A 63685-nucleotide genomic window follows, 5' to 3' on the forward strand; every position below is an offset into this window, starting at 1 on the left:
CTCCTGAGGTCTCTTCCAACCCTAATCTTCTATGATTCTGTGATTCTATGTTCATTCCCTCTGGGACACCTGGCATTGGCCACTGTCGGAAGACAGGATACTGGGCTGGATGGACCTTTGGTCTGACCCAGTATGGCCGTTCTTATGCTCTTATGAGTGCCCAGCACCACCCTCCCCTGGGCATCTGCCCACAGTCAGTGCCAGATTTGCGGGGTCCCCAAATCTGAGCAACACTGTGACCCTGTGTGCCAGATTACAATGCCACTCACTCAAATTTGACCCAGCTGCTTCCCTGTCATTACAGAGGGGCTGCCGAGCCAAACCTGAGTGGTGCTGCGACCCTGTGGTCACCTAGGGCCCAGTGATGGGTTAATCCAGTCTGCACTCAGCCCCTCACTCCCAAATGAACCCAAGTTCTTCCTCCCACTGAGCATCCGCCCCAGCCCCAGCCCTCACCCTGACCCAGCCAGAGGATTGGTTAAGCTCTTCATTCACAGGGTATATCCAGCCTCCTGCCTCTCCCTCAGCCCCTGTGAGAGGCTTTCATCAGCCAGCCCTGACCCCTGCTCATGTTATCTCTGGGTAGCTGCTGCCTCCCATTGCTTAACAGTGGCTCTGAACCTTTCCAGACTCTTGTACCCCTTTCAGGAGTTGGATTTGTCCCTCGTACCCCCAAGTTTTACCTCACTTAATAACTACTTGCTTACAAAATCAGACATAAAAATACAAGTGTCACAGTCTCACTATTACGTTCTCATTTTTACCATCTAATTATAAAATAAATCGATTGGAATATAAATATTGTACTTACATTTCAGTTTATAGAGCAGCATAAACAATTTTTAGTTTGTACTGACTTTGCTCTTGCTTTTTATGTATCCTGCTGTAAAACTAGGCAAATCTCTGGATGAGTTGATGGACTCCCTGGCAGATCACTGCGGACCCCCCGGGGTACGTGTACCCCTGGTTGAGAACCACTGGCTTAGAACAAGAGCAGCGCAGCTGTCCAGGAGGAGGCAGAACTGGGTGGGGCCCAGAGGGAGCTAAAAGCCACAGTTTTCCCAGTAACACTGGTGCTGTTTCCCTTTCACAGGCGTTGGCTTCTTACAATTTTTTTTCCACACATTTTTTTCTGTTGATTTTTTTTGTTGAAAACATGATTGACAATTTCCATTTTTGGCAGGTGGCGGGTAAATGACATGGCTCCATAACCATTTCCAGAGCCTTTTTGCTAAAACCATTGTATGAAAAGCTCCATGGAAAGTTTAAGTACTTGGGAAAAAATTTCAGTTTTGCCAAAAGACTATTTTTCAACAAGAAATCTCTGCACTTGAAAGATGTGTGCAGAGAGCTTCTCTGTGTGTGTTTTAAAAGCTCTCGTGGGGGGCGGGGGGCAGTCCTGCTGCCACTGGAGTCAGTGACAAAACTCTCATTAACTGATGGGGGCGATTGGGGCCTGACTGCATGTGATTGTGCAGCACCTGAACACACGGTGGTGAGGGCACATTATAAACAACTGGACTTTCCTCAGTAGCAGGGGGTTCGGCCATAACAACAGTGTTTGCCTACACCTCCTCTTCTTCATAGGTCCCAAAACTGCACCCCACTGCCTGGGGTCAGGCTGAAAAGCCATCTCTGAAGCCTCAGCGTGCGGCTTAAGGAAAGGAAGATGCCAAGATCATTTGATTGTGAAACTCTCTCAGAAACCTGGAGTCAGAGACTGACCACGAGGACTTAACCTGCAGACCAGATTAGCCTCAATCCCCCCACCCGCTGCAAGCACCAGCCTCAAATCAGGATCCTAATCTTACATTAAACGGCCCTTAGCAGCTGCAGTTTCTGAGAAGAAGTGAACTGTCTCAGGGGCAGAGGGAAGCAGCCACATCTTCCTGTCTTCTGGGGCTGTTTGGGAACCCCACCGTTTGGAGACTTTTAGGGGTACACGTTATGACTACTTGCTCGTCGTGTTAATCTCTTGTGCTGCACTAAGAGGCAGGCAAGAAGCCAGCGGGGCGGGGGGGGGTGAGGTAGACAAAGCTGCCCCCTAATGGCTGGGAGATGGAACTTGCTCACCCCGGGAACCCTGCTAGTGTGTGACATTTCAGCTGGGATAACAGCAGGCCCGGGGGTAGGCTGAGCCCACCAGGTCATGCCATACAGGGCACCTCACAGCATCAGAGCCGCTGTTGGCCTGGACCACGTGACATGGAGAAGAAGGGGTCTATGGCTCTGTATCCCAGACCTAGACCCCATGAACAGCCACCAGGCTACTGCAGCCTTGCCAAAGGAAACCCCACTCTGAGAACTTCTGTTCTATGTTTAATAGTTACTCTGAATTCATTTTACAGGTTGCATAAGGCAGAAATGTACAGACATTTACAGGCACACTGTACAGGATTTTTCCATCATATATTAGTGCTTTTGCTATATACATATCGTACAGCCTGCAAGGAGGCCTTTCCATGGACAATGCTTCCCAAAGGGTCTCTCCACCACACTCTGTGGGACTGGAACCAGGAGTGGACCTGGGAAATTCAGTTCACTCCATTTTATTTTAAATGCACCCAGTCCACAGCTTTTGAAATGGTACGTAGGCTTTAGCCATGTGACAAAGGCCATAACAGTTCGAGGGGACCAGGGGCACACAAAGGCATCTCAGGCTTAGGCTGCTTGTCTTTAATCAAAGCATTTCCCAGGTGCTTTAGGCAAGTTAGGTGCCCTTTTGATGTAACTGTCCCACTGAGCCAAGTGGTGGCAGCTGGAGATGTGGATTTCTTGCAGGACAGAGATTCTTGAAAGTGTGGTGAAAATGCAGGTACCTCTGGCCTGCTGACCTGAGTGGGCAGCATAGCATAGGCTCACGCTGGTGAGTGGCTCTGGGAGGGTTGGTTCCTGGGAGCAGACGTGTTTACAATTGAGGGAGGGAGGTTCCTTGTTGCCCTGACCCATTCCTGCTCTTCCTTCAGTGGCAGCCACAGCTCCCAGCCACCATGTCATCGTATTGTTTAAGGACAACGTTCTCATCATCATCAAAGTAGAGGAGATTGATGGAGAAAAGTTTGTCTGGGACACAGCAGGGGCTGCTGACGTCCTGGCTCAGTTTGAGGGCGTTGATGATGGACTGCACTGTGGCGTGGTTCGTTGGTCTCATGTTCTCGCCCAGGGGGAAGGGACAGGATCCTTTACAGTGATACGCATTGTAGCTTTTCGGGGAGATGATCCATCCTGACCAGCCAATTTCCTCAAAGTCCACGGAGAGGAGTTGTCTCTGGCATGGCAGGAACTGATCCACCGAGCGGGCGTTCCGCGCCCCGCTCACTTCTGGTGCCAGCGGTGCAGCCGGGAGGTCTGGAGTCTGAGGGCTCAAATCTGTGGGGGGAGTAACAAGATCAGAATAGCGTCCTTATTGATCAGACAAACCTGAAGTGAGACTGAAAGCAAGGTAGCAAGTGTGAACCACTCCCTTCCTGCACCCATCTAGTCACTCAGCCCCCTTCTCAAAAATCCCAGTGTCAATCTGAATCATTGAGCATTTTGGGACTGATTCTTCTCTCACTCACATAGGTTTAAATCAGGAGGGACACCACTCAAGTCCATGGAGCGACAATGGATAGAGAAGAGACACAGGGCCATCATGGAGCTGAGATAGCATGAGAGAAAGGCATGTGTCCAAGCCTAGTTCTCTAAAGAGTTTGTTCTGCTGCAGCTCCCTTCACTGTAGAAAGAAACTGCAAACGCTTCATGGTCCACTGTTTGCCATGGAGCTTTCGGGAGCTAGGAGCACAGGCTTTGCTTTACCAGATCAGAGCACTGGTCCGTCCAGTATCCTGGCTCTAACTGTGGGCAATACCTTGAGGCAGCCATCCCTGTAATACACCTGGCTAATTCCACGGTGCTCTGTGTAAGGAGGAGGGATCTGATCCTTTTGGTGACCAGCTGATAGCCTGAGCCATGACATTTCATTAGCCCATCCCAGCATAATTACAAGTGTTATTATCCAACAGCAGGAAATTCCACTGCTTGATCACTGCCACAAGCTGGAGGGAAGCAGCATTTCTTTTCATTTGTGTTAAATTTGCAGCCACTAATTTAACAGTGATGCCCCTCCTGCATTCCTCTTTCATGGGACAGCATAAAAACAAGGGTTTTTAATACTTTATACTTTGCAGATAACTAGCCACTTCCACCTGAGGCTCCCACAATGCTTTTCAGGGGCAGGCTGGGGAGCGATTGTTATGCCCATTTCACAGAAGGGGAAGCTGCACAGGACAGAGAATTGCAGTCCAGTTCTGCTCTGAGAGGACTCTACCCAAATGGCTCAGGGGAGGGGGAGGAGGGAGTCTGCCTCTGACTCCATGTTGAATCTCCTCAGATGCCACATAAAATTATCTCAGCTGCCAAACTCGCCCCGGATGAGAGTCCCACTGGGTTCTTGATAAGTTTATGGAGGGGATGGTATGATGGGATAGCCTAATTTGAGCAATTACTTGATCTTTGATTATTAGCAGGTAAATATGCCCAATGGTCTATGATGGGATGTTAGATGGGGTGGGATCTGAGTTACTACAGAGAATTCTTTCCTGGGTGTCTGGCTGGTGAGCCTTGCCCACATGCTCAGGGTTTAACTGATCGCCATATTTGGGGTCAGGAAGGAATTTTCCTCCAGGGCAGATTGGGAGAGGCCCTGGAGGTTTTTCGCCTTCCTCTGCAGCATGGGGCATGGGTCACTTGCTGGAGGATTCTCTGCACCTTGAGGTCTTTAAACCATGATTTGAGGACTTCAATAACTCAGGCATAGGTTAGGGGCTTGTTACAGGAGTGGGTGGGTGAGATTCTGTGGCCTGCGTTGTGCAGGAGGTCAGACTAGATGATCATAATGGTCCCTTCTGACCTTAAAGTCTATGAGTCTCCCTGGCTCCTGCATCGCACCCGTGATGAACCAGAACAAGTGTAGCTGGAATGTAGCTGGGGAGGCATGGAGCCATGGAAGAGTCCAGCCCCCTCCCACAGCTGGCCTGGGCTCCGCACGGGTTAGAAGAGTTCAAAGCAGTGACCCTTAGTTTAGTCAGCAGAGCCCAGATCCTCAAGGGTATTTAGGCACCTAACTCCCATTGGATGGAAGTTAGGTACTTAAATACCTTTGCAGATCTGGGCCCCAGCAACCATGACTTGGAATGGTGAGTAAGGAAGTGATGGCAGCCCCTTTGCAGAGAAGAGCTGCCCTTTATTCCCTGATTATTTCATCAACTCTGTGCCCTTCCCCGCGGAGCATGGGTGGGTTCGCCTGACCTGGGAGGCTGCTGATGGGCAGAGCAGCTCCTCGTCTCCCATCATCAGTGAACAGAACCAGCATGGGCTTCTTGCTTTCATGGTGATCTCTTCCCGATGCAAATCGCACCATGCTGGGATCCACCGGAGCACTCCCCAAGCCACGGACAGTCACCAGCAGGCCGTGGTTAGTGCTGTCCTCTTCCATCCAGTCACGAACCTGCAAAACCACACAACTGTCAGCATGGCAGTAGCGCCTGTGAAGGGACAGGACCCAGCCCCAGGAAGGCACCGTGAGGTACAGACAGGAGATACTGGGAACCGATGTGTCTTCCAAACCACTGAGGACATCTCAGTCCTCAGATTGTGTCAATCCAAACCCCCACAGCCTCTCCAGTGAAAGGGACAATAAAAGAATGCCACTGCCAGCCCTGCCTGGTGACGGCTAACACACAGACCAGCAGTGGGGAGTGAGGCTTACCAGCCCCACTATTCCCCTGTCCTGAGTTTGAATCCTGCATGCAGCCAAGGGGTACGAGCAGCACACATGTCCCTCTGCTCGCCTGTGCTGAGCCCTGCAGTCAGAGAGGAGATGAACTGAGCTTCCCTGAGAACAACTCCGCTTGGGTCTGATCCCAGGTTGGAGCCGGAGCCCCCCAAACACCCCAGCCTGCGGCAAGGCTTACCCTGTGCTGTTTATGTGCAGCTCTCAGTGGGCCCAGAGCTCACCCTTTATTCTAGAATCCTGTGACTGTCCCTTTGTAACAAACAGCCACAAGTGTGGTAGCCCTGGCAGCTCCAGTCAGGGATCAGGACCCCATTGTGCAAGGTGCTGTACACACGTGATAAAGACCATCCTTATTGCAAAGAGCTCAGTCTAAGGCCCTGATTCTGCTGCTGGCAGCATGCAGGACACCCCTGCTTTCAGTGGGCCTCTGCATGGACACAGGGGTGAGTTGCGCACTGTCAGTTGCAGGCCTGGGACCAAAGCAAGCTACTGTGGAAAGTTAAGCTGCTGTGCCTCTCACCACAGTACGTAAGCTCTTTAGCCACTTAGGAAAGCAGGGCTCTGCCTGACCCCCTCTGGTATATTGGATAGTGTTCTCCTCTCTGCCCCGCCCACTTGGCTTTCACTGAAGAGTCACACCTCTCTCATTGTGTAATGCCCTGGACTGGGAATCTGCTTTGGAAATACAACCTGTTAAAAGCTCTGTGGGGCAGGGACTGTCTCTTTCTGTGTACTTGTGCAGTTCCTAACACAATGTGGCCATTAGGAGCTACTGTAACACAAATAAACAATGGGTAACTGTTTATATTAAGGTTCCCCTTCTAAATAGTTTATTATTTATACATGTTTAATACACGTTTTAATAAATGGTTAAGCTATGGTTATAGAGGGTGGCAAGCCAATAGGTTGCTCATACTACTCATGTTCATTATCTGGTAAATGGAACATTCCTATAGAATGTGACCATAGTGATGATAAATTAAGAGATGTTAAACCCCAGCCCTTGCAGCTCATCATTAGCCCTCCAGCTACGGCCAAAGGTTGCTCTTATAAGCAAATGGACACATTGCCTAGCAAACCCTTACAGAGGAAGACAAATCTAAGACTGCCACATCTCCTTGGTGCCTTTTCTCTCCCAATTAGTTCTTACATTAGTTACTATTTCTAGAAGATATCTTCTTGTTTCATAATAAACATAGATCTATACAACTGTTTGGTGATATTTAGCACATTTTTTTACAATGGTTCATATTAAAAATATGTACATTGCTCTTGGTATCACCCCACAAATGTAGACTCTGCGCCAGATGTCTCCCTGCAAATATACACAGCTGGTGCCAGGTGTCTCTCCCGAAATATACACCCTCTATGCTACACGTATGCAGTGTACCAGACATCACCACACCTCCCAAAAATCAGCAGCATCAATAGAAAGTTTGGTTCTATTCTGAAAAGTGACTGTGAACAAAATTGGCATGGTGGGCTCAGTGTTTAGTATCAGGGGGTAGCCGTGTTAGTCTGTATCTACAAAAACAACAAGGAGTCTGGTGGCACCTTAAAGACTAACAGATTTATTTGGGCATAAGCTTTCGTGGGTAAAAACCTCACTTCTTGAAGAAGCTTTCGTGGGTTTATTTGGGCATAAGCTTTCTTGAAGAAGTGAGGTTTTTACCCACGAAAGCTTATGCCCAAATAAATCTGTTAGTCTTTAAGGTGCCACCAGACTCCTTGTTGTTTCAGTGTTTAGTGTCTCTCTGATTTCAAATCAAGACTGCCCCATTTCCAAGGGAAAAGATGTTTGTTCCTGATTGCCACCAGCCCTGCAAACTCAGCCGAGGATCAGTCCTGGTGGGTTCTTTCTGGCTCCTGGATCATCCCTTGGGAGCCTGACCCAAATGGTGGATTATGGGTGTGGTTTAGGTAACATTGAACTGTACACCTCAGAGTAAAGAATTTACAGCAGGAATTTAGTTAACAATTCTGCGGCTCCTGCACAAGGCAGACTGGAGCTCAGCTCACGCTTTCTCAGGCACCAACAGGAATGACAAGAACTGGTTTTGATCTGACAAGGCAACTGCTCAGACTAAAGAAGCTGGTGTGTTTTTACATCATCACTTTCCTGATCATAACTTCACTTCAAACTCAATTTTAGCAGAAAGCCAGACTTCTCAGTCCTTTCTCAGGCTGTGAAGATTATAGCCACTGCCCTGACATCTGTACTGTAACATCTGGGCTGTCCATACCCACAGCTGTGTTACTCAAGACGTTTTAACAGTTCTAGAGGAGCCATTTCAATACGGTTCAAAAGCAGTTCTGTAAATAAGATTTAAACCCGGCTGGCCTGGCTAGCACTGCCTCAGTGAAAACCCCTGCAAGTCACCTCTATTGACTCAAGAACACAGGTTTGTGAAATGGCTGGATCTGCTGTCAAGGCTGCAGTGTCAAAGGAGGTGGGCTAGCAGACTCAGCCAACTTTTTCAAATGGTGGCACAGAAAAGCCTTTGACAGACATCCCCTCCCCCCTTAGCAGCTGCCCCTCTAGGCTGAAGCAGCTGGAGGCCAAGGAAGGGCATTGGGAGCTCCTTTGGTTTCAAAGGGCTGGGGATGGCAGTTTGCTGACAGAAGGGACAGGAAGGTTTCATTCTCCTCTCTGTACACATTTGAATTTAGGCTGAAGACACTTACAGCTTGTGTGATGCCAAACACCTCCCAGCCAGAGCCCTGCAAAGCGATAAGTCTGGCTGCCAGCAGCTTCTTCCCTTCAAAGGAATCCAGTTTGTTCTTGTCCAGGACTTGATAGACACTCACCTGGGGATTGTGAATACAAGGTAGTTAGCACCAGGTGCCACTGGAAGAGGAAAATCTCATTGAAAGTCTATGTTTTAAAGGAGAAGAGATGAGGGAAAGTCAAACTAGCCTAGTGAGAAACCTCTGTAGTCTGAGGCCTGGTCTACCCATAAAAATTGCACCAATTTTTTATAAACCGATTTACTTACATTGGTGCAACTTATTGTGTGGACACTGAAATTGATTTGAAAGTGGTTTATATTGATTTAGCATAAGTCAGTAAGGATCCAACTTTGGTGAGGTCAGCACACAAACCAGGAGCCAAATCCCACTCTCAGTAAATGTGCAGGAGTCACTCCAGATTCATAGTAGTGTCCCTGAGAGCAGAATATGGCCCATGCACTTTCAAAGCAGAGACACATGCACTTCTCATCTCTCCTTACCTGGCAGAAGTGATGTCTCTTGTAGAAAGGCCCCTCAGCCACCTTAGTCCGCAGTCTGAAGAGATGCAGCTCTGCTGTCAGGATCCTCTCGTTCTTAGCCACACTCGAGAGGATGAACAGGAAATGCATCTCATCACTGTGAGCTGGACCAAAGGGTCAGATTAGAAACTTTGGTGACCCCAGTTTCAGCCAAACTAAAAAGGAACATCACATGGGCACATTCTAAACACTCTACTCTGATGCCGCACATCCTCTGGGAGGATGTGCTTCATCAGTGCATATGGGATACTGCTTACTCCAGGCCTCCCCTTGGCGTCTAGGATCCAAACAAGCACCAAGAGCCCTGGAAAACTACACACAAACTCTAGCAGATCAGACCATTAGAGCAACCGAAGCCACCAAGGGTTCTTACTTTTATCCAAGAAGCTGCGGACGGTGTTTCCCTCCAAGATGTCAGGGTCTTTGGTGATGCCATCAGCTCCTGCTACCGTGTTGTACAGGTCCACCATGTACTGGGGAGGCTGCTTGATATGGTGGGGAGAGCGGGGAGGGTCTTCTATGCCAAATACTTCCAAAAGCCTTCTAAGAGCCTCCGTTCTCCTGTCTTCTGAATCCTCCTCTGGAAGGACATTGGGGGGTCTGGGATTGCAGCTTTGCAGCCTGGCAAGAAGCAGCAGCAACAGGAGTCTCAGCATGGCTGTCCTCTTCCCGTCCCCCTGCATAACTCCCACTCCCTATCCAGTAGCACATTTATAACAGTGGGGAGAGATGGAATTAAGTCAAATATGCAAATGAGCCATCAGGAAGGGTAAAGAGAGCTAATTGCAGTGCTAACAAGGTGTGAAACTGGGCTACTGAACGCCTTTCAGCAATTAGCCCAGTACACAAGCTGTATGGAGCAGGAAGCGCACTTGTGTACTCTTGTTCTTTGAGAGCAGAATGTGGAGGGAAGGGAGCAGGCAGGAAGGAGCACCTGCACTGCTCTCTGTAGTAAACATCCATGTCCATTGTAGTAAGGCACTGGCTGAGCGGAGTTTGCTCTCCATAGGAGACTAACTGCCTTCTAATGATGGCATTAATGGGGCAAACAGGAGGACCTTTGTGCTCAGGAATTGAACAGCTCTGAACAAAGAGTGGAGGAAAGGGTAGAAGGCCTCTGCCCCCCATGTAGTAGAGGTAAGAAATGCACCTGACAGATAAGCAACCACTGTCCAGAGGGATGAGAGATCAAGGCCAAGAGACATTTTCTAGTGCAATGTCCAAGAAAGATACTTCAAACCATGCATAACATGGGGGTGGGAGGAGGAAAGAGAGGGTAGAGACAGCAGACTGCCACTAGTCTGAAAACAAATACCTGGACCTCGGGAGAAGTGCCATAGACCAGCCACCTTCAACCACCACCATTATAACCACCTGGGTGTCTAGATCTGTTCTGAGCAGGGTTAGACGCTCAGATGGTTAAAACACAGCTTAATACTGTAGACACAGCCCCATACTGAATGGACAGAGGGGCTCAAACCCTGTTCCCTGCTGTGAAAACATCTCCTGGACATATGATTGTTGCACTGAACTACCTCCTAACAGCAAGTCAGTGCTCAGTTGGGACTAGTGGGTCAGGTATTGCTGTGGGACAGCTCTGTCACTACCCTGCTGAGAAGGCACTTGCCCTCCGTTTCTCTTCCTCCCCTTTGTCTGTCATGTCCATTTATAATGTATATTCTTTAGGGTGGAGACTGTGTCACCACATGTCTGCCTACCATGGCAGGCTTCAGGTGCTACTGCAATACACATGATAAATAAGAACTGTTTGCCAGGCTAGTGAAGTTGATTGATTTGATTTGCGAGATGCATCTCAGGCATGCCAGGATGAAAAGCCAAGAGAAGCATGAGAGCAACCCCAGACTGTGCTCATGAGCTCTTGGCCTTAATGTGGGCCCTTCCCAGCCAAATCTTCCATCCTCCATAGCCACAAATGGGAAAAATCCCACACACCCAGGAGAAGCTGCCTCAGTGACACAGACACTGAGAGGGACAGAGCAGGCAAGGCCCTCCTGGGCGGGGGACAGACATTCCTGATATGGGGGGAGTGAGGGGACGGGTTCAGCCAGCCCTGTCATGGGGGTGGGTGGAGGGAGTGCGGGGGCTCAGCTATTCCTATCATGGGGTATGTGAGCAGGGGGGCTTAGCCATTCCTGTCACAGGGGTGTGGGGAGGTCAGTCATTCCTGTCTCAGGGATGGGGGAGAGGGGTCTGCCATTCCTGTCACAGGGGTGTGTGTGTGGGGCGAGATGATAAACACCAGTTACTTTCCGATTGCTAATAAATGTCCTGAAGGGAAGGTGGCTGGAGAGAAGGCATGGTCCCTGTGCCCCATATACCTGTTGTCCTGCAGGGGAGGCAAGGACCAGGGGCACAGACAAGCAGAGGCTATTGTTATCTGGTTCATTTAAGCTGAAGGGTCAAATTTTTGGATGACATACCAATTTTCAAGGACAGAGTTTGGGTCACAAATTGCATGGTAGCAAATGACAATATTCTGGATTTGAAGTGGAGGTTGATATTCACAGGCACCAGAGAGCAGTTTATTTTGATGGGACAGTTACTGTTTTTGGGAAGCAGTTTCTTTGGGTGAGCATAGCTCATTAAGTCTGGGAACAAATAGGCGGCAGGGGGCATATGATATTTATATCATCAGAAAGCCCTTGCTAAGAAATAGAATATGTTACCAAAATATAAGAGTGATTAGACTTTCTCTGATGCTACGGAGTAGTTGCCATCTAGTAAGTGACAGTTAGCAGTGCACACACACTTTCAATACCATTTAACTAAGGCTAAGTCTACACTAGGAAATTAGGTTGCTAAAAATCCACATCCCTGAGTGATGCAGTTAAACCAACCTAACCTCCACTATAGACAGCGCTAGGTCAAGGGGAGCATTCTCCAGTCGCCATAGCTACCCGCTCTCGGAGAGGTGGAGTACCTATGCTGACAGGAGAAGCCCTCCTGTTGCCATATGTAGTGTCTTTACTGAAGTGCTACAGCTGCAGTATTTTAAGTGTGGTGCTGCCCTTAAAAGAAAAGATTATTGAATGTCAAGCTCAAGTGCTAGGCTTATCTTTTCCATTAACTGCTGTTACATTATTTCTTTGTACTTCACAATTCAGGTGCCAGGCAACTGTCATCTTTCCCTCACTTTACTCATAAAGTGATCGAGAAAGTGCATACAGCCATTTTAAACAGAGCAGTGAATAGAGCCCACATCTTCAACATGAGAGACTGTTATCCCCTTAGTCACACTGCTTTTCAGCAGACACCTGCTAAATCTCTGTTCTTGGGTGTTCATTCTGTAGTACATTCCTCTCCCAGATCCAGGACGCATGATTCTCAGCATTCTACTGTTGTCTAGAAAATATTTGTGCAACCCGTGTGTGCTCTCTGAACTAGCCGAGGTTTGTGGTGAGGCTATGAAGATCATGCTGCTGACTAGTGTGGAATGGGGGAGCTTGGGGATACCCTTGACAGAATTTCTGTTTCCCTGTTTAGTTAAGGCTATAGCTAAGGGTCTCTACCAAACTGGATTTTGCATTTTCTAAAATGTACAAAAAAGTCAAATCAACCTGAAAAACTAGGAATTCGGCAGTATGAGAAAGGATTCACAAGGTCATGTCAGACAGAGCCGGAACAGAAACTAGCTCCCTCATGTAGCCCAACCAATAATTAAGCTAAATTAATGTCCTTGTCTATGCGGTCTGTTCAGTGCGCCTACTCCTGCCTATCCATCTCTGCTAAGCACAGTGAGACACGCAGATGAAGTTTCCCTGTAAACAGTTGCACACAAACACAGGTCTGTGCAGTGAATGAGGCAGGATGTTTGAAAGAAAAGATGATGAGCCTCTGGTTGATACAATGGGCCACAGCAGAACTGGTTTCTCTCTCTAGCTTTGCACAGATTTCCTAGGTGCTCTTGGGTAAGACATTTACCACAGAATGTTTCCAGGTAGCTAGTAATTTTGGCCTTAATCTCTCTGGACCTCAGTTCTCAGGGGATAATGGGGATAATACTCCTGCCCTGCCTCCCAGAAGAGCTGTGTAGAATTGTGTAGTGAGACGGAAGAGGCATTGGACAGATGGGGGTTGGGCAGAAGTTGGGCTGGGGATGGGGCCTGGACCTCTGCTGTTCAGGGAGGGAGTAGAAAATGGGGTGCCTAGGTAAAGCAGGCTGTAGAGGCAGGAGACAAAGCCAGAGACTCTCTCCTGTGGTTTGTGTAGTGACCCAACCACCCCCTTAGGTGCTGTAGGAAACACAGAGGGGCCATGCCCACCCCTCCAGCCATTGGGTCACTTCTTGTCAACTTGTGTGATTTTACTGTGAGTCTCACCATTTGTGGTGTTTTTTCTTAAATCCCCAGTTTCTGGAGTCATGGGATTATGTCAAAATCTCAGTTTCTTTCTTCTTACTTTTTTTTAATGTAAGTTTCTAACCCTTGTGGTTAAAAATTTGAAAATATGCCCGAGCATAACCTAAAGGCTCAGAAACCAGAAGATTAAGAGGGAAACTCCCCACTACCACATTTGAAATAAAAAAAAAAAACTCATGATTTTTAGGCCAATCTCATGTATTTTTGGACCTGAGTCAAAATTTTTGAACACTTGAGGTTGGCAATACTGGGAGACTCACCATCCCTTAAGAACATCAGAACGGCCAGACTGGGTCAGACCAAAAGTCCATCCAGCCCAGTCTCCTGCCTGCCGACAGTGGCCAATGCCAGGTGCTTCATAGGGAATGAACAGAACAGAACTGAGCCTTAGGACCAGAAGTCGCTCTAGCTATAAATGAACTAGGCAGCTGTCTAGGATGGCGGTGATGGCCTGGCCACTCCTGATGCAGGGGTGGTAGAACCAAATTTGAGTGGCTTTGTGATCCTGTGTGTCGGGACCAAATATGCCAACCTAGGCCTATGAGGAAGGGGGAGGCACACTGAAGTTTTGCCTAGGCTGGCAGATTGTCTTGAGCAGCCTCTGTTTAGGAGGCTCCTAATGACCCAAGCCAAAGAGGCTATTTTGGCTTGTTTAGGGCAGATCTGTGCCTCAGGAGTCTTTTAAAGCTCTTGGGGCATCCCACATTCCCCATCATCCATTCTCTGGTGGTGGGGATGCTCTGTGGGGGCCTTTGGGGGTACACCCAGTTATATTGAGGGCATATTTGGGCATGTTGCAGGGCCATGGGTCAGTGCTGTGCTCTGTGTAAGGGTTTTGGTTTTAAATTGACAACAGTGACTATGGTCCAGATGTTTCTGAAGCCACAATGTTACGCCAGTTCACTAGACTCCCATCTCTGAGACGTGCATTGTTCACCATTGTCACCTTAGCACTGTACCCCGGGTGAGATCAGGGGGATGTCTTAGGACAGGCGTGGGGAGAACATTGTAACATACATTTCAGTAGTAGTGATTAGGCTCTTTCCTTTGACGAGATGGTGGCTCTCACAGGAGCTGTTGTGCAGGCCGGGATCTCTGGCAGTGGCTCTCTCTGCAGCACTAGTATCAGGGATGAGTCAAGCTCCCTGAGACTCATGTCTAACATTGTCTATAAAGACCTGCTGTCCCAGCCATGCAGATGAGTAAACCCACTCTGGGTTAGAGACAACAGCCAGATCTAAAAGTTATCTAGGCACCCAATTCCCAATGAAATCTCCTCCTCTCACCCCATATCCCTGAAGAGAATGTCAGTATGAGAAGGAACAACAAAGCACAGATTGACGAAAAACAGAACATGTACAATTAAAGGGCTGTTTCACACATGGCACAACCATGTATCCTTAACTCAGCTCCATAGGGAGGGCAATAGCAAGTGGGAACATCTCAGTACCTTGCCTCTCCCTCACAGCCAATGCCATTTTCTCTGTGCCAGCACAACTCCACTTCAGGACAGCTCCCCTCAGTGTGGCCTGGGCAGCAGCAACAATATAGGGATCGCGCTGGACATACTGAACTACCCTGTCCTCCTTGTTTCCAGCTGCACAGTCTCAATTAAAGAGGCTAATTATGTTTTAGAGGATTCCCTGTTATTAGGTTCCTGTGTTTTAGGCACAGGAACCTAAAAGAACAATCCTCAAAGAACAATCCAGCAAGGAGCTGCCATCTCACAGGGTGTGTGTGTGTGTCACTCTGTGTGTGTGAAACAGCCCCTTAGTGGGGCATTTCCTGGTCTTTATACAAACCAATGGTGTGACCTCATCTGGAATACTGTGTGCAATACTGGACACCTTGAGTCAAAGAGGGTAGAGCTAGAGGGGATTCAGAGAAGAGCGACAAGAATGATCAAGGGGCAGAAAAACTCTCATAAGAACATCAGAACGGCCATACTAAGTCAGACAAAAGATCCATCAAGCCCAGTATCCTGTCCTCTGATAGTGGCCAATGCCAGGTGCCCCAGAGGGAATGAACAGACAGGTTATCATCAAGTGATCCATGCCCTGTCATCCAATCCCAGCTTCTGGCAAACAGAGCCTAGGGACGCCATCCCTGCCCATCCTGGCTAATAGCCATTGATGGACGCATCTTCCATGAATCTATCTAGCTCCCTTTTGAACCCTGTTATAGTATTGGCCTTCACAACATCCTCTGGTAAGGAGTCCCAGAGGTTGACTGTGCGTTGTGTGAAAAAATACTTTCTTGTGTTTGTTTTAAACCTCTGCCTATTAATTTCATTTGGTGGCCCCTTGTTCATGCATTATGAGAAGGAGTACATAATACTTCCTTATTTACTTTCTGTACACCACTCATGATTTTATAGACCTCTATCATATCCCCCCTTAGTCGCCTCTTTTCCAAGCTGAAAAGCCCCAGTCTTATTAATCTCTCCTCATCTGCACACAGTATTCAATATGTGGGCATACCATGGATTTATTTAGAGGCAATATATTTTCTGTCTTATTATCTATCCCTTTCTTGGTGATTCCCAACATTCTGTTCACTTTTTTGACTGCCGCTGCACATTGAATGGATGATTTCAGAGAACTATCCACAATGACTCCAAGATCTCTTCCTTGAGTGGTAACAGCTAATTTAGACCCCATAATTTTATATGTATAGTTAGGATTATGATTTCCAATGTGCATTACTTTGCATTGATCAACAATGAATTTCATCTGCCATTTTGTTGCCCAGTCACCCAATTCTGTGAGATCCTTTTGTAGCTCTTCGTAGTCTGCCTGGGACTTAAATATCTTGAGCAGTTTTGTATCATCTGCAAATTTTGCCACCTCACTGTTTACCCCTTTTTCCAGATCATTTATGAATATGTTAAATAGGACTGAGCCCAGTACAGATCCCTGGGGGACACCACTTTTTACTTCTCTCCATTCTGAAAACTGACCATTTATTCCTACCCTTTGTTTCCTATCGTTTAGCCAGTTACCAATCCATGAGAGAACCTTCCCTCTTATCCCATGACAGCTTACTTTGCTTAAGAGCCTTTGGTGAGGGACCGTGTCAAAGGCTTTCTGAAAATCTAAATACACTATATCCACTGGATCCCCCTTGTCCACATGCTTGTTGACCCCCTCAAAGAATTCTAGTAGATTGGTGAGGCATGATTTCCCTTTACAAAAACCGTGTTGACTATTTCCCAACAATTTATGTTCATCTATGTGTCTGACAATTTTGTTCTTTACAATAGTTTCATATGAAAAGTTCTCATATGAAAAGCAATTGAAAAGATTGGGATTGTTAACTTAGAAGAGAAATGAATACGAGGGGACATAATAAAAATTTAAAAAATAATTACTTGTCTAGAAAATGTAGATCAGGAGCATCTGTTATCTCTGTCACATAGCACAAGAACAAGGAGAATTTCAATGAAATTAACACGTGGGAAATTCAGAACTGATAAAAGGAAATGCTTTTTCACACAACGTGTGATTAACTATGGAACTCATCGAAGCCAAGAATTTAACAAGATTCAAAGCAGCATTGGATGTTTATATGGATATCAAGAATATCCAGAGCTATCATAATTCATTATAACAACAATTTCCAGAAGGGATATATAACCTTGTGCTTCAGGTTTTGAGCCAATCTCTAACTATTAGAGACCAAGTTGGGGCAGATTATCTCACATCTGCTACCAGGGGGTTCTTAGTTACACCTTCCTCTGAAGCATCTAGTGCTGGCCCCTGTCAGAGACAGGATACTGGACTAAATGGACCTCAGCTCTGATAAAGTCTGACAATCCTTATGTTCCTGCATTCCTTTGTAAGTGTGCACTTCATTTTTTCTTGTAACACTAGCGAGCATTGTCAGGGCTATGCATGAGGGCAGGGAGCTTAACTGCGTATTTCTTGATTTTTGTAAGTCTGAGTCCGAGGTTTTGAAGTGCCTTGTTCTGGAAGGGTCTGGGGGAAAGGTGGCACTGTGTGTGGAAGGACCTTAACCTTTCGTAAGTAATACATAATACATACAGCCCTAATAAACCCAGGGCATTCTCTTCTGCCCTGGTCTGTGTCACTTTTTACCAGGAATTACAGCTTGGTTGTATGTGCACAAAGCAGCAATAGTGTTAGGACCAATGCATTAGCCAGAATCCTACAACACACAAATGATGCATCCCCCTGCTGTGTTAAAGGAAGCAGCGTCTTGCACTATGAGTGGCACAGCAGCACACACATAATGAGGAGAAAGAATTAAGGAGAACAGCAATGAAACGATTCTGCCAAAACCACATGTTTAAGCCCCTGAGCAGAAGTTAGGGGACAGGCACAAAATGGGAATTACCAGATAGCATCCCCCTCTTCCCAACCTTGGGGCAGATGAAGATGGTGATGGAGGAGCACCATGCAGGAATGGCAGGTGAACCAAAACATTGAAATTCTCCTGGGCTGGTAAATTTTTGTGGCAGTTCTGAGAGTCTGACTTAGATTAATAGTATGGGTAAGAATTCAAAAGGCAAACATACATTGATACATTTGGCCAAAATTGTCAGACCTGTGCCTAGAATTGGACTCCTAAATCTCTATGAAGGAACCTAAATAAAAGTGACCTGATTTTCACAGGTATCATTGAATTCAGTGTCTTCCACACCTTTGAAAATCTGTCCACTTCCTAAGGCTTTAGGAGCCTAACTTTAGGTAGCCACTTTGGAAGAATTGGGGGCCTGGGGAAAAAAAATCCAAAGCCCAGATACTGAACAGGAGGGAGATGTGTGGGAGGCATTAAAGCAAAAAGAGACCAAAGTGTGATTATGGACAACAAATTATATAGGATTTTCATATAATCATAGAAATGTAAGGAAATGCGAGAGGTCATCAAGTCCAGCCCCCCGCACAGAGGCTGGACCAAGTAAACCTAGACCATCCCTGTCCAACCTGTTCTTAACAAATCTCCAATGATCCTCCTCAGAAGCCTATTCCAGAGCTTAACTACTCTTATAGTTAGAAAGTTTTTCCTAATATCTAACCTAAATCTCCCTTGCTGCAGATGAAGCCCATTACGTCTTGCCCTCCCTTCAGTGGACATGAAGAATAATTGATCACAATCCTCTTTATAACAGCCCTTAGCATATTTGAAGACTGTTATCTGGTCTCCCTCAGTCTTCTTTTCTCAAAACTAAACAAGCCAATTTTTAAAATCCTTTTTTCATATATCAGGTTTTCTAAACATTTTGTCATTTTTGTAACTCTCCTATGGACACTCTCCAGTTTGTCCACAGCTTTCCTAACGCGCGGTGCCCAGAACTGGACACAGGGCTCCAGCTGAGAACTCACTACTGTGCAGTGGGGTAGGAGAAACCTCTGTATGCAGCAGCAGCAACACACCAGATGGGACTATTTCCAGAGGTGCGTGTTGCATTTTGGTTCAGGACTAAGGCCCCCCACCTGCAAGCACATCTCCTGTAACCTCACATGTATGAGCAATTCCATTGACTTTAGTGGAGCTGTTCATATAGATGCAAAGTAAAGCACATGCATAAGTGTTTGCAGGATCATGCCTTAATTTATGCCTAAAGGCACCAATCAGAGATCAGGGCCCCATTGTGCTAGGTACTGAATACACATATAACTAAAAGATAGTCTCTGCCCCAAACAATTTAAAATATGACTATACCTACCTAACTAGCTAGGGGGGAAGGGATAGCTCAGTGGTTTGAGCATTGGCCTGCTAAACCCAGGGTTGTGAGTTCAATCCTTGAGAGGGCCATTTAGAGATCTGGGGCAAAAATCTGCCTGGCAGTTGGTCCTGCTTTGAGCAGGGGTTAGACTAGATGATCTCCTGAGGTCCCTTCCAACCCCAATATTTTACAAAATAGCAAAGGCCCAGGGTACCAGAAAAATGAAAGGAGCTGCAGTGGCTCAAGAGAGACTGCCAAATCAATGGAAATTTATGTCTGTTTCAGGAAAGATTAGGCCCAATTCTTAATTTGCCTGAATTGATTTTCCCACCCCTAGTTATATACTAAGAATATTAAAGCAATTGTCTATTATACCCTCACAGCATATACATATACATGAGAGCTGGGAAATTGTGCAAAAGTGTTTTGCAAATACTCATTCAAATTTTTCAGTGAGTTCATTTCAGCTATGTTCCTGCCCCTTTTGTTATCACTTTCTACAAACAGTTCTGTGATCAAGTCTTGTCGACATGAGTGTTTATGGCACATTGGAATAGTCATAGAAAGAGAATTTAAAATTCAATTTCCAGAAGTACTCAGATACTCTCTATTTTAACAGTAAGCAAGCAGGATGATAAACAGCATCTACTAAAAGTAAACATTTTTTAAAAACCAGGTAATTGCACCTGAATTTTAAAGAAGCTGGCTGAGACTCCTGGACAATTGATATTTGTAAAGGCTTAGAAACCTGCATTATAGTGATAGACTCAAGGAGCTCAATTTATTTAGCTTAACAAAGAAAAGGTTAAGGGGTGACTTGATTACAGTCTATAAGTACCTATATGGGAAAAAATATATGAGAATGGTTTCTTCAGTCTAGCAGAGAAAGGTCTAACATGATCCAATGGCTGGAAGTTGAAGCTAGACAAATTCAAACTGGAAATATGGCATACATTTTTAACGGTGAGGGTAATTAATAATTGGAACAATTTACCAAGAGTCAGGGTGGATTCTCTATCACCGGAAATTTTTAAAACAAGATTTGATGTTTTGCTAAAAGAACTACTCTAGGAATTAGGTTAGGGATATGCTATGGTCTGTGTTATACAGAAGGTCAAACTAGATTATCATAATGATCCCTTCTAGCCTTGGAATCTATGAATCTTTGATGGTAACTCTGAATAACTTTAAAAACTGAGAAAATTTCAGATGATTAGACAAAAGCCAATGTTCTGCCAATATTTAGAAAGGGTAAATGGGGTGCCTGGTTATAGGTTAGTAGGTCTGACATGAATCCTGGGAATATTAATGGAAAGACTGATGTGGAACAAAAATATAATTAATGCCAATCAACATGGTTTCACGGAAAATAGGTTTTGTCATTTGATATCATTCTTTGATAAGATTACAAGTCTGATTGATAAAGGTAACTGTGTTGAGGTAATATACTTGAATTTTCGCTTACTACCATGTGATTCCAACTGAAAAATTATCACTATATAAAATCCCTGTGGCACATATCAGACTGCTCAAAAACAAACTAATAGATCTCAAAGCATAATTGTAAATGGGGAATTTATCAATGAGTTGGGACTCCTCAGGGAATGGTTCTCTCTCAACCCATTCAACATTTTTATCAGTGACTTGGAAGAAAATATAAAACAATTTCCGATAAAGTTTGCTGATGACACAAATGGGGGGTGGTAAATAATGATGGAGACAGGTCACTGAGACAGAGCGATGGGATCTCTTAGTAAATTAGGCACAGCCAAACAACACTGATTTTTAATGCAGCCAAATGCACAGTCAGACATTTAGGAACAAAGAAACAGAGGACGGCAGACTGTATTCTGGAAAGCACTGACTCAACAGGAACTCCCAGTGCGCTATTGTGGCTTTAAGGGCTGAAATGATTCTTGGATGTGAAAACAGGACGAGGGAGTCTGCATACAGCATTTATGAGACCGCTGCTAGAATACTGTGTACAGTTTCCGTTTCCGTACTTTAAAAGGGATATTAAAAAATTGGAGAGGGGTTCAGAGAAGAACTACAAAAACAATTCAAGGTCTGGAAAACCTGCCTTACAGTGAAATACTAAAGATACTCAATCTTTTAAATCTATTGAAGATTAAGAGATGATTTGAGCATGACCTATGATTACCTACAGAAGGAGATACTAGATCTCTTTGATAGGCTCTTTGATCTAGCAGAAAAAGGCATAACAACATCTGATGGCTGGAAGTTGAAGCTAGACAAATTCAAATTGGAAATAAGAGGCAACCTTTTAACATTACCAAAAGAAGAGGTAAATTTATCACCACCAGGAGCCTTTATACTGAGGTTGGATGTCTTTCTAAAAGCTACGCTCTAGTCCAACCACTAGTCCCTGGGCCTGATAGTCTCAGTGACACACTTGGGAGTTCTCTCCCCTGCAGGAACTCTCTGAGTCCAGCCCATGTTATGTAGGATGTCAGACTAGAGGAGCAGAGTGGTTCCTTCACAGCAGGCGGCTGGGGGAAGTACAGGTTCAGGGAATTGCCCAGCCAGTCTCTGCCAGCTGGGCTCTTACGCTGCTTCAGTCATCATTGCAAGCTGCTCTGCCCTCATCACAGGGGCACGTTAGCTTGATGGAGAAAGTGATGGAAGGGTTAAAATGATGGGCGAACACCGGACTGTTCTCTTCAACCACCTGGAGTCAGCCAGCAACTCTGCTGAAGGACCCTCCTGAGTTTGCTCCCGCACCTGGCTGCAATGTTGGGCAGCTCCTTAAACCTTCAGTCATCTCACCAGTGGAAGTGACTAAGCAGCAGCCGGCAGCCTGGGACGGGCTGCTCTGCCTGATGCGCTCACGGGGCTGGCAGGGGCAGAGTGGTTCTCCTTGCACCTTTCATTTCCCCACATCCCAGACTAGACTGACTGACCTGAAACTGGATCCTCTCATGGCCAGGCAGTTTGTGGGGTGCCTGGCCCATCTGAGCCCCTGCTAGGCTGCACTGTACAGGGGATTAAGGTTTAATGGGATTAGGATAACGTTGAAGGCTCCTTTGAAAATCTGTGTCTATAATTTATTCTAAGCCAAAGTAACAAGGGTGAGAGGGCTCCTAATTACCCAGAATACACAGGGAGCTAATTACAAGCAATGTGAGTAGCTTTTAGTTAATTGGCAGAAGGAAACTATTCAGATTCTTTCCTTCCTCTCCACATTTCCCCATTGCCAGGGCCAGGGCTGTCTGTAATACAGAACAGTGCAGGTCTGGGACTGCTCAGATCCTACACAGCAAGAAAGGGAAATGTCCAGATAAGCCTCTGCTCCAACACATTCCCCTGCCTCCCCTCCCCCATTCCTACTGCCTCCCCAGTCCTGCTCCTTTTGCATCCCCCACTGCTGTTCCCCCTCCCCGATTCCTCCTTCCTCTGCCTGCCTCCTCCACTCCGTGTCTGTGTGTGTTATGGGGCATTAGCCACGTTGTCTCATTTCAAGCATATCTTGTATGTGAGTGTATATTTGTAAAAACTAAAGGATGGCAAAGGTGCTGGATCCTGGTGGGGTCAGGCCTGAAAAGGCCCCCTAGCTGCGCAGCTGAACTGTCTCTCGGCTGTAATGCACTTTGCCTGTTTTCACAGGACACGCAGACTCGGCATGCAATTATTCACATAGAACAGGCGAGAGAAGAACACTGAGGCACATCAAAGCCCATCTTTAGCCTTTGTAGGTTCTGGCTCTTACAAGGCCAATTTCTGGCTTTGAATACACATGGGCGCCCACTGGAGTCCTTAGGAGCCGCAAATGCTCCCCAGACACAGACTATGGCCCGCAGTGTTTATTAAACAGCTGCAAAACATTCTGGAGGTAGTTAATTTCCACACAACCACTGTTTAAAATACCTTTAATTTATAAAATAGCCTTCTCTCATTTACATATAGTACAGACAGTCTGGCAGAGGGTGAGCACAGCAGGACAAGGTGCTATTTGCATTCCCCCCTCCTTGTGCCCTCCCTGGAAGCTCCAATCCCTCCCCCCCCCAGTCTCTAATAACTCCCACAGTTACACTTCTGGATGGCGAAGATGGTGCGGATGTTGCCACTGCGGCTCTTGAATGTGTGTGTGTTGTACTGGTGAGGGACACAATGGCTGGAGGCACCTTCCGCCCAAACCAGGCATTTCTCTCCATTCTGCGAATCCCTGCGGTTAAAAAACAAAATCATTGACTACCCAGATGCGCAGAAGATGTAGCACTCTCAGTCTGCCCAGGGATCTGGGTTCATAGCTCACATCCTGTCACAAAGCTGGGCTCACAACTCATGTCTGGTCTCTGAAGCAAGTCTGGGTTCACAATTATTATTTGTATTGTGGTAGTACCTAATAATAATGCCCAGCTCTCATACAGAGCTTTTCATCAGTAGATCTCACAGCCAGTTACAAGGGAAGTATCATTTCCCCACATTTTGCAGATGGGGAAACTGAGGCACAGAGAAGTGCATTGACTGGCTCAAGGTCACTCAGCAGACTAATAGCAGATTCAGGAATAGAACCAAGTCTTATGAGTCCCAGTCTAGTGCTTTGCCCACTAGGCTACACTGTCTCTCTGCCTAGGAGCCCCCGTCATGGACCAGGACCCTATTGTGCTAGGTGCTGTACAAACACAGGGAAAAAAGGATGGTTTCTACCCCAAAGAGCTTACAGTCTTCAGCATGTAAAGAGACACTACAAGGAGGACAAAGCAATAGTAACAGAACCAAGAAACTATTTTTAAACACCCAGAGAAAGCAATAGCAAACTGCACAGAAGACTCTAGACAGTGGGGGTGGAGAGTGGTTAGGCTGCTCTCAATCCAGAAGTGGAAAGATGGGCTTGGAGCATCTGCCAATTTAGATTCTGTTTGATGCTCTCTCACAGGGGCCTTGGTTGAGCCATTTCATCTTTCTGTGCCTCAGTTTCCCCACCTGTAAAATGGGGATCATTTATTTATTGTTGCTTATTTGTTTCCGTTTGTGCCTATCAGAACTCCCTAGGCATGGTGCAAAACTAAAACAAACTGTAACCAAATACATGTCAACAGGCAGGGAAAGACAGCTGTTCTCATCCTCAGACAAGTTCTGACCGCACCAAACCTCAAAACAAGCAACACCACTGCCCATTTCCCAAACCTCACCCACCCACCCAGACAAAGCCTAGAACAACAGGTGAGTTTGCAGCATGTCAAAAAGATGATCAAATCCAGGCTCTGGTACATCAAGGGAGAAAGTGAATTTGAAAACCAAAGACTGTCACCAAGAACACCCTGTTACCAGCCCCCTCTCATTTAAACCAGCTGTAGATTTGGGATGTCTGCAGAGGGACATCTATGGAGAGCAGTGGAAGGGGGAAACATTCCACAGGGAGGGCATGTCACTATGCCGTGACTTCTATGAGCAGAGAAGGCAATTTCAGCCAGATAGCAGGGCCATCTTTCCATCACTGCCATAGTGTCTGCAATAAGATCCTGGCTAGCTTTGGTGTCCAACAAGAAGGATGTTGATACATTGGAGAGCATTCAGAGAAGAGTCACAAGAACAATTCAAGGATTAGAAACCTGCCTTATAGTGTTAGTCTCAAGGAGAAAGGTATAACATGATCCAATGGCTGGAAACTGAAGCTAGGCAAATTCAGACTGAAAATAAGGTGTACATTTTTAATGGTGAGAATAATTAACCATTGGAACAATTTATCAAGGATCGTGGTGGATTCTCCATCACTGACAATTTTTAAATCAAGACTGGATGTTTTTCTAAATGATATGATCTAGGAATTATTTGGGGGAAGTTCTATGGCCTGTGCATAGAACAAGAAAGCTTGCATGTTCTTTGTCCAGGTTCTTATAGTGCACCCACTGCTGTAGAAACAGTGTCCAAGTTATAAAACTCACACTTGGATTGCCATCTTCAGAGTCAAGGCTTGATTCTCTTTGCTCGAATCTCATGACATTACTAGAAATAACAATGTGGGATGTGAATTTATGAAAGACAAGTGAACTCAATGCAGAATATATTGGTGCAGTTCCCTACCAAACTCTGACAGGTTTCAGAGTAGCAGCCGTGTTAGTCTGTATCCGCAAAAAGAACAGGAGTACTTGTGGCACCTTAGAGACTAACAAATTTATTAGAGCATAAGCTTTCGTGGACTACAGCCGAAGAAGTGGGCTGTAGCCCACGAAAGCTTATGCTCTAATAAATTTGTTAGTCTCTAAGGTGCCACAAGTACTCCTGTTCTTTCTACCAAACTCTGAGACAGTGGAGCCCAACAACAATGGTAATACAGTACTAGCTGGCAACCAAATGAAAATGACAGACGCCCTGGAGGCAGCTTGGACGCTGACTTTACACTCGTTCAATTGCATTCAGGTCAATGGAGATACACGGATATAAGTTTGGGCAGAATTTGTCCTTCATTCTGTAGGGAATCTGCATTTTTAGAGGATTGTAGCTAACCCTACTGCAAGGGGAGGGGCTGTGTGTGACCAGCTGTGCTTACCTAAGCAGGCAGTGATTCCCTGAGGTGCAGCTCCCCAAGCACCGTCCCACATCAATTTCCTGAAAAGATTTGCAAAACAAAGACATGAAAATCACTTGCAAGGCCCTGCCGATAACCACCCAAAGGGACACAGCATTCCGGCTACTTGGCAGTAAACCCTGCTTGTGGGGCAGTGCTGTGTCCTGATACAGGCTACATGCAAGGGGTTATTTTAACCCATCTTTAACTGACTAATAGTATTAAGTCTGGTAAAGGATGCAGCTTTCATTGTGTCAGAGGTACTTTAAAGATAAAGTCACATTAAACATTTCACTGAATTTTTTTGCCCAAGAAAATACAAGGTATTGCTTTATAACTTAGTTTGGGATTGTAGATTAAGCCATGGCAGTGAAATAAGACCTGGGCAATACGCAGATATCGTACTGGTGTAACTATTTCAATTAGATGTGTGACTTTTTAATGAAGTAATTATACCAATATAACCCATAGTGTGGGCCCACTTATGCTGGTATAAATTTACTTATACCAATATAACTTATTGCCCTTAACTGTACAGGAATAGCCATGCTGGTATAGAGCACCCTTAAGCCAGTTTAACATGCATCCACACAAGAGTGGGAATTGTACGGCTTATAGGTAAAGCAATACAACTTTTGTGTTTGGACAAACCCTAAGACCCTTTTAGAGCCGCATGCAATCGACTAACCTTCAGTCGCTCCTCTCTGTCCCCAGCAGAGTTGTGTATGATTTCATAATAATATTCCACATAGGAAACTCTATAGCAGGTTTCTTTCATTTCACAGTTTTCCAGAGTTTGAACCACCTCAACACCATTTGGGCTTTTGATCAGAACACCATCAAACTTTGTAGGTGCACAGAAGAGTCCGTCTGAAAGAGAATAAGAGTTTAATTGAATGTAGGGCCCAGTCCTGAGGCCATTGCATGTGCAGCATTCCTGCTGAGTATCTTCAACATGAGTTCTATGTACAGAGCAGCTGCAGGATGAGGCCTAAATCATGCAAAGTACAACATGGAAAGTGCTCACTTTCTGGGTTCGGAGCTGGTCTCTCAGTTAGCAAGCCCTGGGCACACTTCTTTTTGCCAACTCAAGCCACTGTTTTGATTTTTATGTTGCTCTCTTGATGATTTCACTGCGTGTGGCAGTGATATTGTGCTAGATGCAGACATGCACCCAACAGACAGGCCCTTCTCCAAGGGCCAAATCCCAAAGTCCAGTCTTCAAAATCAGTTCGAGTTATGTCTGAGGAAGACTTAGACCCAATGAATATTTCATAATTTTTTAAAAATAATATATTAATGGCTGAGCTACCAACAGGTCTGGGGAGGAAGAGAATTTACTTTTACATCATACAGGAAGCCAAAGCCCTTTGCAAAGGAAAGTATTGTCCTCAGAGCTACTTTGAGGAGTTGAGTAGCATAGTAGCATATTGTGATGTTCAATTTTTCTGGATTGCCTTTTGGATTTGATTAGCTCGTCTCCTCATGACCCCCTGCCTGAGCTGGCAGACATCACTTTGATGTCACATCTGCTTCACACTTTCACTTTGGATCTTAGTGTTCAACACTTCCTGCCCTTCCATGAGTTTTCACTATTATTTTCACACAGGTCTGACAGACACTGGCTCATGGAGGTGATGAACGTTCTCTGATGTTCTTCCATTGCACAGCATTATGGTTTATGAGCTGTACATTTTCATGCTGTGTTTTTGATAACAGCCAAGGGTTGACATCTATTCCAGACAATTGATGAAGGGAGTCAATATATAAATGTCTGGAAACTGATAAAGGACATGTGGTATTGGCGTGATCATTATGGGGATTCAAGAGGGCTCAGTATTCAATGGGCTCCGTGTTGTGACCTACACTTTCATCAGCACTCTGGTTGAGTGGTTTTTAAAAGTTACTGTGGACTCACTTCTTACACTAAAGCTTCTCCCATGGGCTCTTAGCCATCCAGCCTCCCAATCCTGATCCCATCCCTACTTTGAGGCAAGTATAGGGCCAGACAATGGCAAGCGCCAGTAAACTGGGGAGGAGAAGATTGCTCCTTGAGACAGACAACCCAAAGGGATGGGGTAAGGGTGGGACCATGGCCCACACCAGCCAGTAGAACTGATGCAGTTCTATGAATACTAAACCCTATTAAAGGGCATGACATCCCCTCTCTGGTTTTCCAAGCATTGCAATCCTCGAGTCCATCCGCCAAACAAGATCTGTAGTTTCAAAGCCACAATGTAGCCTATAATGCCGGGCTGTGTGAAAAGACAATATATTAAGCCAGGAATCCAGTTTGGTCTATGTAACCACTCTAAGAAGCCAAGATGATACTGAACTTATTAATGGGGTCAGCCACTAGGCTACACCTCCCCTTTTGTCTTGGTGCCCTCCGTGTGGCCTTTGCAGCTGGGTACTGCCTTCCTGCATGTCTCCGACTCATCCAGTTCTGGTGTCCAAAACACTGATCACAGCTGAATTTACCGCAAAGACAGACCCAGAGCTGCCATAGGGAAAGGGGGTGAAGAGGGAGTTGTTTCAGTTTAGTTCATTCAAAACCACAACATTAGCAATTCAAACCCTAGGTGAGTTCTGGAGTGGGCTAGAGCCAGCAGAAAGAATCATCACTCACAGAAGACCAACATATGCTTCATTATTAGAAGCAGCTTTGCAAACCACCTGGCAGTGCTCTGTGGAAAACAGCACCAGAACCACTGTCCTAGACGGAGGTGTAAATTCAACAATGGTCCAGTTTGCAGATGATGCCAGCACTGGATGGGGAGCAAACAACCAGGACAGAAATAAACTACAAAATGTCCCGAAGGGATTAGCACAGGAGATTGAGACAACAAGGCGAGATTCAGCACTAATAGCAGGAAGCCCTATGTACAAGGAATGGAAATACAATGGAGAGACTGAAAGCAGAACCTTGGCGTGCCGGGTCATTGGCTCACACACTGGTTTCCTCATCCTGAGTGTGGCTACTGTGATATGAAATAACCTTCATCAGCAACAACATTCTTCAAGCAAACTACAATTTTTTAAAATAACAAAGTGACTGACTTGAAGGGTACAGACGCGGTCTGTCCAATATGGCTCTTCGTTAATGCATTAGTTGAGCATAAGGATAGCTGTTCGTCTCTAACCTTCTCAGCCCCCTTTCTCCTGTGAGGTAGCTAAATAAGGATGACGATCCCTGTTTTACAAGTGGAGGAGGGTGGCTAGGTGATACAGCAAATAAGAATCAGACCCAGGAGTCAAACCCTCGTTCTCTGGCTTGCAGGTTGAGCTCCCCCAGCCTTTAAGCAAGTCATTCAGCCTTTGTGACTGCTGTAAAGAGGGTGTGAGAATACTTTGTGCTTTTCCAGCTGTGCATCTCCAGGCACTTGACAACACAGGAAAGGTGTCATTGGCCTAAATGTTTGCAACTGACCAGTGATCAGGTGCCCAGCAGCAGATGCCTGGAAGGGGCCAGACTTCCAGAGGGTGGGTGCTCAGCGCTGTCTGGAAACTGGGCTCCCTCAAGGTGTCTCAATTTGGGCATCCCAAATCACTGGTTATTTCTGAACATTGAGAACTATTGGTGGATTTTCAAATCTGCCTCCAGGATTCTGAGGCCAAATTCATCCAATGGGAACTGGATGTCCACATCCTTTGTGCAACTTTGAAAATCTCAGCTCAGCCATTATTGTCACTTTACAGAAGGGAGACAGAGAAAGGGAAGTGATTTGAGCTGACACAGGAAGTCAGAGGCAGAGCTAGGAACGGAACTAGATCTCCGGGAGTCCCACCCCTGGGCTTTAACCACTAGATCTTTCCTCACATACTCCACTGTGTCCTGTGTGGGAACAAAAGATATTTTAAGTAGAGACACTCTGCTACACCCCATTCCTCCAACCACACATGGAATATCCTGAGGGAAAGAAAAGCCTCCACTGAGCTTGGAGACAGAGGGCCTAATTCTTCCAGCCCCTACACCTGTGCAATTTGCATATAAAATGCTTACACTCACTTTAGTTCTGCATTATTAGTTCTTGGTTGGCTGTGTCCTCCTACCAGATCACACACATGCTGTACTGCTGGAGGAGGCCAAACTCGCAAGGAGTCTGAACAGCACACACATTTCACATCCAGAGGTCCCTGTGTTTGTTATCATGCCATTGGCTTTGGACCAGATTTTTTTAAGGCATTTAGGCATTGCTGAACTCAGCATTGCAGTGCCTAGCTGATTTAGGAGCCTAAGCAAGCCTATGTGATTTGGGCACATAATGAATTTAGCCTATAGTATTTAGGCACTTAGGGTACATCTACACTACTCGCCAGATCGGTGGGTAGCGATCGATCTATCGGGGATCGATTTATCACGTGTAGTGTAGACGCGATAAATCGATCCCCGATCATTCTCCCATCGACTGCTGAACTCCAGCTCGGCGAGAGGCGGAAGCAAAGTCGACGGGGGAGCCGCGGCCATCGATCCCACACCACGAGGACGCCAAGTAAGTTATTCTAAGTCGAGCTAAGATACGTCGACTTCAGCTACGCTATTCTTGTAGCTGAAGTTGCGTATCTTAGATCGATCGCCCCCCGCCAGTGTAGACCAGGCCGTAGGAATCTAAATCCCATTTGCAGTTAATAGGATTTAGGCCCCCTAAGTGCCTAAATCACTTTTCAAAATGAGATTTAGGCTCCTAAATTAGCTAGGCATTACAACGCTGAGCGCAGCAATGCCAATATATCTTTACAAATCTGGGCCTTTCTCTTCTAAGGGCTTGTCTACACTACGCAGCTAAAAGTCAGTGTGTGTAAACGTTCTCTGTCGGTATTTTGTCAGCACTTTTGTCGACAAAATACTTCCAGCCCCGCGAGCAGAGTTAGCTTTGTCAGCAAGAGTGTCGCGTTCACACTGCCACTTGCGTCAGCAAAACTTTTGTCTTTCGCATGGGGTGGGGGGGGACTTTTTTAAGTACCCGTGAAAGAGAAAAGTTTTGTCAACAACGTCGCAGTGTAGACAAGCCCTAAGTCTCTCTGGATTTATTTCTGTGCTGCTGCTGTTTGCATATCCCATACTTGGAGAGTGAGTCTTTGTCCCTCTCTAGTGGCTGGTCCGCATAAGATATTTATTAGTAGAGCTAATCAAAAACCTTCTGATGGAAGAGTTTTTCCTCAGAAAATACCGATTTGACAAAACTGAAAGTTTCATGGAATCCTATCAATTTCAACAAAATTTTCAACAGGAAGTTATTGTAATAATTTGTTTAGATTTTATCATTTCAATTTATATGCTACATTAGGTGATAAGTTATGACAGAAAAGTCAAAATGATAAAGTTCAAATGAAACTTTTCAACCTCATTGAAATGAAATGTTTCAAGAAAATAGTTTTGATGTGTCTGAAACATTTTTTGCAATTTTTGTTTTATGGTAAATTTTGAAAATTCAACTTTTCATTCCAAGTGAGGATGAAAGGAAATTTTGAAATGTTAGAATTTCCTGCACAATGAAAATTCTGTTTCCTGAACAGCTCTGCTCATGTGTCTGCTACGGCTCACAACTGCTGAACTGAATTGTTAAAGTCCAGCAGCAGAAACTCAGGTTTTTAGCACTGAAGGTTACAAGTTCAAAGTTTGATGTCACTCCAGGTAAAGTATCAGGCCCGCCGACAGGGGGGCAAAGGGGGCAATTGGCCAGGGGCCCGGGCAATTTAAAAGGGCCCGAGGCCCCCGGCTGCGGTTGCGGTGGCAGCTGGGACCCCCGGGCCATTTTAAATCGTAGGGCCCACTCTGCAGAAGTGGCAGGCTGGGGAAGTCAGTGGCTGCTTTGTGCTGCCCCTGCAAGGAAACACCTCCTTTCGCCGTGGAAACCAGCGTCAGGCAGGTAGGGCTGGATGGGGCCCCGGGCTCTGTGCTCCCAAGCTTCAGGTGTTTTGCCTCCTAGGACTGTTCTGGGAGGGGGGATCCCTGCTCTGCACTGGCTCAGCAGGGTCGGTGAGTGAGGCCAGGGGGCAGTGGGTCTGTGGGGGGTTCTTGGCTGTGAGGGGGTGGAGGGCACTGGACAGTGGGGGAATTTTGTGTGTTTTGTAGTTTTAGACAGTGGGGAGGTAGTTGGGGGGTGCTGTGCAGTGAGGGCAGCCTGTGGGGGTTGGGGTGCTGGGGGGGCTGTATGGGGTGCCGGGCAGTTGGGGTGGGGCTGTGGGCGGGGGGGCACGCGGCATAGCGGGTCTGGGGGAGGCTGGGCATAGGTAGTTGGGAAGTGTTGGGTGGGGGGGCTGTGTGGCACGGCATGGGCCCGCCCCAGAGGGGAAGGGGAACGCTGGCAGCACAGGGCCACTGTGCGTCTGGCAACTGCCGGTTTGTAAACAGTGCCCTGCACTGGTCTGGGCAAAGCGGGACCTCCCCCTCCATGCCATGCTCCATTGCCCCCAGGGGGGGCCACAAATATGTTTGGTGCCAGGCCCACAAAAAGTTAATCCGGCCCTGGCTCCTAGGCGCGTGTGGGGTGGTACCGGCAGTGGCGAAGGCAGCCAGGACGGCACATCCCTTTCTAGGGGGGCCCACTGACTGTTCTGCCCGGGGGCCTGGAATTGCTGTCCGGAGGCCTGTAAAGTGTGATGTAAACTGCACCCCTTTTACTTCAATGTGATGTTAGCTTTGAAACCTAACTAGCAACTGTTTCACTGCTGATTATTCTAGCACAGGGGCTCTCAAACTTTTGTCCTGGTGACCCCTTTCATATAGCAAGACTCTGAGTGTGACCCCCCCTTATCCATTCAAAACACTTGTTTATATATTTAACACCATTATACATGCTGGAGGCAAAGCAGGGGGTGGGGTGGAGGTTGACAGCTCGCGACCCCCCAAGTAATAACCCCTGAGGGGTCCCGATCCCCAGTTTGAGAACCCCTGTTCTAGCAGGATCATTCACCTACTGTGCTCATCCCTCAATCGCAAACCAGCCTCTATGTCAACACCGCACTTCCATGAAAACTTTTGTCACTCAGGGATGTGAAAAAAAACCACCCCTGACCGACAAAAGTTTTAACGATGAAAAGCAGCGATGTGAGACGCTCTCCCAGCAATGAAGCTACTGCCCCTCGTTGGAGGTGGTTTTATTTTGTCGCCGGGAGAGCTCTCTCCCAGTGACAAAGAGTGGCTACACTGCGTACCTTGCAACGGCACAGCTGCAGTGACACAGCTGCCCCGTTGTAAGGTGTGCAGTGTAGACACAGCCTGAGTCCCTTCTCAGGCACCATGAACCCCATTGGTCATAACCTCTATCCTCCTTGGATCCGCCTCCCCCAAGTAAGGTTCTGCATTCTGAATTCGAATCCTTCCTGTGTCGTCAAACATCACTTAGGGCACAAAGTCACTTTAAGTCTGGAATAATTGTGTGCTCACAAAGCAGGCTAATTATTCCAGAATAAATTCTAGACCAGAATGTCTCCATCGCCAGTTATTTCAGAAGAGTTTATTCCACAATACACCTCTACCCTGATATAACACGAATTCGGATATAACGCAGTAAAGCAGCGCTCCGGGGGGCGGGGCTGTGTGCTCCGGCGGATCAAAGCAAGTTCGATATAACGCGGTAAGATTTTTTGGCTCCCGAGGACAGTGTTATATTGGGGTAGAGGTGTAGCTCTTCTGGTCCATTTCCCCCAGTAGACAAGCCCCTAGGATTGTTTACCACTTTTCTACAGCTGTGTTCTAAAGTGAGGATTTCCAGGATCTTTTCCACAGTAATCCTCACTCCCATATCCTTACACCTGATCATTGTTCCATTCAGTGCATATTTCCCAGACAAGTTCATTGCTACTATCCCAATTATTTGGTATTTGTCTCCAGTTAAATGCATTAGCCACCTACTGCCCACTCCTTTGCAAGCTGGGTGCACTGTTCATCACTGTTTGCTCAGCCTCCACTTTCAATATTATCTGCAAATTTAGGCTTTGTCTATACAAGCACTTTTGTTGGTAAAACTTTTGTCTGTCAGGAAAAAAACACATGCCGACCAACAGAGGTTTCACCGAAAAAAGTGCCAGTGTGGATAGCGCTGTGTCGGTGGGAGATGCTCTCCTGCCAAAAGAATACTGCCGCTTGTAGGGGGTGGTTTAGTTATGCTGGCAGGAGAGCTCTCTCCTGTCGGCATCAAGTGGCTACCTGGGAGACCTTACAGCGGTGCCGCTGTTCGGTCTGCTCTCACTGTAATGTCTCATCTGGTGGGTGGCCCCTCGACCTGTTCAGCATCCCTTTAGCACGCTGGGCCTGCAGGCACTCCGTGTAAATTATCTTCAGGTGAACGGCGCAGAGCGTTATCAGTCCTCACATCAACTCCCGGAGGCAGAAAATTATCATCAAACCCATTTTACAGAAGAGGGCATTCAGGCACAAAGAGGTCAAGTGGTTGCACTACAGGTGGGACTAGAACCCAGGAGTCCTCAGCATCAAGCCCCAAACCTAATCCATACACCCTGCTGCCTCAGTGCAAGGTGCTTGCATTAAATTCCAGATCATATGAACTACCCTCCTGTCTAACCAAGAGTCAGACATGGCTTTAAGTAGGATAAGGGAGTTTTTAAGATTTCACCTGGCGTTCTCAGGTTGCAATATTAGCATTTGAGGTGCTGATCCCAGCTCTGAGATATGATGAGGAGTAACCCCTTCCCCGTGTTCACCTCCTCAGCTCATCTCCGCCTCTCGCCCACCCCATGAGATGAGGAGGGAAAAGTTCCTCCTCTTTTTCCATACCTCTTGCATGGGCTGGATTGGAGCATTTTCCAACATCCACCGTGAACTCCAACGGGGTGTCCGGAAAGAAGGTTTTCAGGGATGGCAGCCGTAGACACTCCTCTGGGCTTGCGTTACACTGGCAGGCCTCAATCACTTCCACTTCCTGAACCCCTTCAAACAGCAGCACCCGCTCCACGTGAACTCTAGTGGGTTCACAATGGGAATCCAAAGGGCAGGAACGTTCTGCTCCAGTCGACAGAGGCAGCTCCATCTGCCGATCCTGCAACTGCACAGAACAGTCACAAGATAACAGGTATATTTAAAAAGAGGGGCAAGGGAACAAAGAGGACCCGGGTAATTATAGACCACTCAGCCTAACTTCAATACGTGGAAAAATACTGGAACAAATTATTAAACAATCAATTTGTAAGCACCTAGAGGATAATAGGGTTATAAGGCATAGTCAGCATGGAGATGTCAAGAATGATTAAAGGTCTTGAGAACATGACCTATGAAGGAAGGCTGAAAGAATTGGGTTTGTTTAGTTTGGAAAAGAGAAGACTGAGAGGGGACATGATAGCAGTTTTCAGGTATCTAAAAGGGTGTCATAAGGAGGAGGGACAGGGAGAAAACTTGTTCACCTTAGCCTCTAAGGATAGAACAAGAAGCAATTGGCTTAAACTGCAGCAAGGGAGGTCTAGGTTGGACATTAGGAAAAAGTTCCTAACTGTCAGGATGGTTAAACACTGGAATAAACTGCCTAGGGAGGTTGTGGAATCTCCATCTCTGGAGATATTTACGAGTAGGTTAGATAAATGTCTATCCGGGATGGTCTAGACAGTATTGGGTCCTGCCATGAGGGCAGGCGACTGGACTCGATGACCTCTCGAGGTCCCTTCCAGTCCTAGAATCTATGAATCTATGTCACAAACAGGTCACACCAAACCAACCTATTTTTCTTCTTTGTCAGGATTACTGGTCTAGCAGATGGGGCGAAGTTGTAGACATGATTTGCCTTGACATTAGTAAGGTTTTTGACACATTCCCCCATGACATACTCATAAGCAAACTAGGGAAATGTGGGTCTAGATTAAATTACTGTAAGATGGATGCAAAACTGGTTGGAAAAACATACTCAAAGAGTAGTTATCAATGGTACACTGTCAAACTGGGGGTATGTATCTAGCGCTGTCCTGCAAGGCTGTGTCCTAGTTCAAGTACTATTCAATATTTTCATTAATGACTTGGAAAGTGGAGGGGAAAATATGCTTATGAATACTGCCCCTCCCTCTGTAGGAATAACTATCCTGGTACAGATCACATTTATACCAGGATAACTGTGTCCACTCTAAGGGCTTGTACTGTTTTATTTATTCTGATATAGTTAAAATGCTGCAACTTTTAGGTGTAGACAAGTCCTTAACAGCACAGGCTCTTGCTAGTTTGTTAATTAGGGTTGTTTGTCTTGGCTGAAGTGTCCCAGGGTTATTTTACACACAAGGAGGGAAAGTATCCCCACTAAGGATCTGCTGTGAGAGCCCCGATGGCCAAGTAGAGAGAGGCTAACATCACAACAAATAATCTGATTCTGTGGCTGCCAATTTTACTGACTCAGACAGGAAAATGCATTTGGCCTCTTCCCACCTGTGCAAACTGACAAGCTCAGGAAAGAAGTTTTTAATTACTGGGACCTAGTGTAGAACAGATGTGGCCTAAAGTACCAGCACCAGTGCTAGGCTGCAAGGGTGGGGGGACGATAAGTGATCCCAAATCAGGGGCATAGCCACACCCGAATCCACAGGCTGAGACTCCTGACCCTGTCTCTGTATCTGTCAGCCCGGCCGTGTCCCTCTCCTACCCTGCCCCAGTCTCCAGCCCCAGGGCTAGCCCCGCGGTGGGGGGGGGGGGGGTATGTGCCTCATGGGGGCGGGTCTAGTGCTGGGACCAGAGACCAGGGCAAGTAGGAGAGGGATGCACCACACAGCCGGGCTGATGGACACGGGGCTGGGGGTCAGGAGGGGTGGGCAGAGCTCGATCCTCAGCATGGCCTCCCCACCCCCACCTGTCCCCCATCCCAGGGCACTGGATCTCTCCTGCACCCCCTCCCAGGGCCCCCCATCCCTCCTGCCCTTCTCACCCCGTCATTGCCCACCCACCCAAAAGCCGGGACCCACACAGTTTTCCTGTCCTAGCTTTGCCACTGTCCCAAAGTCCATCAAACACCATCTAGTCAAGATATTATAACGTAGGAAACATTGCAGAATCCTCGAAATAGAGGACTGGAAGCAGTATTGCCAACCCCAAATGTTCAAAAATCATGAGTCAGGCTCACCAAAAATCGCGAGATTGGCTTTACAATCATGAGATTATGTACAACTAATAGATTTGCTGCTCTTTGTAGTTGCCTTCTGTTTTTTGAGCCTTTAAGCTGCACTGGGGTCACATTTTGAAGCTTCCTCCTCAGCCACGAGGGCTAGAAACTTAGTTTTTCTTTAGGAATGAAGGCTGAAATCATCACATACCACTTGACTCCTGGGACTGGGGCTTTAAGGAAAACAATAATTATCATGAGAGTTGGCAACGCTGTTTCTAGTCCAGTCCCCTGCACTGAGGCAGGACAAATCCCTGACAAGTGTTTGTCTAACCTGCGTATCTCCATATACAACTGAGCTCTGGCTGTTTCTCTCACAGCAGGTGTCTGACACCCAAGGAGAATTAGTTTCCTTTCCTGTAACTCAGTTACCTCACTTGTTTGTGGGCTGGCAGGACAATATGTTAGATGAACAGTTTAGTATATTTCAGGAGATCTATTTAGGAGCATATAGAAAACCATAAGGCATGATCTACTTCTGGATGTAACTGCTCCCATTGTGGAGATAGTAAAACACAGAGATGCACATTTCTCACCTTTTTAGTTCTAAGAAAGTCCAGCATAGAGGAATGTTTGGGAAATCCAGACTGATGTGAGTTTATCCTTTGGGATGAACAGTGGGACCTGCACATCCCAACATCCAGACTTACAGGACTGCCAGAGATGTCTGTGAACAGAGGAAAGCTGGAGTCAGAATCCCTACAGAATGCGGAAATTATTACTATTTATTAGTTGTATTGTGCTAGTGCCTAGGCGCCCCAGCCATGGACCAGGCCCGGATTGTGCTAGGTGCTGTACAAACACAGAACAAAAAGATGATCCATGCCTCAAAGAACTGACAAACAGAAAGAAACCTCAGCTGCAGATGGTTGCCTAATTCTGCAAAGAACAAACACACCCAGATCCACAAATGTAATGTGGTCATTTATTTTGACTGTGGTTCCCGATGATATACTTTGTAGTAGACTAGCAAATTCGCTCTAGTGTATTTTATAAAAAGCAATAAGGTCTCAGTAATAGGAAATCACATGACAATGTCTCTGCCATCTAGTTTTTAAAGAAGGAGGAAGACCACCAGTGCTTTGGTGAGAATCACTAAGTCTACATATTAGCAAAGGGAGAATGTGAGAAGTTCTATTGTGGTTGAATTATTTAACCAAGATAGTAGGAGTGTCTGGGTAAACTCTCTAATTCATGGGCAAATAGAGCATTCAAGCTGGTCTTCACACCACCTGAGGAAGTCTCACACACTCAAGTTGGGCATTTCATGTCTGTGAAACACCAGTGATTATCAGCTAATAATTGTTTCCTCTAGAAATACTTCAGAAAATTGGCTAGTTTTCTCCAGCAGCTTTGTCTATATTCAAAGTTGCTTCAATTTCACTTTATATTGGTTTAAAAATCAATTTCAATTCAATCAGTGCATGCCCCAGCGGGGACATTTTTACTTCAGTTTTGATTAAATCTGTTCCCAGCTGATTTAGGCTGAACCACAATGAGCCTGCTTTAAACCAAAATAAGTGTCCGCCTAGAAGTTTACACCAGTGTAAAATCACACAATTAGGCCATGACTACACTAGCATTTATGTCAGCAGAACTTTAGTCACTCGGGGATGTGAAAAAAACACTCCTTTGAGCGCCATAAGTTTTACCGTCGTAAGCACTCGTGTGCATAGCGCTATGTCGGCAGGAGAGCATCTCATTGAGCTGGTTTATTATATCGACGGGAGAGCTCTCTCCCATCAGCATAACATGCTACACGAGCACTCTTGCAGCTGTGCATCAGTACCGGACAGCTCGTAAGTGTTGACAGGGCCTTAGTTAAACCGCTGCAACTTTCTCCTGTAGACAAGGCCTTGTGTGGACACTTAGGCTATGTCTACACTATAGACCTGAGCCCTCCTGCCAGTATAATAAAACCACCTCCAATGAACGGCAGGAGAGCGTCTCCCGCTGACCTAGCGCTGTCCACACCGGCACTTTTGTCAGTGAAACTTATGTCAGTCAGGGATGTGTTTTTTCACAGCCCTGACTGATAAAAGTTTTCCAGACAAAAGTGCTAGTGTAGACGTAGCCTTAGTTCAGTTTAAACCAGGTTTATATCAATTTAGTTTAATTTGATAAGGAATCTACTTAAACTAAATTACCTTTAGTTAAACTGGTGCAAGTTTGAATACAGACGAGGCCTCACTACAGAAGGCCTGGTGCTACCTCTAAATGAGTCACTAATATGAACATATTCTTCACAAGCACAACAGCATAATAAGGCAATTAAAATGACTGAGGCTTTCTGAGGTGTTTCGCACGTGTCTGTAATCATGAGGGCTATATAAAAGCCGCATGCTTAGCAGAGCAAAAGGGAGCAGGCAAGAACTATCTCCAGAGCTGTCCAGATAAGCTACAGAAGGACATACTCTGCTTGTTGCTCCTGGACTTCTCTGTGCTGTAAAAATGTAGAGGGGGGTTGGAAACTATCATCTCCCCTATTCCCCTTTCCCCCGTTCCTTGCCTGGAAATAAAACCCTGAGAACTTCAGAAAGTGCCTGCCACAGCTCCAAACTCCAAGCCATAGCAGAAAGTTTGTCTCAACTTGGATGGGATAATACTATGCACTTTTTTCAGAGTAGCAGCTGTGTTAGTCTGTATCCGCAAAAAGAACAGAAGTACTTGTGGCACCTTAGAGATTAATACATTTATTTGAGCATAAGCTTTCGTGGGCTACAGCCCACTTGTTCGGATGCATACTGATGATACAGTTGCATCTGATGAAGTGGGCTGTAGCCCACGAAAGCTTATGCTCAAATAAATGTATTAATCTCTAAGGTGCCACAAGTACTCCTGTTCTTTTTACTATGTACTTTGACAGCACTTTCACCTGAGGACCTCAAGCATTGAGAGGGATTAATTCTCACAGCCCTCCCTGTGGTAGAGATGATCGTTCTTGCTTTATGCCCCAGGAAACTGAGGCATGTGAGGAATAATTTACTTGCCTAATGTCACATTGAGCCGTTGCAAAGCTGGGAAAAGTACTCTGTAGGTTCTAGTCCTGTTCTTTAACCACTAAATGATCAAATTTACAGTCAAAATTGCATAGATGGTTTAGGAAGCCTCTACAACTGTATTCCACTGGCTGCAAAAGGAACCAAGACTATATAGGGCCCTTTGTTTTCAGTTTTTATTTTATTTATTTTTCCCCTGGAATTTATCGGTGTTTATTACCCCAACTACTAAAACAGGTGACAATCGGTGGAAAAACTATTAATAATTTTACTGGGTAAGTATCAGAGTTTATTCTGGTGGACGGAAGGACAGGGCGAAAAAGCATTCGGTAGATTAATGCTTTGATTAATGGAATTCAGTGTGGTTTGCTGCAGAACTAAGAGAGAACTCAAAACATGCCACCTCTGAGTTTAAGAAAACAATAGCTCTTTAATCCCCAAATAAACCTTTTCATTTGAATAAACAGTTTACTGTTGTAGACTTAGAACTATTAGCCTATAAATATTTACATTTCATAATTGGGCCACACCATGTGAAGCACTCAACTTCATCCTTTTCTCCTGTTTTGTTTTGTTTTTTAAACTTTTGAATACTTCCTAGTGTTCTGAAAGGTATTCTGATACAGATTTTTGTTTTCTTTCCATTTTAGTGTGTCAGCTCATTAACTGTTATCTGCTAACTGCTTGAAATGTCTATGTGGTGGGCATGAGAGGCATCAGTACGTTCAGATGCAAACGTATAGATATACACTTACTTCAATGCTTGTGTTCCTGTTTGTTTACTGTGTGTATCTTCTAGACCAGGGGTGGGCAAACTACGTCCCGGGGGCTGCATCCGGCCCGCCAGATGTTTTAATCCGGCCCTTGAGCTCCCGCTGGGGAGCAGGGTCCGGGGTTTGCCCCGCTCCAGCACTCCAGCCAGGAAGTGGGGTCAGGGGCTTGCCCCACTCCACGTGGCTCCCGGAAGCAGCAGCATGTCCCCTCTCCAGCTCCTATGTGTAGGGGCAGCCAGGGGGCTTCGCACGCTGCCCCCACCCCAAGCGCCTGAGGACAGATCAGTGTGCAGAGCCGCCTGGCTGTGCCTCCACTTAGGAGCTAGAGGGGGGACATGCCGCTGCTTTTGGGAGCTGCTTGAGGTAAGTGCTGCCCACAGCCTGTATCCCTGAGCCCCCTCCCACGCCCCAACCCCCTACCCCAGCCTGGAGACCCCTGCCGCACCTTGAACTCCTTGTTTCTGTCCCCACCCCAGAGCCCGCACCCCCAGCCAGAGCCCACACCCCAACTCCCACCATACAATTTCCATACCCAGATGTAGTCCTTGGGCCCAAAAGTTTGCCCACCCTGTTCTAGATTAATACATAGCCTTACTTCAACAGGCAGCTTTGCATATACACACGCACTAATGTGTTGTTAGTGCTCATACAGTGCATTATATTTTCCTAATAAAACTAGTTATTTTTATATATTTGAATTATATAAAAATAGGGTGAAAATCAGAAAAAAATGAATAATTCTTTTTGTAAAACCCAGGATTTTTTTGTTAAAAATTGGTTTAAACTGAAAACAAAGGGGCTTAACTATATACAACTTTCAATAGTTACAGACCTTTTCCTAATGAATATAGTAGACTGACATATTTCCTAATTTGCACTCACTGTAAAAAACAAGCTGCACATTGGTCCAAAAAAAGATGTTACCTCCCCCAAGTTGTTTCTCTAATAGCCTGGGACCAACACAGCTTCAACTACCCAGCACTCCCAAGATTACTCCTGAGAATCAAGTCGTTCTGGTACAATACACCTCTGAGCTAATGCAACTTTGAAGGCTGCAAACATTTGTCTTGAGAGTAAGTTCAATACATTTGGTACAGAAAATAAAGCTTGTTTTGTTCAAAGGGGAATGTATTGACCAATTAACGAATCTGCCCACTAATTAATATTTTGTGAAATGTGCTTTTAGTACCTGGTTATGTAAGTGAACAGTAGCATTAGCCTTTTAAGGATCTTGTTAGGAGTGCAGCATCCCAGAGGTTGATTAGGCAGCATGCCTTGGGGTGTCACCATTACATTTACTTACTTCAGACCTTAGCTCTTTGGGAATAAAATGACAGTGAAGTCTTGGGAGCATCCATGGCCAGAGGGCTGTTGATGATGGAACATGTTTAAAGGAATCAGACTTCTCAGAGCCTAAAGGAGAAGTTCACTTACCGTGCCCAATATAGACGGAATGGCTCTGCCTCCTGCAGCAGCCCCTCTCTGCAAACAAGTTCCTTCCTTCACTCTTCCCGCTGATGGCTCCTGCACCTGCACTCACAAAACATAAAGCTCATCCGATCACCAGCTTACAGTTTGAGCTGCCTTCCTTCTTTAGCTGGAAGGGGACTTGGAGCTCCAAGCAGAAGGCACACAGACCTCATTTCTTTAACTTTATGATTTTGATTTAAGGAATAAGCAGGATCAAAGTAGTTAAAAATGGAAATGACCCATTAGATCTCCAAGACTACTCCACGGCAAGGATAGGCTGTACACACTCCATCATTAATTACCATTCATTAAGTCCTTGATTCACCCATCCCCATTCTCACTTTACTCAGCGAGGCAGAATCATGCCCCAGCATATTGCTGATGTCTGACAATCACCTCAGCACCGTATAGAAGAGGGAGCAGACAAGTAGAGATGAACCAGTTCTCCAATAAAGGACGAATTGGATAGTAAAATAATTTTACACTTGACCTTAGCACTTCCCCTGTTCATTCACAAGTCCTTCACTCCTTAACATCAGCACACAGAGCAGTAAACGCCATAGGAGGAAAAGAGAAATGAGACTTACTGACAAGGCTGGGAATACAGAAAAGGCCACTGAGAAGCACGGCCGCCAGTGGAAGGTCCCTCATAGCTGCACCCTTGAAGACACTGAATTGTCTCCAGTATTCCTAGCTCAGATATTTATAGCTAGAGCTCCCTTAGCAGGGGAGAAGGCGCTTGCAACAGAGACAAATGGGTCTGTATATTGCTGACATATGTTGCCAAGATTGTGATCTGAATAAACACCAAAGTGGCCTCAGCAGTAATGGAATCTCATCACCAACTTGTCTAGGGGAGCGGGTTGCAGCCACACTTCAAAGCCTTGCTTGGAAATGGCAGGTTTTCCACCCCAGGATGGGGGATTTCTCCCTCGGGGGCCTTTGTTCTCACCACCACTTTCAACCTAATTAAGCTCTCAGTAGCTTGGAGTCATTTTTAAGTTGTCTCATTTAAAAGAGACTCAAGTTCTTCAGCCTCATTCATTGCACTGAATGGCCTTTTCTCTGGAGATAACCCTCTTTTGTTTCTTTTCAACACCAGACTTTAGATTAACCCTAGCTCTTTGGTAAACAAATACACCATGCAAGGCTCAGCGAGATCTGCAGAGCATTCCCTCTGGAGAGCAGCCCAAGGCAGGTATCTGGGCCTCCCTTTCTGCCTTTCTTTCTTTATCAGAGGGGTAGCCCTGTTAGTCTGTATCCACAAAAAGAACGAGGAGTCCGGTGGCACCTTCAAGACGAGCAGATCTGTTAATCTTTAAGGTGCCACCGGACTCCTCGTTGTTTTTTCTTTCTTTAGCAAGGCTGAACCCTTCAGTTGGGAAGAAGTTTCTTTCTTTCATGCTCAGTAAAAACAAGCAGGAAAGTTCCTCCTTCCTGAGGAGCAGAAGCACCATGGACCCTTCCTGCGTGCAGCGAGGAATTCTCTCTAGAGCGTGCATTGGTTTCTGGGACTGCAATACAACCCCCGAAAAGCTCTCACAGGCCTTGTCTAGACTAGGAAAACAGGTCCTTCTTTCAACTGAGGCAAAGCTAGTTCCACTGAGTTAACATGATTGAAAAAAGCACCTTTTTTCCTGGTCTAAAAGAGGCCACGGCCCACAAGCGTAGCTATCAGGGTCCCACTTTGTTATGTGGTTGAGCAAAGTCATGGCTACAAGAAACTGGGCTGTCAGGTTCTGTGTCCGTAAAAGGTCACTCGTGTGAGAAATGGTGGCAGGCCCGCAAGCACTGCTGTGAGGGAGCAGTTGCAGAGCAGAGGGCACTGAGCAGAGTAGGTATTAGGCACAGAGGAGAAGAAAGAGGTTGCAGGGATGAAAGCTCATTGCATAGGGCATGGAGGACAGACCAGGGCGAAAGTGGCACTGAGGTGGGGCACTAGGTGGGGAGGGAGGGTACGGAGTCTGGTGTGCACAATGACTCCACTTGTTCTTTTTTTACCTTCTGGCTTCTATCAGGTTGGAAAATGAAATGACCGTCCCACACCATCCCTGCTGCATCTCTGGGCTCTGCCTCTGTGACTGAGGAGAAGAAATTGAATCCCACAATGGGTCAGAGGGTTTGCAAAGGCCTTACACCAGGGGGCTGGGATGGAGATAGACCGGAGACTCCCTTGTTAGCCAGGTGATTGATTAGATGGAACCCTGATGTCTGCTTCCCCTGGTCACAGTCACTTGCAACTGGGCTCCCGGAAATCTCCTCAGGGTGTATGTGTTGATTGTAGTCTCCTTATTCTGTACCCACAGGGGCAAGAATGATAGAAAAAGGTCATTATGAGTGAACTCCAACAGTCTCTCACAAACCCCAGTGCACAGGCACGCAGCTGGGAGGCTGTGACCATTCCATTGATAAAGACACAGCCCCCTTGTGGAATGCAGTGCAGGGCACAAGTCCGAATTCAACCAGTGGTGCACAGGGTGCATTTTTTCTTTGGCCCATACGTCATCTTACCACCCTCGGTTACAGTGAGGAGCACCCCATGACACGCTCTGCTTACGGTTGCCTGAGCACCTCTGTAATTATAACCTGAGTTTTCCATCACTCGGAACTTCCTGAAACGTTCACCTTTGAAACTGAAATTTTCCAGTCTTGGAAGGTTGAAAAGCCTGAAGGTGAATTTCATAGTCGGGCATCAGGGCAAAACCAATTCACCCGTTTCTGACAGGAAGCAGAGAGGAAATAATACCCCTTCCCCAAGATGTAAAAAGAATTGGAACAGCCCAATCGTCCAAAGGGCTGACTTTGGCAGAGAAGTAGCGCTCTCTGAGGAGCAGAGCCCTTCCTTTCTCTGAAAGAAACTGGCCTTGATTTGATAGTTAATTATTATTTGTATTGTCATAGTGCCTAGGCGCCCCATTCATGGACCAAGCCAATGTACTCTGGGAGGGACTGGGGTTTTTTTTTTTTTTTTGCCTTCCTCTGGAGTAGGGGTCGGCAACCTTTCAGAAGTGGTGTGCCGAGTCTTCATTTATTCACTCTGATTTAAGGTTTCAGAGTAGCAGCCGTGTTAGTCTGTATCCGCAAAAAGAAGAACAGGAGGACTTGTGGCACCTTAGAGACCTTAGAGACTAACAAATTTATTAGAGCATAAGCTTTCATGGACTACAGCCCACTTCTTCGGATTTAAGGTTTCACGTGCCAGTCATACATTTTAAATAGGTCTCTTTCTATAAGTCTATAATAAATAACTAAAGCATTGTTGTATGTAAAGTAAATAAGGTGTTAAAAATGTTTAAGAAGCTTCATTTAAAATTAAATTAAAATGCAGAGACCCCCGGACCGGTGGTCAGGACTCGGGCAGAGCAATTGCCCCTGAAAATCAGCTTGCGTTCTGCCTTTGGCACGCGTGCCATAGGTTGCCTACCCCTGCTCTGGAGCAGGGATGGCCACAGCTGGAGATGGGACACTGGACAGAGAGGGATAGGGCTGTGAGGTGGCATTGGGCATTCTCTCTCTCTCAGGTGCTTGGCTGATCCTAACTCAGGGATGGTCAATTATTTGTCAAGGTCCAAATTTCTTGGTCAAGGTATAGTTGAGGTCCAGACTCCAGAGGAAATAATAAAAAATATAACAACAATGATAACTAAATAAAAAGATTTTGGTGTCCATTCCAAAGCGTCTGGCGGTCTGGTTTTGGCCCATGCCTATTGACTACCCCGATCTAACTGATGGCCTTATGTGGGGTTGGGAAGGAATTTTTCCCCAAGTCAGATTGGCAGTGACCTTGTGGACTTTTCACCTTCCTAGGGCTATCTGGCTCTATATCATTTAATCATTTCCCTGCCATTGCAGGAGCCTCGGATCCCGATGCACCTCAGTCCCTCCTCTTCTCTGCCTGTACCATATAACAGTCTAGTCTCCTGTGGGCTGTAACACCTTGGTCTCATTTTGGTTGTTGGGGTTAGTGTGTAGGTGCAGGGCAGGGTAGGTGGCCTATGATCTACAGGATGTCAGACTAGATGATCTGGGGGGTCCCTTCTGGCCTTAATTTCTAGGATTCTAGGAGGCCCCCAAGGTGCCAGACGCTGTACAAACACAGAACAAAAAGACACTCCCTGCCCCAAAGAGCTAGAGTTGTCCATATTTGAAAATTAGGTTCTAAACCTTTGCAGGAGCAGATTTTGTGAAGTTCGTAAGTGTCACTAAGCATAGGCGCCAACTCTGTGGGTGCTCCAGGGCTGGAGCACCCACAGGGAAAAATGGTGGGTGCTGAGCACCCACTGGCACCCCCCCTACTCCCCACCAGGCCCAACAGATCAGTGCCTCCCCCTCCCTGCAACTCCCACCCTCCCCGATCAGCTGTTTCACAGTGTGCAGGAGGCTTTGTGAGGGAAGGGAGAGAGTGCGGCGCACTGGGGGAGGGAGAGGAACAGGGCGAGAAAAGGTGGGGCAAGGGCCTTGGAGAAAGGGGTGGAGTGGGGGCAAGGCCTGGGGCAGAGCCAGGGGTCGAGCACCCCCCAGCACATTAGAAGGTCAGCACCTGTGTCACTAAGGACAATTGCATGGTGCATCTATGCACAGCCAACTTAGCTTCACACTACAGCCTCCAGGGCTGGATTTCCAATTAGGCACAGTAAGCAAGTGCCTTGGGGTGCCAGCATTCTAGGGGCACCTTACCTCTCTAAAACTGTGTGCAACACGAAGGTCAACTGTAGGCAGGAGGGGCACTGAAGATGCTGTGCCTACGGTGTAAATACGGCCCTGAAAGCCTCCATTTGCAAAAGTGTCCACTCATTTTGGATGCCTCAATTTTTGAATAGCCACATAGGGCCCAATTTTGTCCTCAGTTACATTAGCAGACTCTCTAAAGACCTAATTTTAGACTAGGGCATCACATCCAAAGGTGCTGAGCATCTGCAGATTCCATGGAGTTATAGAAAATATCAAACCCTTGGTGTGTGAAGTTGGATATCCAAAAATGGAGTCCCCAAAACTCATTTTTGAAAGTGTAGGCCAACGGAATCCTCCTGTCCCATGAATTACTCCAAAATGTTTCTGGGAAACATAAGCTCTGTTAAAACAAGCCCTCGGACACATGCAGTCTACCGCTCTGCATTCCCACCAAAATGGCCTCTTTCCCTGTGGGAATGAGCACTGGGCTGGGAGCCAGGAGATCTTGAGTTACTTTGTCACCTCTTCCACTGAAAGGTCTCACTTCTCTTTGCATCACAACCTCCCCGCCCTTTTTTTTGTTTGCAAAGCCCCATAGTCTAGCCTAGGGAAGTAGGCAAATATCATTACTCCCATTATAGATTGTGAAGCTAAGGTTAAGCAAGTCATGCAAGGGCACAGAAAGCTTGGGACAAAGCTGGGAACAGAACCAAGAGCTCTGAAATGAGACACTGGGCTTATTCACTACAAGACTGGGGGGGTGGGATAGCTCAGTGGTTTGAGCATTGGCCTGCTAAACCCAGGGTTGTGAGTTCAATCCTTGAGGAGGCCACTTAGGGATCTGGGGCAAAATCAGTACTTGGCCCTGCTAGTGAAGGCAGGGGGCTGGACTCAATGACCTGTCAAGGTCCCTTCCAGTTCTAGGAGATAGGATATCTCCATAAATTTAAATACTTCTTGGAGAAATTCAAATCTAAGTGCTTAGTCATGCTGCCTGCACAATGGGGTTACCCCTGCTGAGCCACCTTTATGTGCTTTAAGATACCGTACAGAGGTAACAAGTGCTATGTCCATGCAGGGTATTAAGCCCATTCCACATGGACAAAAATAGATATAAATGTTGCATGATTTGCAGTGGCTGCACATAGGATTCAGGACTGGGTATTCTGCAGCCAAAGACATTTTCAACAGGTGTTAACTCAGGGATATTTTGTTATTCTAAGGGATATAAAGACATGCATTCGTTAGGATGTCATTGTGAGGGCATTGCTAGAATCCTTGGGCCAGGTTGGCCAAGTGAAAGTTGGAGTAAGTGTGTCTTGCCCCCACAGAGACAAACAGTGGGGTCAGTGCAGCAGGTATAGGGTAGTTTGCATGATTTAGCATTCAAGACAAATGTAAAAGAATGCAATTTATGTACCAAGGATTCAAGTCAGGCATCACTATCAGATGTAGCAATCAGTGAAGTTGGGCACACCTTTAAATGGAAGAATTCAACCCCAAAGGTTCACACCCATGTTCCTGAGGGCAGAACTGGGCCTCAACAGGACAGAGGCAAGTCCCTCAGGGGGAGATGTAGCAGGAAAAGTAACTGACCGGAAGATTTAAGATACATTTTAAAGCTGCATCTCCCCCCCCCCCCCCCCCGCGACTTTCTCTTACACTCAGACCAGCCTCAGCATTCCCACATGCACTTGATTATGATAGTCATGAACTGGTCCCCACACAATACCAAATACAAGTCTCTAAGGTGCCACAAGTACTCCTGTTCTTCTTTTTGCAAATACACATAAGTTACACTTGTTTTGCACACCCCTTGCATGGCAAATCAGTGCAAGTTACACATCTCTGTGACTTTCATTTGCTTTATGGCCAGCTTGCAGCCCCTGCATAACTCTCACCATCTATTCAATGTGGACTTTGGCTCTAAGGAAACAGAAAGCTCTTCTTCACTTAATGAATTTCCTACTTCATAAAAATAAAGTAGGAAATTCATTGAGAGGTTTTGGACACAAAAAGCTAAATTCCTAGCTGTAGTTGCACCGAAGTGAAGGGAATTACTATAGTCATATGGTTATTGTATGGTTTTGCTGAGACATGTTAGAGTGTGTGGCCCCAGATTAGATTAAACTGATATTTAAACACAACAGTGGTGTGACTACAAAGCAGAGTTAAGGTTGTTTGAGTCCCTAACTCTACATTTCTGTATCTTAAGGTTAAAGTGAAAACAAATCTCAATGTGTTAATTGCGAATTTCCTCAGTTTAGCATGCTCGGTTTGGGAATAATTATGACACCTAGTAACGTATTTTACCCTAAGTTACTGATAGGCTAAGGCTATGATTCTGTCATGGAGGTCACGGATTCCATCCTTTTCCAGAACCTCTGGGACTTCATCTGGGCCAGGGCTGGAGCAGCTGTTAGCCCCAGGGCCACCAGAACAGCTGACCAGCGGCCAGCCCCGGGGCCATTGGGGCAGCAGTCCTGACCAGAGCAGTGGCTGGGGCTGAGTGAGCCCCCTGGGGCTGGCACAGCAATGGGGCTGGAGCAGCTGCAAGCCCCAACAGCGCTCTGTCCCTGCACCTCTTCCGGCTGTTAAGTCAGGGACAGGTCATGAGCTTCCATAAATTTTTGTTTATTGCCTGCGTTCCCTGTGATCAGGAACAGTCAACATGGATTCACCAAGGGCCTGACCAACCTGATAGTCTTCTATGATGAGATAACTGGCTCTGTGGATACGGGGAAAGCCGTGGATGTGATATATCTTGACTTTAGCAAAGCTTTTGATACAGTCTCCCACAGTATTCTTGCCAGCAAGTTAAAGTAGTATGGATTGGATGAATGGACTATAAGGTGGATAGAAAGCTGACTAGATTGTCAGGCTCAACGGGTAGTCATCAATGGCTCGATGTCTAGTTGGCAGTTGGTATCAAGCGGAGTGCCGCAGGGATTGGTCCTGGGGCCAGTTTTGTTCAACATCTTTATCAATTATCTGGATGATGGGATTAATTGCACCCTCAGCAAGTTTGCAGATGACACTAAACTGGGGGGAGAAGTAGATATGTGGAGGGTAGGGATAGGGTCCGGGTGACCTAGACAAATTAGAGGATTGGGTCAAAAGAAATCTGATGCGGTTCAACAAGGACAAGTGCAGAGTCCTGCAATTAGGAAGAATCCCATGCACCGCTACAGGCTGGGGACCAACTGGCTAAGCAGCAGTTCTGCAGAAAAGGACCTGGGAAGTATAGTGGATGAGAAGCTGGATATGAGTCAGCAGTGTGCCCTTGTTGGCAAGACGGTCAACGGCATATTGGGCTATATAAGTAGGAGCATTGCCAGCAGATCGAGGGAAGTGATTATTCCCCTCTATTTGGCACTGGTGAAGCCACACCTGGAGTACTGTGTCCAGTTTTGGTCCCCCCACTATAGAAGGGATGTGGACAAATTGGAGAGAGTCCAGCGGAGGGCAACGAAAACGATTAGGGGGCTGGGACTCATGACTTATGAGGAGAGACTGAGGGAACTGGGGTTATTTAGTCTGCAGAAGAGAAGAGTGAGGGGGGGACTTGATAGCAGCCTTCAACTACCTGAAGGGGGGTTCCAAAATGGATCTCAGCTGTTCTCAGTGGTGGCAAATGATAGAACAAGGAGCAATGGTCTCAAGTTGCAGTGGGGGAGGTCTAGGTTGGATATTAGGAAAAACTATTTCACTAGGAGGGTGGTGAAGCACTGGAATGGGTTACCTAGAGAGGTGGTGGGATTTCCATCCTTGGAGGTTTTTAAGGCCTGGCTTGACAAAGCCCTGGCTGGGATGATTTAGTTGGGGTTGGTCCTGCTTTGAGCAGGGGGTTGGACTAGATGACCTCCTGAGGTCTCTTCCAACCCTAATCTTCTATGATTTACTAAAAATATCCATGACCGAATCTTAACCTTACTGATACATGCGCTCAGAGTTAACTCCATCTTAATGTAGTTTGTGCCAGGTAATTTCCTTTTAATTAAAAATGTCACACATGAATACAGAGCAATGATTTGGAGAGATGATGTATCAATCATTTTTTAAATTTCAACTTTTATGGCCCAATTCCCCAGTATACTCTGACTGGTTTGCCCTCACCCTGGAGCAGCTCAAGGCAGCCAAAGCATACAGGCCAGCTAGCTGTTTTGCCAAAGCAGCCAGAGTGTACATCCCACTTTCGCTCTCCTTCGTCCTGAAAATCCCCCTCCCTCATCTTCTCCCTGTTATGCAGATAGTACATGATCCTATCGGTAGCTTTTGGAATGAACTATTTAGGATTAATGGTGCTTTTTTGCCATTATTTTTCATAACTGAAACTTTGGCTTGGTCTACACTAAACCCCCAAATCGAACTAAGGTACGCAACTTGAATAACGTAGCTGAAGTCGACGTACCTTAGTTCGAACTTACCGCGGTCCAGACCCGGCAGGCAGGCTCCCCCGTCGACTCTGCGTACTCCTCGCGGCGAGCAGGATTACCGGAGTCGACGGGGAGCACTTCTGAGTTCGATTTATCGCGTCCAGACAAGACGCGATAAATCGAACCCAGAAGTTCGATTGCCTGCCGCCGAACCAGCGCGTAAGTATAGACAAGCCCCTAGTGTCTCAACTGAGGCTGGTACCTAAAATCTTCTCCTTAACGGTCACTCCCGAAGATTTAGCCTGTTTTCAAAATGGTTATTGCCTCCCATTGTTCTCAGTGGGACTGAAGTCATGAGCTACCCTCAGTTAAGAGTCCTTTTCAAAATGGCCAGTGCTTCCCATTGTTCCCAGCAAGAGTGAAGCCAAGCTGCCTTCAGGGAAGATGTTGACCAATTCTGCTGGCAGCAGGCTGAGGGAAAATCTCTGAGGAGCAGCTGAAGAGAGAGAGCAGCCAAATTTGCTCAAGGGGTTCTTGTGGCCTTAGTCCCCTGAGAACAAGAGGTGGCAGTCGGGTGACCAGATGAGAGGAAGAAAATATCGGGACAGATGAGGGGGAGGGGGGTCCGCCGGCGGAGCAAAAAAAAGCCGAGTGCTGCAGGTGGAGCAAAAAAATAAAAAAAAATAACCAAAAACCAGCAGTGCTGCCGGCGGAGCGAAATATCGGGACAAATTGCATCCTGACCCAAGATCGGTCGGGACGCGGGACAAACACCTAAATATTGGGACGGTCCCGATTTTATTGGGACGTCTGGTCACCCTAGGTGGCAGTCATTTTGAAAGTGCAGTTCTACTCTGAATTCTCTGTAGTAAAATATTCTTCAGCCTCAGCCGTAGAAGAAACTTTTGGTTTTGAGGTGTGACAGGGAAAAATGACTACTAATCCTAAATGAAAAATTCTTTGTATGCCACCTACAGACAAGATTAGTGAGTTTTAACTATATGGGAAGTTTGAGACATCTGTTTCATTCCTTAAGGCCATGGGAGGGGCAGGGAGGAAGGAGGTCTGACATACTCTAGATTTCTTGAAGACCCGTTTTAAAATTAATTTTAATTGCTATACTAATCAATGGATTTACTTGTAAATTCTCAGAAAATTTATTCTATGCTCAAAGAGTAAGAGCTGTAATTTTGGGAAGAATGAAGCTCTATTTTCCATACATAACAAAGAGGCCGAAGCCCTCTTTTAAGTGCAAAATTCAACTCAAACTCAATGACGGATCTGCAACTGTTGCCTCCAGAACACTGCCTAGTTCAACTGAGATGCCAAGTTATATTATCCAACCCACTATGAGGCCAACATTTCCCATAATGTATGCATGAATGTGCACTGCGCACCCCATCCCAGTCCCTTCACACAGACACATTGAAGAGAAACTATTACACCCATTGGTCAAGAAACATTGAACTCTATTTGGCCAAGAGAGTAACATATACAAGAAATACATTTCCATAAAAAAATAAACTACCCTCGGACTTCAGCGGCAGGATCACCCCAATCTCCATGCTTTTTATTACCACCGAGTTCTAGAGGAGATGCTAGGACAGCATGGCAATTCCGAGCTATTGCTGTGTTACACAGTGAAAGTCTGAGCCTGGTTCTGAAATGTGAGCTGGAGATCATATTACATACAAAAATGTATGAAAAAATATGGATTTTAAATAAAGAACTATCACAATTAAGCTTTTTACAATACATTCTGGCTGAGATTTCCAAAGTAGTCTAGGAACAGAGACACATCTTCCACGAAAATTTGCCTAGATTAATTTGAAAATCTCATGCCATGTGTCTTCCAAGGGCCACCCCACTCCGCTGACTCTTTCTTCAGGTAACTCCTTTCCTGGTGAGATCAGTCCAAAGTACCTAGAAATTCAAAAGGAAATTCAAAAGGGGCACAGGCAGACAGCACAGATAGACATGAACAAACAGTGGAACCTAGTTTGCAAGCAGCCAAGGGAAGATGATGTAATTTATCAAATCTTAACCAGATTACAAAATTCTAAGAACAAATCTCCCTGAAAGGTATTTCATTGTTGATGTTCCACTTTACTCCTCAAGTCAGTGTTTTGAATGCTGAATTTCAAATGTTACCAAGACAAGTGGCACATTTCTAGTTGGGCCATTAGCTGTTACTAAACTGAAGTCAAAACCGAAAAATCTGCAAATGATTGATTTGAATGCTCTCCCTGTCGATATGGAGACAATGTCTGCAAAAAATTAAAACAAAATTAAACCAACCAGAAACTCACCTTCCAGAAAAGCAAATTCATCAATAGCTTCAATGGCATTATCTGTAAAACAAAGTGAATTGAAAACAATTGGCAAAGATAAACAAATGCAAGTGCAGAGATATTTTAAACTCATCAACATATGATTTTAACAATGAGTTTTTTTAAAATAGGTTTCTTAATTTTGGAGACTATGGGGGAATATTTTACAATGTAATATTTGGCCTTCTTACCCAAGTCTTTCCTTTGCAGAGTTTTCCTTTTTCCTTGCTGAGCATACACATAAGCATCTTTAGCTATGGTTTCAACAAACAACTCCTGCAGGATGGAAGAGACAGATTGTTACAACAAGGGAAAGGTGTGACTGCAATCTGTTGTTACAAGCAGACGGGACAGTTGAGCTCTGAAGGATTAAAGGAAAAAATTACACCCTCTCCCCCTTTCGATGCTCCCTTTCCTCTGATCAGCTCTAAGAATGTTCAATGAAACCTTTAAACTAGACAATTACTGCATATCAGGGACAAGTGTTATTAGGGTGCCGGGGGGGCTTTAGAGGTCCCTGTGTATATCTGGAGGTGAGGGAAGGGAGTGTGAGTCCTGCTTTTCTTCTCTCTCAAAACATACACTTGAACATGCAACATACTTTTCTGATTCTGTGAACCAGTTATCCACTTTCACGGATTACTGAGGCCCATGGGTTAATATTCTTACCCCAAGACCTGCAACTTGCAAAGAGATTTCTTTGGCAACCGTGTCTTGGCTCCCAAGTATCAGCAATACTCTAGATCACAGCAAATTATGTCAAAACATGCCTTTGCCCTTAAGGAGGTGACCAATTTTAGGAAAGGACAACTCCATTCAGGGCTAATTATGACACTTGATTTGAGCTTAGCAGGCTTTGCTATCCAAAGTAAGTATTTGTCAGGGATACCAGCTACCAACTGCCCATCACTGCACCTTCTGAGTGCCAATCATATCTGCACTACTTTCAATGGACAATGTAGAATAACCTACCTATAAGTACCTCCACCTACCACCAAATGAGCTTCTTAGTTGCAGCAAGTAAATACATCCTGTACTGTGCGCTGAAGGACATGAAACTCAGGCTCTGACTGATCAGAAGAGGGAACAAATTTCACAGCTGGACACTCTCCACTGCCCAGACACCAGACCACAAGAGCACCACTGGAACGGAGAGCAAGAGTAGCTCAGCTGATCTCATCAGGACACCGAGAGACAGATGGTCTTTCTAGTAACTATGATACAGGCCATTTACAGCTTACCGATCATGACACTTGGAACTGCAACCAGAAGCAAGCTGGAATCGAGTGGAGAGCAGAGGTGTAGAGTGCTCACATCAGTCTGATGTACTAAGAAAGTGGGTTGCCACATTCTGCACTAGCTAAAGCTCCGAAGTGCTCTTCCAGGATAGCTTTGAGAACATTACAGCAATTCTGTGTCCAGGTGATAAAGGATTCCTGCAGCAAAGTCTGCAACCTCTTAGACAGCACTTATAGCCACCATTATCATCTCAATTACAAGAGCCGGAGGTTGTGGAATTCTTTGACAAAGGGCAGACAGGCACCTATAACAGAGGGAGTAAACAACCTCCTACCAACTCTCCAGATTCTTCTCTCTTCCAGCATCCTTACCATCTCTTCCAGCCTTACCCAACTCATGATCATCCAGGTCCCTATCTTGGCCAAAGAAGGCAATGCAGAGGTAGCAGAACCTGTTATAGGGAGATGACAGAGCACAGGACCTTCAGCAAACTGAGCTGCTGAAGCATTTTGGGCTTCTACAATTTCCCTTAGTGGTTTCACAAACACTAAACAGCAAAACTGTTGTGCTCTAAAAAGAGAAAGTTTGAGACAAGGTTGTAACTGACAAGGCAAGTAATAGCGAGTGGCGGTTATAAGCACTGCTTTCGTGGGTAAGACTGAGCAAGGTTATAAGCACTGCTTTCGTGGGTAAGACTTGCATCTGAAGAAGTGAGGTTCTTACCCACGAAAGCTTATGCTCCCAGTACTTCTGTTAGTCTCAAAGGTGCCACAGGACCCTCTGTTGCTTTTTACAGATTCAGACTAACACGGCTACCCCTCTGATACAAGCACTGCTTGTTAAGGAGAGCTTTATCTTGCTCTCTTAAAAGATGCACCCACTATCCCGTTCAATGTTAGATTGGTCAGCTCCCCGCTGGCTGCCAGGAGTCCATCTGACAGGTTGTCATACACTGTCCCCCAGCACACACAGGTGACATTCAGCTTCAACACTGCAAGTGTGAAACCTAGCAAATCTGTCTCAGGTCTTCTGATCCAATCAGCAAATGGAAACTTCTCATAAAACAAGCCCTTAAATGATTGCACCTTTATGGGTACATGTAAAGAGATTTTTATTCTCTTCTGCCACTTTTTCCATGGCATAGGAATGCAGAATTTTTATATGCTAGTTAGATTCAGAGGAAGCTTATCACCATTGGCCTTCAAATCAAATTATCTGCCCTAAACCATGGTAACGTGCAATGACAATCCAGGAAGTGAGAAGAGTACAGGCTACTCTGGGGGTGGGCAAACTATAGCCTGGGGGCTGCATCTGGCCTTCCAGACGTTTTAATCCGGCTCTTGCGCTCCCACCGGGGAGCGGGGTCCGGGGGCTTGCCCTGCTCCGCACAGCTCCCAGAAGCAGTGGCATGTCCCCCCTACGGCTCCTACAAGGAACCATGGCCAATGGGAGCTGCAGGGGCAGCGCCTGCGGACAGGGCAGTGCGCAGAGCCACCTGGCTGCACCTCCATGTAGGAGGCGGAGGGGGGACATGCCGCTGCTTCTGGGAGCTGCTTGAGGTAAGCACCGCCCGGAGCCTGCACTTCAACCCCCTGCCCCAGCCCTGATCTCTCTCCCGCTCTTAGTCCCAGCCCGAAGCACCCTCCTGCACCTCCAATCCCTCATCCTCAGCCCCACCCCAGCGCCCGCACTACCAGCCGGAGCCCTCACCGCCCCCGCACCCCAACCCCCAATTTTGTGAGCATTCATGGCCCGCTGTACAATTTCCATACCCAGAGTGGCTCTTGGGCCAAAACGTTTGCCCACCCCTGGGCTATTCTGTCAGCTGGGAAGAATAAGTGACATTAACAAAATGAAGGACGCTAATAGAGAAGATGAGTTAACAGGATAATTAGTGAGGTTAACTGTGAAAGAGAGCTGGAAGGGCCCTGGAAGAGACCATAATAAAGCCACACAAGTCTCAGCACCAATCTAAATGAAGAAGTCTCACAACCAAGACGAAAAATGGACTGACTATTGAATGAAAGCGGAAGCCAGATTATACAGTCAAAATCTCTGCAAAAAGGGCTGTCGGAGATATTGCTCCCCAATGGGAGCTAGTGACTGAATGAAACATTCTAAGGGTCCTACAGGGCAATTCATTCACATGCTCATTTTGGAGGTGGCCTAGAGCCACCCCACCCAAGCAGAATTGCTCCTGGAATTCCCCAGGACAGAGGAGTGCACACTGCACCACTCCCTGGGATGCTTCTCCTCTCTGTGTCCACACAGCTCTGATGGCAGCTGCAGAAGAGGTACTGAGTCACGCCCTGCCTACTCCTCATCACCTTTGGGTTAGTTTGCCTCTTCTAGGGGATGCTTAGAAGGAAGTTATCTTAACTCTTGCCTACATTAACAAACTGGTCTCTTACTGCTCTGCTCCCTAACAATTCCTAACCATGTCTCTGACAACTGCCTCCTGCCTTTAATGCTCCCCCTATGCATGGAATGACCTCCCTAGTCTGGTCTGTCAAGCTGCCATTCAAATCCATCATAATGGCTCACTTCTTCCACAATGCCCAAGAAGGAAGTTAACAACATTAACACTTAAAAAAAAAAAATCCTAGTCATTCCCTCTTCTGTTGTTCTCAAAGCATCCTATCTTCTCTGTGTCTCTTGTTTAAACAGTAATCTCCCTGGGGTAGAGACTGTCTGAGCTCGGTGTTCCATAAAGTGCTGAGCACACAGTCAGCAGTTAAATAATAATAAATAAGCCACAGCCTACAGCCACAGGCTTCTTGTCAGATTAACGAACATCACAAGTCAGTATCTGGGGCATTGAAAGTCCCTTCCCCTGCTTCTTGTAGGATGACAGCCTCCTCACTGGATCATGCCCAGAGTTAACGTCAAACCTTAATCCTCCACTGCATCTATCATCTCAGAGTCATGTTCCTCTGAGACCCAATATTGCTGCTAGTAACAGGCAAACAGTGACGGGGAAGCTGTACAACCTAAACAGGTTATTTTCAGTTTTGCTTTGCCATAAAATAAGAGGCATGGACAGAGCCCATGTTGTGGCACCATCCAAACTCTAGGAGGCTGTTGTGGGGTAGAGGCAGGAAGAGACGAAGGAGATTTTTTAAGAGAGTCTCATTTTACATTGCAACCAGAGAAGTTTACTTCAGTTTCAAATTATATATGAAAAGTTCTTCCAGGGGACAACGTTTCCCTGAAATGCAGCTGCGTGTTAGCAGGATCAGACTCTGATCTTTGACTAAGCACCTCTTGAATACTCAAGGGTTTCAGAACAGTCTGGCATCTCTGATTTGGTCTTGTGTATGCTGAGACAGTGGAGAGAACTGTGCTAATTCATGCCAATAACTGGAAAGACTTGCTGCGAATAACTGATCACTGTCATCAATTTGCAAAATCAATCTCAATTGAAAAAGCAAAGATTCTGTACCTTAAAGCGTATTTCTCTCTACTTATTTTGAGAGGATGTTTACAATACTTGGGCATATGCTAGTAAGTGTTCTGTAGCGTTTTGTAAAAGTAAAAAAGTTTCAATAATCAGAGATCTCACTGCTGCCTATAGGTAAATCATACGTGGGAGTGACAGTTTTGTGTGTGAATTATAGAGTGCAGATTAATAACACCACCTAGCTTTTATCTAGCACTTTCTGTCAGTATGCCTCAAAGCACTTTACAAACGAGATCAGTGTCATTATCCCCATTTTACAGATGGAGAAACTGAGTTACAGAAGTGAAGTGATTTGCTCAAGATCATCCAGCAGGGCAGTGGCTGAACTGGAGCTCAGTGGTCTGTCCACTGGGCTAGACACTGAGATTATGATGGGCTGGCTCTTTGTTGCTTGTGCATGAAAGTAACAATAATCTGAAATGGACAAGGATCTGGGAGTTACAGTGGGTCACAAATTGAATATGGGCCAATGTCATGATGCAGTTGTGAGAAAGGCTAATATCACTCTGGGGTATATTAACAGGAGTGTCGTATGTCAGACACAGGAGGTAACTGTCCCACTCTACTCGACACTGGTAAGGCCTCAGGTGGCGTACTGCGGCCAGTTCTGGGCACTACACGTTAGGAAAGACATGGACAAATTGGAGAAAGTCTAGAGGAGAGCTACAAAAATGATAAAAAGTTTAGCAATCTTGTCCTATGAGGAAAGATTAAAAAAACTGGGCATGTGGGAAAAGGCTGAGAGGGGACTGACAAGAGTCTTCAAATAAAAGAACAGGAGTACTTGTGGCACCTTAGAGACTAACACATTTATTTGAGCATAAGCTTTCATGGGCTACAGCCCACTTCTTCGGATGCATAGAATGGAACATATGCATGCATCCGAAGAAGTGGGCTGTAGCTCACGAAAGCTTATGTTCAAATAAATGTGTTAGTCTCTAAGGTGCCACAAGTACTCCTGTTCTTTTTGCGGATACAGACTAACACGGCTGCTACTCTGAAACCTTCAAATAAAAGGGCTGTTATAAAGAAGACGGTGATCACTTGTTCTCCATGTACACTGAAGTTAGGACAAGAAGTAATGGGCTTAATCTGCAGCAAGGGAGATTTAGGTAGATATTAGGAAAAACTTTCTAACTATACGGATAGTTAAGAAGTGGAATAGGCTGGACAGACACCTGTCAGGGATGGCCTAGGTTTACTCAATAGTGACTCAGCGCAGGGGACTGAACGTGACCACCTGCGTTTCTGTGATTCTAAATTCTATAGTCTTTGAAGCACAGAGTACTTCAGCCACCAAAGAGCACGCCAGTCAGTTTCACATTGGGGCTGGAACAGGTGTTGCCTAAATGACAACAGGACCTATTGCCTGTGACCAGCGCAAGTAACTGACCTGATGCCAAATACAATACATCCAAGGGCAGCAGTGATCAGCATAGCTTCACTGAAAAGAGCTAAAAGCTGCCTGGGGCAGGCAGTTCAGAAAGGGAGGGAGAGAGGGAGGAGAGGAAAGTCCCAAACAGAAGAAATGGGGGAAGAGAGAGAGTATAACACAGGAGGAAAAGCAAAGTTCAGAAATAGGATAGACCTAGAGCCCCTCATGGGCACCCCACCCCCACCTCTGGGCACTCCCCCCCATACACCCCGCTTCCCTCCATAGGCACCCCACCCCCACCTCTGGGCACTTCCCCCCCAATGCACCCGCTTCCCTCCATAGGCACCCCACCCCCACCTCTGGGCACTTCCCCCCATGCACCCCGCTTCCCTCCATAGGCACCCCACCCCCAGCTCTGGGTGTCCGCCCCCTAGGCACCCGACTTCCCCCACAGGCACTCCACCCCCGGGTGATCCCCCCACAGGCACCCGCACCCACCCCCACCTCTGGGCACTCCCCCCACCTGTGAGCACCCCCGGGCTGCCAGGCAGACGGAGAAGGGGGCGGCGGATCTGCGCACCCCCAACGCCCGGCCCATCACCCCGGACGCCCCTCACCGTGGCCCGGGCCAGGACGAACACGGCCTCCTGGCTGGCCAGGCTCACGTCGGGGTCGGCTTTGACCAGCGCCTTCACCCGGGCCAGGGGCAGCCGCGCCAGGCGCAGCGGGGCCGCGCACAGCGACCCCGAGCCCGGCTCCTCCGCGGGGGGCGCGGCCCCGACTCCCGGCTCCGCCGCCGCCGCCGCCATCCCGGACACAGGCGCCCAGTGCGCCTGCGCACCAGCCACCCGCGCGCCCCATCGACGAGACCGCGCGTGACCTTCCCGGGAACGCGCGCGCGCAGTTCCCCCCCTCCCTCATGATCCCCGCCCCCTCGTGAGTCTATCTATATCCCACGTGTGCTGTCGCCCCTCCCCCGGCAACGTGGCGCGCAGCCCAGCCCGTTAGGCCCACGTGGTCCCGGTCGAGCCCAGAGCGCTGGGGGTCTCCGGGGCGGGGGGAGTCTTGCTGCTCATATGGCCGCCCCAGAGCCCCCCCCCCCCGGCTAGAGGAAGGGGCCAGCGAGCCCAGCAACCTGCCTTCCCCCAGGGGCCAGCGCCGGGTGCGGGCGGGGGCGTGAACAGAACAGGGCGAGCTAGCGACCGAGCCATCCCCTGCTTCGGGCAGGGGCACCAGGAGCACGGGGTTCCCGCCTGGCCGTTTTGGCTAATAGCCATTGACAGACCTGCCTCCAGGAGCTTCTCTCGTTCTTTTTGAACCCTGTAGCCACGGGCAGCGCGTGAAGCCCCACAATGGCCCCGCCCCTGAGCCCCCATCTCCTCCTGCACCCCCCTCCCCCCAAGGCTGGAGGAGTCCCAGCTGGCTGGTGGCAGCGCTGGCCAAGCCCCAAGCTCCAGGGCAGGGCTGGGGAGCTGAGCCCCGGGGGCACAGCCTGGGGTAGGTGCCCAGAGGGGTAGCCGTGTTCGTCGGGATCTGTAAAAAGCGACAAGGAGTCCTGAGTGGTGTTTCACCCAGGAAAGCTCATGCTCCAATACGGCTGTTAGTCTATAAGGTGCCACAGGACCCCTTGTCGCTTTTTAGCCTTCCCTGGCCTATGGTACCCGGCGCCCCTGCCTTTAGCCTTCACAACATCCCCTGGCAACGGGCCACAGGATGACTGTGCATTGTGTGAAGTAGGTTTGTTTTAAACCTGCTGCCTATTCATTTCATTGGGTGGCCCCTAGTTCTTGTGTTATGTGAAGGGGTAAATAACACTTCGCTATTCACTTTCTCCACCTCAGTCATGATTTCATAGACCCCTTTCATAGCGCCCCTTCGTCATCTGTTTTCTAGGATGAAGAATCCCAGTCTTCTTAACCTCTCCTCATACGGAAGCTGTTCCATCCATCCAATCGTTTTTGTTGCCCTTCTCTGTACATTTTCTAATTCTATTTTTTTTCAGATGGGGTGACCAGAACTGCCTGCAGTGTTCAAAGTGTGGGCGTACCATGGAGTTATGTAGTAGCATTATGAGAGTTATTTAGCCCTTTCCTCATGGGCGGCAGATGGAGCCCACTTTGGGGAGGCTTGCGCCTGGCTCCGCCCCTTCCATCCACGCCCCCTTCCATCCACCCCCCTCTGTGGCTGGAGCCCCGAGCCCCCATCCCTCCCTCCGTGGCCTGAGACTCCCTTGCCACAACCCCAAGCCCTGAGATCTCCTCCCCCTGCAGCCCAAGCTCCCTTGCCCCCCCCCCGTGGCTAGAGCCCTGAGCCCCCCTGATCCACCTCTGTGGCTGGAGCCCTGAGACCCCCTGCTCCTCCCCCACGGACGGAGCCCTGAGACTCCCTGCCCCGCCCCTTGCAGCCCAAGCCCCGAGACCCCTCTGCCCCTCCCTCCAGAGCCCCAAGCCCCCCTCCTCCTGTAGCCCAAGACCCCCTGGCCCCCTCCATGGCCAGAGCCCTTAGACCCCCTGCCCCTCCCGGTCATCACAACCCAACTCTCTATACTTCTAATAACCCCCATTACTGTCTCCTGTTTCTTCCTAACAACAGGGTGCCCTCCCACAGAGGGGTGTCCTCAGTGCACAAGGATACCATGACAACATCGGGAAGAAGGGTCCCAACTATGGGATCGTTTCCCTGTGTTCCAGCTTGATGTTCTCCTTCCCCGAGACTTTCATCCTCCCCAACAGCCCAGAGGCTGCCAGACTGGGGCTCGGCCTGCTCTGCTGTGTCCCGGAAAATCTGGTCTGTCTCCCTGAGCTCCTCCAGTTCAGCCACTCTGGTCTCCAGAGCCAGTAGTCAGCCTCTGAGGGCTCGGAGCTGCATGCACCAAATGCACACATATACTACCTGCCCACAAGGCAGATAATCGTATATGCTCCATTCAGTGCAATAAATTGGATCCCCTCACCCTGCTTCTGTCATCTGCTTGCATTATTTTGACTCTTGCAGGGTTTTTGTTCGTTTGTTTGTTCTTTGTTTTTCAGGGGGTTATTGGCCTACGTTTAGACTATGTTTGTTAGATGTGTCTGGCTCTCACGCTCCCTCTAAATTCCCTTGAAAAACTCCCATTTGCTGCCCCACTGATCACTTAGGAGCTGACTTTTTAAACCCCTCTTCTTCCTGAGTTAGCCCCACCCGTTATCAAGGGTTTGTAAAGGGAATAGGGATCAAAGGATGCCAGGCTAGCTAGGGTAGTATTGTCTGCATTTTACAGCTGGGGAAACTGAAGCACAGATGGATTAAGTGACTTGGCCAAGGTCACATGGGAAATCTGTGGTAGAGCAGGGAATTATACCCTGAGCTCCCGAGTCCTAAAGTCTCTGGGTCTGTCTACACAGCAGTTTGGAGTGAGTGGGAGTGAGCCCACTAGCCAGGGTTTGACAGGCTCGTGCTGCTGATGCGCTTTTGAAGTTGTGGCTCGGGCTGGCGCTTGGGCTCTGACACTTAGGGAGTGGGGTGGGTTTCAGAGCCCAAGATCCAGCCTGAGGTACAACTTCAGCGCGCTGTCTGCACTGCTATTTCTAGAATGCTAGCATGAGCCCCACAAGCCCAGGTCTGTTGACCCAGATGGGGAGGCTTGTTTCTACTTGCTCCGAAGTGTAGACATACCCTTAACCCCAGCCCATCCTCTTCCTAAAGTTCACGGGGTGTTCTCTGCCTAGAGCTCAGAAAAGCAGACCAGGGCTTGCCTCCTGCCTTGGAAGCCCATTCATTCCCTACCCTCTTGCACCCTGCCTCTGAGACCCAGCAAAACTGGCCACTGGCCACCCCGCAACAAGAAGAATGGTCTTAGTGCTGACCATAGCTAATTATTACTAACATGTTTAGAGAGCCATTTTACACACAATTCGTGTATTTTGCTGTTATTTTATCATTTTTCTTAGCTTATCCTAACATGGCACCACTGTCCAGACTACAGGCCGGGGCGGGGCACCTTCGAGAGCTCTAATGTGCCCAAGTGAAAAAAAAGCTGGCACTTTAACCAGCAAGGTGGTACAGCCACCAGCCAGGTGGCAACTGCCGTGCTCCACAACTCTCCATAAGCCTTCCCAGTTCCCATCCTCCACTTTTGGCACCTTTCCAACCTCTCACTGTTACTAGAACCCCCAATACAGTGCTAGGTCACCCACACAGCACATGTTATTTGTTTCCCAAATGTCAGTTAATGTGTCCGACTCCCCAGAGGCAGGGCAGTACTGTTACCCCCCTCCC

At 46.9% G+C, this 63685-nt stretch overlaps 1 protein-coding gene across 2 annotated transcripts; it reads right to left on the reverse strand.

Annotated features, from left to right (window-relative positions):
* Positions 1-2301: 2301 nt before the first annotated feature.
* On the reverse strand, positions 2302-60339 carry LOC103306317 (uncharacterized). 2 transcript variants are annotated; one of them, XM_065578285.1, is made up of 13 exons: positions 59952-60090; positions 53546-53630; positions 53334-53375; positions 41942-42037; positions 37272-37402; positions 34383-34650; positions 26331-26512; positions 25625-25683; positions 9419-9666; positions 9007-9149; positions 8462-8584; positions 5290-5488; positions 2302-3369 (listed from the first exon to the last, which is right to left on the reverse strand). In XM_065578285.1, exons 1-13 carry the CDS (start codon positions 60024-60026, stop codon positions 2963-2965), a joined length of 2058 nt encoding a protein of 685 aa, XP_065434357.1. In that variant the 5' UTR covers positions 60027-60090; the 3' UTR covers positions 2302-2962. The 2 variants fall into 2 exon arrangements, with proteins under 2 accessions (XP_065434357.1, XP_065434356.1); XM_065578284.1 differs by having other exon boundaries at positions 2315-3369; positions 60046-60339.
* Positions 60340-63685: the final 3346 nt, after the last annotated feature.

This window comes from Chrysemys picta, chromosome 25 (assembly GCF_011386835.1).
Source record: "Chrysemys picta bellii isolate R12L10 chromosome 25, ASM1138683v2, whole genome shotgun sequence".
NCBI classification, from domain to species: Eukaryota; Metazoa; Chordata; order Testudines; family Emydidae; genus Chrysemys; species Chrysemys picta.

Excerpts from the sequence above, each read along its gene's own strand:
- LOC103306317 (XM_065578284.1), bottom strand. The coding sequence starts at position 60,237 with ATGGCGGCGGCGGCGGCGGAGCCGGGAGTCGGGGCCGCGCCCCCCGCG. Across the intron at positions 5,489-8,461 it reads TGTTTGGCATCACACAAGCT|GTTCGTGACTGGATGGAAGA; the intron begins GTAAGTGTCTTC and ends GTGGTTTTGCAG. Across the intron at positions 3,370-5,289 it reads GCCCATCAGCAGCCTCCCAG|ATTTGAGCCCTCAGACTCCA; the intron begins GTCAGGCGAACC and ends CTCCCCCCACAG.